Source organism: Thalassophryne amazonica, chromosome 12 (genome assembly GCF_902500255.1).
Source record: "Thalassophryne amazonica chromosome 12, fThaAma1.1, whole genome shotgun sequence".
Taxonomy (NCBI): domain Eukaryota; kingdom Metazoa; phylum Chordata; class Actinopteri; order Batrachoidiformes; family Batrachoididae; genus Thalassophryne; species Thalassophryne amazonica.
In genome coordinates, this window is record NC_047114.1 from 63399251 (window position 1) to 63471339 (window position 72089).

Here is a 72089-nt window from a genome sequence, read left to right on the forward strand (position 1 = left end):
TGGGGCCCCTCCTCGTCATTATCTACCTCCTTTCCCTTGGCAATATCTTCTAAAAAATTTAACATTCATTTCCACTGTTATGCTGATGACACCCAGCTCTACCTTACCACTAAACCCCCCACTCTTCCGCCCATCTCCCTCACTGATTGCATCTCTGAAATAAAAACCTGGTTCACCCTATACTTTCTTAAATTAAACAGTACTAACACTGAGGTTACCTTCATTGGCACAAAATCCACCTTATCCAAAACCGACACCTTTTCTCTCAACTATTGATAATTTCAAGGTTTCACCTTCCCCCCAGGTTAAGAATCTGGGTATCATCCTTGACAGCACACTATCCTTTCAATCACACATCAATAACATTACTAGGTCTGCCTACTTCCACCTACAAAACATCAATCATGTTATGTTACAGCCTTATTCCAAAATGGAGTAAATTCATTTTCCCCCTCAAAATTTTACTCACAACACCCCATAATGACAACATTAAAAGTTTTGTTTTTTTTGGGGGGGGGGGGGGGAATTTATTCAAAATAAAACACTAAGAAATCACATGTACATAAGTACTCACACCCTTTGCTCAATACTTTGCTGATCCACCTTTGGCAGCAATTACAGCCTCAAGGCTTAGCGTAGCTACTAGCTCTTAGCCGTTTTAGCATGGCGGCTTCTCCTGTCTCTCCCGTACTTTTCTGCTCTGGGTGTGAAATGTTTAGTTATTCCTCGGCCTCTTTTAGCAGTAACGGTACATGTAATAAGTGCAGCTTATTCGTAGCTTTGGAGGCCAGGCTGGGCGAATTGGAGGCTCGGCTCCGCACCGTGGAAAATTCTACAGCTAGCCAGGCCCCTGTAGTCGGTGCGGACCAAGGTAGCTTAGCCGCCGTTAGTTCCCCCCTGGCAGACCCCGTGCAGTCGGGAAGGCAGGCTGACTGGGTGACTGTGAGGAGGAAGCGTAGCCCTAAACAGAAGCCCCGTGTACACCGTCAACCCGTTCACATCTCTAACCGTTTTTCCCCACTCGACGATACACTCGCCGAGGATCAAACTCTGGTTATTGGCGACTCTGTTTTGAGAAATGTGAAGTTAGCGACACCAGCAACCATTGTCAATTGTCTTCCGGGGGCCAGAGCAGGCGACATCGAAGGACATTTGAAATTGCTGGCTAAGGCTAAGCGTAAATTTGGTAAGATTGTAATTCACGTCGGCAGTAATGACACTCGGTTACGCCAATCGGAGGTCACTAAAATTAACATTGAATCGGTGTGTAACTTTGCAAAAACAATGTCGGACTCTGTTGTTTTCTCTGGGCCCCTCCCCAATCAGACCGGGAGTGACATGTTTAGCCGCATGTTCTCCTTGAATTGCTGGCTGTCTGAGTGGTGTCCAAAAAATGAGGTGGGCTTCATTGATAATTGGCAAAGCTTCTGGGGAAAACCTGGTCTTGTTAGGAGAGACGGCATCCATCCCACTTTAGAGGGAGCAGCTCTCATTTCTAGAAATCTGGCCAATTTTTTGGGATCCTCCAAACTGTGACTGTCTAGCGTTGGGACCAGGAGGCAGAGCTGTGGTCTTATACACCTCTCTGCAGCTTCTCTCCCCCTGCCATCCCCTCATTACCCCATCCCCGTAGAGACGGTGCCTGCTCCCAGACCACCAATAACCAGCAAAAATCTATTTAAGCATAAAAATTCAAAAAGAAAAAATAATATAGCACCTTCAATTGCACCACAGACTAAAACAGTTAAATGTGGTCTATTAAACATTAGGTCTCTTTCTTCTAAGTCCCTGTTGGTAAATGATATAATAATTGATCAACGTATTGATTTATTCTGCCTAACAGAAACTTGGTTACAGCAGGATGAATATGTTAGTTTAAATGATTCAACACCCCCGAGTCACACTAACTGTCAGAATGCTCGTAGCACGGGCCGGGGCGGAGGATTAGCAGCAATCTTCCATTCCAGCTTATTAATTAATCAAAAACCTAGACAGAGCTTTAATTCATTTGAAAGCTTGTATCTTAGTCTTGTCCATCCAAATTGGAAGTCCCAAAAACCAGTTTTATTTGTTATTATCTATCGTCCACCTGGTCGTTACTGTGAGTTTCTCTGTGAATTTTCAGACCTTTTGTCTGACTTAGTGCTTAGCTCAGATAAGATAATTATAGTGGGCGATTTTAACATCCACACAGATGCTGAGAATGACAGCCTCAACACTTCATTTAATCTATTATTAGACTCTATCGGCTTTGCTCAAAAAGTAAATGAGTCCACCCACCACTTTAATCATATTTTAGATCTTGTTCTGACTTATGGTATGGAAATAGAAGACTTAACAGTATTCCCTGAAAACTCCCTTTTGTCTGATCATTTTTTAATAACATTTACATTTACCCTGATGGACTACCCTGCAGTGGGGAATAAGTTTCATTACACTAGAAGTCTTTCAGAAAGCGCTGTAACTAGGTTTAAGGATATGATTCCTTCTTTATGTTCTCTAATGTCATATACCAACACAGAGCAGAGTAGCTACCTAAACTCTGTAAGGGAGTTAGAGTATCTTGTCAATAGTTTTACATCCTCATTGAAGACAACTTTGGATGCTGTAGCTCCTCTGAAAAAGAGAGCTTTAAATCAGAAGTGTCTGACTCCGTGGTATAACTCACAAACTCGTAGCTTAAAGCAGATAACCCGTAAGTTGGAGAGGAAATGGCGTCTCACTAATTTAGAAGATCTTCACTTAGCCTGGAAAAAGAGTTTGTTGCTCTATAAGAAAGCCCTTCGTGAAGCTAGGACATCTTTCTACTCATCACTAATTGAAGAAAATAAGAACAACCCCAGGTTTCTTTTCAGCACTGTAGCCAGGCTGACAAAGAGTCAGAGCTCTATTGAGCTGAGTATTCCATTAACTTTAACTAGTAATGACTTCATGACTTTCTTTGCTAACAAAATTTTGACTATTAGAGAAAAAATTACTCATAACCATCCCAAAGATGTATCGTTATCTTTGGCTGCTTTCAGTGATGCCAGTATTTGGTTAGACTCTTTCTCTCCGATTGTTCTGTCTGAGTTATTTTCATTAGTTACTTCATCCAAACCATCAACATGCTTATTAGACCCCATTCCTGCCAGGCTGCTCAAGGAAGTCCTACCATTATTTAATGCTTCAATCTTAAATATGATCAATCTATCTTTGTTAGTTGGTTATGTACCACAGGCCTTTAAGGTGGCAGTAATTAAACCATTACTTAAAAAGCCATCACTTGACCCAGCTATCTTAGCTAATTATAGGCCAATCTCCAACCTTCCTTTTCTCTCAAAGATTCTTGAGAGGGTAGTTGTAAAACAGCTAACTGATCACCTGCAGAGGAATGGTCTATTTGAAGAGTTTCAGTCAGGTTTTAGAATTCATCATAGTACAGAAACAGCATTAGTGAAGGTTACAAATGATCTTCTTATGGCTTCGGACAGTGGACTTATCTCTGTGCTTGTTCTGTTGGACCTCAGTGCTGCTTTTGATACTGTTGACCATAAAATTTTATTACAGAGATTAGAGCATGTCATAGGTATTAAAGGCATTGCGCTGCGGTGGTTTGAATCATATTTGTCTAATAGATTACAGTTTGTTCATGTAAATGGGGAATCTTCTTCACAGACTAAAGTTAATTATGGAGTTCCACAAGGTTCTGTGCTAGGACCAATTTTATTCACTTTATACATGCTTCCCTTGGGCAGTATTATTAGACGGTATTGCTTAAATTTTCATTGTTACGCAGATGATACCCAGCTTTATCTATCCATGAAGCCAGAGGATACGCACCAATTAGCTAAACTGCAGGATTGTCTTACAGACATAAAGACATGGATGACCTCTAATTTCCTGCTTTTAAACTCAGATAAAACTGAAGTTATTGTACTTGGCCCCACAAATCTTAGAAGCATGGTGTCTAACCAGATCGTTACTCTGGATGGCATTTCCCTGATCTCTAGTAATACTGTGAGAAATCTTGGAGTTATTTTTGATCAGGATATGTCATTCAAAGCGCATATTAAACAAATATGTAGGACTGCCTTTTTGCATTTACGCAATATCTCTAAAATCAGAAAGGTCTTGTCTCAGAGTGATGCTGAAAAACTAATTCATGCATTTGTTTCCTCTAGGCTGGACTATTGTAATTCATTATTATCAGGTTGTCCTAAAAGTTCCCTAAAAAGCCTTCAGTTGGTTCAGAATGCTGCAGCTAGAGTACTGACGGGGACTAGCAGGAGAGAGCATATCTCACCCGTGTTGGCCTCCCTTCATTGGCTTCCTGTTAATGCTAGAATAGAATTTAAAATTCTTCTTCTTACTTATAAGGTTTTGAATAATCAGGTCCCATCTTATCTTAGGGACCTCATAGTACCATATTACCCCATTAGAGCGCTTCGCTCTCAGACTGCGGGCTTACTTGTAGTTCCTAGGGTTTGTAAGAGTAGAATGGGAGGCAGAGCCTTCAGCTTTCAGGCTCCTCTCCTGTGGAACCAGCTCCCAATTCAGATCAGGGAGACAGATACCCTCTCTACTTTTAAGATTAGGCTTAAAACTTTCCTTTTCGCTAAGGCTTATAGTTAGGGCTGGATCGGGTGACCCTGGACCATCCCTTGGTTATGTTGCTTTAGACGTAGACTGTGTTTCATAATTATTGTATGGCCTTGCCTTGCAATGTGGAGCGCCTTGGGGCAACTGTTTGTTGTGATTTGGCGCTATACAAGAAAAAAGTTGATTGATTGATTGAAGTCTTCTTGAATATGATGCCACAAACTTGGCGCACCTACCTTTCGACAGTTTTGGCCATTCATCTTTGCAGCACCTCTCAAGCTCAATCAGGTTGGATGGGGAGTGTCAGTGCACAGCTATTGTCACATCTCTCCTAAGATGTTCAATTGGATTCAGGTCTTGATTCTGGCTGGGCCACTCAAGGACATTCACAGAGTTGTCCTGAAGCCTTTGATATCTTGGCTGTGTGCTTAGGGTCATTGTCCTGTTGAAAGATGAACCATCACCCCAGTCTGAGGTCAAGAGCACTCTGGAGCAGGTTTTCATCCAGGGTGTCTCTGTACATTGCTGATTTCATCTTTCCCTGAATCCTGACTCGTCTTCTAGTTCCTGCTGCTGAAAAATATCCCCACAGCATGATGCTGCCACCACCATGCTTCACTGTAGAGATGGTGCCTGGTTTCCTCCAAACATGATGCCTGGCATTCATGCCAAAGTGTTAAATCTTTGTCTCTTCAGACCAGAGAATTTTGTTTCTCATGGTCTGAGAGTCCTTCAGGTGCCTTTTGGCAAACTCCAGGTGGGCTGTCATGTGACTTTTACTAAGGAGTGGCTTCTGTCTGGCCACTCTACTTTACAGGCCTGATTGGTGGATTGCTGCAGAGATGGCTGTCCTTCTGGATGGTTCTCCTCTCTCCACAGAGGAATGCTGGAGTTCTGACAGAGTGACCATCGCGTTCTTGGTCACCTGACTGTCTAAAGCCCTTTTCCCACGATTGCTCAGTTTAGATGGGCGGCCAGCTCTAGGAAGAGTCCTGGTGGATCTGAACTTCTTCCATTTACAGATGATGGAAGTCACTGTGCTCAATAGGACCTTCAAAGCAGCAGAAATGTTTTTTTTTTTTACCTTCTTTTGTGTCTGGGCTGTCCTGCATCCTGGGGTTCTACTCAGCCTAAGTCCTGCTTCCGGGTTAGCCACCATAAATCCCAACCGTGACAAATTTCCATTCAATGTACACTTTATTCACATCACAGAAAAATACTGCATTTATAGAACACTTTTCTATCTGAATCAAAAGCTCAAAGCACTTTACAGTGATGTCTCAGACACACACACACACACACACCTTGCCAAAGCGCCCTTAGTTATTTTCCAGTCTGACAGAGGTTTGAGCCGAGAGTCCTCTGGTCTCAAGCCCATCGCTTTAACCACTAAACCTCACCTCATCAGTGTGGGCTGAGTTTTTCAGTCTGCTGCCACCACAACCCTGACCACATACATGGCAGAAGAATGAATGAATGCATTTTCTCTGGCTGGACCTCCTGCTCCTCAATCCCCTCAAGGTGATGTTTGTTGCTTTTGCATGACGTATAAATTTCACTTATTAGATAAGTACATAAACTCCAACAGGAACAAACATGATTTTAAGGTTTACAAACTTTTTTCAATGTGAGGCATTATTTTATTTTATTTTTAATTATGCTGAGTTAAAATTCCATCAATTTTCTTTACCCACTTATGCCAATTAAGGGTCACGGGCGGGGGGCTAGAGCTTGAGGCAGGGTACACCCGTGACCCTTAAGTAAACAGGTATAGAAAATGGATGGATGGATGATTTAAAATTCTCTGAAATAAATTTAGTGTGAAGTAATTGGTCAGGTAATGGTTTTGAAAGTTAGCTATAGCAATAGCTTTGCCAATTAGCTGTTCACTGATTAGCTAAAAAGTGCCCACCGCATGAACTCTGTGGTTACCTGTGGTACTGTATAAGAACTAAGAAGAGTCCTTTTTATGGTTTAGAGTGGTAGTTTTACTGTCACTTGCGGTCTTTGTGCTGTGATGTGTTTTAAAACCTGAGTGAAAATTTTCAAACTGTTATTGCACAGAATGTCATGAATGTCCCAACGGGTTTCTCCAAGGTTAAGACACACGGGTCGTTAGGTACAGGTCTTGAATCCAAATGAGGCTTCTTAAGCAGTTTAATTGGTGTTCCATTCACAGAGTGTGGTGTATATAACCTGTTAATAAGCAGACATTTATCATGTCTAATAGAGGTGTGTTAGGTGTGTTAATTAGAGGTAAAACATGCTTAATGAGATGGAATCAGGGCTAACTGAACTACAGGTTTTGTTGTTCCATGTAACATCATCTAAAATGTAAAATTTACTGCAGATTATTTAATTTCCTATTTTTATTTTTGGTGGCATCACACTGGGGGAAGGCACACTGATGGACGTACCCGAAACACAGTCATCCCCTCAACTAACTACTGAGCTTGAACAATATCACCTCCTGAGTTTAAGGGACATAACAAAAGCTGTTCTTTCATAGCAAACTGCTGCATCTGACCATCCTTCTGTTTTTTGGGGTTTTTTTAAATAGACACGCCTAATTACAAAGAATCTGTCTCTGATTGGATACTGCAGGATGATCTGCTACTTCACAACCACATTTACTACAACACCTTAATGACAGAGCCATCACGTGTCTTCATTCTAGTATTTGTTTTCAAATGACCAGTTGTTAAATGTTTCATGCTCCAAAAATAGCACAAACTGATTTTTACACATTTTGAGACATTTGAGAGGTTGAATTATTAAATATTTCCTTTCAGCAGTGATCATATAGTAATTTAATAATCTAGACTCTAAGTCTTTTGGGTCTTGGTCCTGCCTGTCTTACTGTAAGTTTGTGACTTAGACGCTAAGCAGTGCACTGATGACTTGACGTATTTGGTACTACGTCTCTTTGGAGGATCCTTGGGTACCGCTGGAATGACTTTAGGGAGAGTAAGATAAGGAGTATCATTTGCATTGTGAGGGAACATCAGCTTTGACATTATGTCCATGTGGTGCTTTTTTATGTGCATGATTCAGCACATAGGTGCCTGAGTGTTGAGGCTGGAGAAGATAGATTAGATAGATTATTTTAGAGTTGTGGGGATGGACTGGGCGGTTGCCTGGTTGGTTGCCACCAGGACTCAAGGTGGTTCCAGACTATTATGGGTATGGTGAAGTGCAGTACCAGTGCATGCTCCTAGACTTGGCTTGACTCTGATCCCATGTTCAAGGCTGCCCATGCCCAAATCTGGAGTTGCATCAGTAAGGCCATCTAGTGTAAAACTTTTGCCTAATCAATATGCACATCCATTCAGGCAGGATCTATCCCGAGCAGAAGTGAGGGGGAATACAAAACATAGTGGTGTGGCACTATCGACTACAATAGATAAGTTCATTCAATCCAGAACGTGTTTGACTTTATAAACTCTACACGAATAAAATTTTATAAAATGCACACAATAACAAGATCTCATACCAACAACTGGTGGACAAAAATGTGGTCCTCAACACAAATAAGACTAAAGAGTTCATCCAAGACTTCAGTAGCCAGACTTGTCCTCTGAAGCTGCTGATCATTATCAATCAGACCGAGATGAAGCAGGTTGATGATTCGTATATTCAGTGTATACATCTCCAAGATGCTGATCAGGACAAACAGCGCTACCCAATTTCATACAGCAACTGAGAAAAGCTGGTTGAAGCCATCAGCGGCTCCCACAGCAAGCTTAGTGTGGTTCAGGAACACCACACAGAAAGTCATAAAACTCTTGACAAAGAGTACACAGAAGCTCATTAGGTCCTACTCACCTTCCATAGAAGTGCTCTACATTGACCAATACAGGAATAAAGCACAAGCCAACCGCAAACATTCACATCACATCAAATCACATCCAACACATTCTGTTGAGGAGGCAGAACTCCAGCAACAAGCTGCAACACCAAAGACCAGAAAGCATCAAGATACATCAGTTCATTGACAGCTTCTTCCCAATGACTGTCAGGCTGGTTTCTGAGGACATTTAATTCTTTGTGAAGTATGACCCTACACCGACCCTGTAATGTTGCACACCTTAAGACATTTTTATAGGACAAATGGGACAAAATAGCATCTGAAATGCTTCACTGCTTTACATCCTCAATGCCAAAATATCTTTTATGTGTTGTGAAAAACATTGGCAACATTACAAAATGGTAAATGCTTTAGTTTCCTAACTTTTTTGTGTGTGTGTGGGGGGGGGTTTGCCGGTCATAAATGCAGGAATGGATGTATCTTAACACACAAAATTAAACTGACCACACAAAACATAAAACATCTTTGGTTCATATAGTCTGCAGTGAAATAGAAGTCAAAGTAAATGCGAATCACTGCTTTTTTATTTGAATTTTCCATACTGTCCCATTTTTTCCTGATCTGGGGTTGGAATAGTTACCCACAGATAGGCTCTAAAAAGATATTCCTGTGTGAATTGTATGTACTATAACCAAATCTATAACCAAGGAGTGATCACACCTTGGAAAGCTGTTGCACCAAGTGGACTGACATGAATCATGGCTCCAACACGAGAGATGTCAATTGAAACAAAGGAGAGGATTATCAAACTCTTAAAAGCGGGTAAATCATCATGCAATGTTGCAAAAGATGTTGGTTGTTCACAGTCAGCTGTGTCTAAACTCTGGACCAAATACAAACAACATGGGAAGGTTGTTAAAGGCAAACATACTGGTAGACCAAGGAAGACATCAAAGTGTCAAGACAGAAAACTTAAAGCAATATGTCTCAAAAATCGAAAATGCACAACAAAACAAATGAGGAACGAATGGGAGGAAACTGGAGTCAACGTCTGTGACCGAACTGTAAGAAACCGCCTAAAGGAAATGGGATTTACATACAGAAAAGCTAAATGAAAGCCATTATTAACACCTAAAGAGAAAAAAACAAGGTTACAATGGGCTAAGGAAAAGCAATCGTGGACTGTGGATGACTGGATGAAAGTCATATTCAGTGATGAATCTCAAATCTGCATTGGGCAAGATGATGATGCTGGAACTTTTGTTTGGTGCCGTTCCAATGACATTTATAAAGATGACTGCCTGAAGAGAACATGTAAATTTCCACAGTCATTGATGATATGGGGCTGCATGTCAGGTAAAGGCACTGGGGAGATGGCTGTCATTGCATCATCAATAAATGCACAAGTTTACGTTGATATTTTGGGTCAATGTCATGGCCTGCAAATAGTCCGGATCTTAATCCAATTGAAAATCTTTGGTGGAAGTTGAAGAAAGTGGTCCATGACAAGGCTCCAACCTGCAAAGCTGATCTGGCAACAGCAATCAGAGAAAGTTGGAGCCAGATTGATGAAGAGTACTGTTTGTCACTCATTAAGTCCATGCCTCAGAAACTGCAAGCTGTTATAAAAGCCAGAGGTGGTGCAACAAAATACTAGTGATGTGTGGGAGCATTCTTTTGTTTTTCATGATTCCATAATTTTTTCCTCAGAATTGAGTGATTCCATATTTTTTTCCCTCTGCTTGGTCTAAAAAAAAGTAACCGTTACTGACTGCCACAATTTTTTTTTCTTGATTTCTTATAGTGTTTCTTAAAGCCAGAAAGTTGCCATTTGAAATGACTTTAGTTTTGTGTCATGTCTGTGATCTGCTTTTTTTCTACAAAATTAAACAAATGAATGAACATCCTCCGAGGCCGGTGATTCCATAATTTTTGCCAGGGGTTGTACAAAGAAAGGAAAAGGGGAATTGTACCAGTTGTCCACACAGAGGGACTGAGCTGGAAAAGATGTGTAGCAGGTTAGGGTAATAAAGGATGAAGATGGAAATGTGCTGTCAAGTGAGTAAAATGTGTTTTAAATGTGGAGCGAGTACTCTGAAGAGCTGATGACTGAAGAAAATGAGAGAGTGATAAGATTGGGTGATTGGGTGGACAAAGTGAACCAGGAAATGGGACAAATTAGTAATGATGAAGTGAGAACCTCAATGAAGAGGATAAAGAGTTAAAAGTTAGCTGGTCCAGATGCCATACATCTAGGAGAGATGGTAGTGGAGTTTTTAACCAGATTGTTTAATAAAATCTTGGAAAGCATGAAGATTCCTTAGGAGTGGAGATGCACATCTGCACACAAGGGTGATGTGCAGAGCTACAGTGCCTACAGAAGCATTAAATTGATCAGCCACTGTATGAAGTTATGGGAAAGAGTTGTAGAAGCTAGGCTTAGAAAACAGGTGAGGATTGGTGAGCAGCAATATACTGTAGGTTCATGGTGAGAAAGAGCACTACAGATGCAATGTTTGCTCTGAGAATACTGATGGAGGAGTGGAAGAGTGGAGCAGAAGTGTACTGGTATCATTTTTTAAGAATAAGGTTGATGTGTAGAGATGTAAGAGGCCAAAAGTTACTGCAAAAAAGTTACTTCAAGTTATGGGAAAGAGTGCTGAAAGCTAGCCTTTTAAAAGAAGTGAAAATATGCAAGCAGTAGTACAGTAGTGTTCAGAATAATAGTAGTGCTATGTGACTAAAAAGATTAATCCAGGTTTTGAGTGTATTTCTTATTGTTACATGGGAAACAATGTACCAGTAGATTCAGTAGATTCTCACAAATCCAACAAGACCAAGCATTCATGATATGCACACTCTTAAGGCTATGAAATTGGGCTATTATTAAAAAAAAAAAAAAGTAGAAAAGGGGGTGTTCACAATAATAGTAGCATCTGCTGTTGACGCTACAAACTCAAAACTATTATGTTCAAACTGCTTTTTTAGCAATCCTGTGAATCACTAAACTAGTATTTAGTTGTATAACCACAGTTTTTCATGATTTCTTCACATCTGCGAGGCATTAATTTTGTTGGTTGGATTTTTGTTGTGTGTTGGGGGGGGTGTGGCTGGACATTTTGGTGTTCTTTTCTTTTCTTTGCTCTCCAGGTGGTATGAAAACTGATTTGTCTGTGGAGAAGGTGCTGGCTGAAGAGTCCTTCACCCTCATCAACGTTATGTGCAGCACCTGTGGATGGTGCTCACATGCAACCTTAAAGACTTTCAGCTGAAGCAGATAATTAGATGGCGTTCTGCATTTAAGCCATGTGTGATTCAAGCAGAATTGCCAGGAACTCGACCTTGTGGTGTTCGTTTGTGAGACGCTGAGGACCGCGCCTGGGTTTGACATCGTGCCTGAAAGGAAGAAGGGTGAGGGACACATGCTGTCAGCACACATCAGAGGTGAATAATTGTTTGACTAATTGTTGATAGTAACTTGGTATTGTGTTACGCAGTATATTTGAATTGTGATGAGAATTGTGCAGCTCGCTTCTCACTGCCGTGGCGTGCGGACAACTGATCCTCCACCTGTTGTGAGAAGCTGCTCATTTACATAAAGCTTAAATACAGACCTGAATGTGTTGCTGATAGTGTGTGCCTTTTGAAGGATATTGCTTGTAACTGCTGACTTACCTCACCTCTTCTATCCTTCGCAGAGAGTCGGTTTGTCGTGTCCACCTGGGGGGTGTTTGGCGGTAAAAGTGAGTCCAGAAGAGCCGGGCCTCGATCCTTTTGGGCGCTGGAGAGCGTGCCAGCCTTCACTCCACCAGACTGATGCTGTTTTAGTTTGTACACGTTGTTATGCACCAAAGGGTGGAAGAAATAAATTGTTTTGTTATTGGAACCGCTTTCTGGTTATTTTAGCGCTGGGTTCCGTCAGACGCAGGTCCGCTCCTCAACCCGCGTCGACACATAACAGTAGTTCCCGGCCATTCCATAAAGGACCCAGCGGCAGAGGCGGTTCCTTTCGCCGAAAGAGTTCAAGAACACTTGGAGAAAATATGGGAGCAATTACTGCATCTCGCAAACCAAATTAAACCAACAGACGCCCGTGTTACGGAGCTTGCAGCGCAAGCCGTTCCGCTTCCTGCTGCTCCAGCTGCGGCACCATCGATACCGGTGCAGATAACTCCGTCTCCCAGAGATTCGGCATCCGAACTGATTATTTGTCGTCCGGAGCCTTATGCGGGAGACGTTGAAGCCTGTGCTTCGTTTTTGATGCAGTGTTCTCTGGTGATGTATCTCCATGTGTTCTGGGACAGGCGAAATAATACACACACAAAAAAAAAAAAAAAAAAAAAAACTTGTATGGGTTAATGTTTTGTTTCTTTGAATAGGGGTTATAATTTGTTTGGGGAGTCAGAGGCGTGTCTGGTGGAGTGAACGATAGGCGGTTAGAAGCCCGTCTGGACTCACTTGATCGTTGTTTTTTTTATGTATATTTAGGTATTTTCTGTTTGGGTTTGGGGTCGTTTTGTTTTGTTGTTTTTTATTTCCCTACTTCCCTAACCCCAACCTCACTTGCCCCAAGTCCGTTCATCTTGTGGGTTGTGGGGTGGTGCAGGTTGGTCACGCTGAGCGTTCTCAGAAGACCTCTGCACCTGGGGGGGGTTGTTAGGGGCGTTTTTCTTGGTTTGGTTAGGGCCCGGTTCCACTCCAGCCTCGGTGGGCCTTTGTACCGTTCGTCATCGGTGTTGCCGGGGTGTGGTGCAGCGGGGACATACCTCAGTCGGAGGGGTGGGCCGATCTGTTGCCGTTCGCCATTTCGGTAGTTCCACCCCTCCCGAGAGGCTGGGGTATGGTCGAGTTGGGGCACCGGACGTATTTCCGGTTTTCCGCTGCGCCTAGGGGTTGGGGCTGGGTTAGTTTTTCCTGTTCCCTTCCCCGGCTTGATGTTTTGTGCCATTCGCCAAAATTGAGCCGCCGAGGGGCTCTGGGAGGGACCTGGGGTCTTTCGGGGTGCCGGGGAAGGTAACAGGGTTTAACGGTTGTTTTATTTGCCCCCGGGGTTGTTTAGGGTAGTCCTCCGGGGGTTGGATTTTGATTTTGTTTTGTTTCCTTCCGGGTTCCACCTCCAGGGTTGATGGGACGGTCCTCTGGGGGGGAATTGGTTTGTGGGGCCGACTAGCCAGGTGTGGCCGGGTCTGGGGTTCCGGGGTTGTGGGGAGGGTGCCTCCTGGGGTTTGATGGTACGGTCCTCTGGGGGGCGCCGTTTGCTCCATGTGTACCTGGGGACCTTTGTGGGATTCCGGTTCTGGCTATTTCTCCTGGAACCGGCGGTAAAGGCCTTCTGGGGGTGTTGTGCTCTGCAAGTCGTTCTGGGAGGGTTGTTTGTTATTTTTCTTTTATGCATTTATGTTTGTATTGTGTTTGTGGGGCTGTGTTGGGTTTTTGCATTTGGGAGTTTTTCTTTTCTTCCCGGGGTTGGATGGGACGGTCCCCTGGGGAGGTTTTGGGTGGGTTTTATGTTTTTTCTTGTATGTTGGATTGTATTAGGGACTGTTTTGGGGTTTTTGTTGATGCCAGCCGGCCTTCCAGCTGCGGTGCCCTGTCCTGCTGTCTGTGGTGGACCTTGGGAGCGTTATGCTGTCTGCTTCCTGACGAGGACCCCGGAGGGAGGTGCTATTCTCGGACCTGGTTTGTTCGGTCGCCGGGAGGCTTCCCGTTAAAGGGGGGTTACTGTTGTGTGTTGGGGGGGTGTGGCTGGACATTTTGGTGTTCTTTTCTTTTCTTTGCTCTCCAGGTGGTATGAAAACTGATTTGTCTGTGGAGAAGGTGCTGGCTGAAGAGTCCTTCACCCTCATCAACGTTATGTGCAGCACCTGTGGATGGTGGTCACATGCAACCTTAAAGACTTTCAGCTGAAGCAGATAATTAGATGGCGTTCTGCATTTAAGCCATGTGTGATTCAAGCAGAATTGCCAGGAACTCGACCTTGTGGTGTTCGTTTGTGAGACGCTGAGGACCGCACCTGGGTTTGACATCGTGCCTGTGAAGGAAGAAGGGTGAGGGACACATGCTGTCAGCACACATCAGAGGTGAATAATTGTTTGACTAATTGTTGATAGTAACTTGGTATTTTGTTATGCAGTATATTTGAATTGTGATGAGAATTGTGCAGCTCGCTTCTCACTGCCGTGGCGTGCGGACAACTGATCCTCCACCTGTTGTGAGAAGCTGCTCATTTACATAAAGCTTAAATACAGACCTGAATGTGTTGCTGATAGTGTGTGCCTTTTGAAGGATATTGCTTGTAACTGCTGACTTACCTCACCTCTTCTATCCTTCGCAGAGAGTCGGTTTGTCGTGTCCACCTGGGGGGTGTTTGGCGGTAAAAGTGAGTCCAGAAGCGCCGGGCCTTGATCCTTTTGGGCGCTGGAGAGCGTGCCAGCCTTCACTCCACCAGACTGACGCTGTTTTAGTTTGTACACGTTGTTATGCACCAAAGGGTGGAAGAAATAAATTGTTTTGTTATTGGAACCGCTTTCTGGTTATTTTAGCGCTGGGTTCCGTCAGACGCAGGTCCGCTCCTCAACCCGTGTCGACACATAACAGTAGTTCCCGGCCATTCCATAATGGACCCAGCGGCAGAGGCGGTTCCTTTCGCCGAAAGAGTTCAAGAACACTTGGAGAAAATATGGGAGCAATTACTGCATCTCGCAAACCAAATTAAACCAACAGACGCCCGTGTTACGGAGCTTGCAGCGCAAGCCGTTCCGCTTCCTGCTGCTCCAGCTGCGGCAACATCGATACCGGTGCAGATAACTCCGTCTCCCAGAGATTCGGCGTCCGAACTGATTATTTGTCGTCCAGAAGCGCCGGGCCTCGATCCTTTTGGGCGCTGGAGAGCGTGCCAGCCTTCACTCCACCAGACTGACGCTGTTTTAGTTTGTACACGTTGTTATGCACCAAAGGGTGGAAGAAATAAATTATTTTGTTATTGGAACCGCTTTCTGGTTATTTTAGCGCTGGGTTCCGTCAGACGCAGGTCCGCTCCTCAACCCGCGTCGACACATAACAATTTTGCTTGTTTACTAGTGTGCTTGGGGTCATTGTCTTGTTGAAACACCCATTTCAAGGGCATGTTCTCTTCAGCATAAGGCAACATGACCTCTTCAAGTATTTTGACATATCCAAACTGATCCATAATACCTGGTATGCGATATATAAGCCCAACACCATAGTAGGAGAAACATGCCCATATCATGATGCTTGCACCACCATGCTTCACTGTCTTCACTGTGAACTATGGCTTGAATTCAGAGTTTGGGGGTCATCTCACAAACTGTCTGCGGCCCTTGGACCCAAAAAGAACAATTTTGCTCTCATCAGTCCACAAAATATTCCTCCATTTATCTTTTGGCCAGTTGATGTGTTCTTTGGCAAATTGTAACCTCTTCTGCACATGTCTTTTATTTAACAGAGGGACTTTGTGGGGGATTCTTGCAAATAAATTAGCTTCACACAGGTGTGTTCTAACTGTCACAGAATTTACAGGTAACTCCAGACTCTTTGATCATCCTGGAGCTGATCAGTGGGTGAGCCTTTGCCATTCTTGTTATTCTTCTATCCATTTTGATGGTTGTTTTCCGTTTTCTTCCACGCATCTCTGTTTTTTTTGTCCATTTTAAAGCATTGGAGATCATTGTCGATGAACAGCCTATACTTTTTTGCACCTGCATATAAGTTTTCCCCTCTCCAATCAATTTTTTAATCAAACTATGCTGTTCTTCTGAACAATGTCTTGAATGTCCCATTTTCCTCAGGCTTTCAAAGAGAAAAGCATGTTCAACAGGTGCTGGCTTCATCCTTAAATAGGGGACACCTGATTCACACCTGTTTGTTCCACAAAATTGACGAACTCACTGACTGAATGCCACACTACTATTATTGTGAACACCCCTTTTCTACTTTTTTTTTTTTACTAATAGCCCAATTTCATAGCCTTAAGAGTGTGCATATCATGAATACTTGGTCTTGTTGGATTTGTGAGAATCTACTGAATCTACTGGTACCTTGCTTCCCATGTAACAATAAGAAATATACTCAACACCTGGATTAATCTTTTTAGTCACATAGCACTACTGTTATTCTGAACACTACTGTATGTTTCATGTCACGAAAAAGCACTACAATGCAACGTTTACTCTGAGAGTGATGACAGAGAAATATATAAAAGGCCAGAAGGGTTTCCATAATTTATGGATTTATAGAAATTCCCGTGACAGGGTGCTATAAGAGTTTGGGAAATATATCAGGTTTGCAGGATATGCATATGAAGAGTGTGACCGTGGTAAGATGGTAAGATGTGTGCATTCAGAGTGGAGGTGGATTATATCAAGGATCGACTCTGAGCCCTTTGTTGTTTGCAATAGTGGTGCACAGATTAACAGATGAGATCAGGCAGGGGTTTCCATGGACTATGAAGCATGTAGATGACATTGTGATCTGTAGTGAGAGTTGGGAGCAGGTTGAGACAAGCTTGGAGAGGTGATGGTAGGGGAATGAAAGTGAGTTGGCGTGAGATGGAGTATATGTGTATGAATGAGAGGGAGTAGAGTGGAATGGTGAGGATGCACAGTCTCAGATCTGAAGATGCTGAGATTTTCCTTGAGAGTGAAGATGATAGGCAGGATTAGGAATAACCATATCAGAAGAACAGCACAGTTGGGAAGGTTTGAGGACAAACCTTCAAAGCCAGAGAGGCAACTTTGAGATAGTTTGGGCCTTTGCCAAGGAAGGATGCAGGGTATTTCTGAAGAAGGATCCTGAGGATGGAGGTGTCATGCAGGAAGAGAAGAGGAAGCCCAAAGAGTAGATTTATGAATGTGGTGAGGGAGGACATGCAGGTGGTTGGTGTGATCAAAGTCTTTGGTACTAGGTCTCTTCAGAGGATTAAGCTCTGGTCCCACCAAATAATGAAGGATGAATAATGAGCCACGCAGCATGTTTTTTTGCTACTGGAATGACTTTGTATTACATAAGGAGACAAAGATGAGTAGTATCACTAGCAGGTGCTTCAGTGCTGACGACTCCAACAGCTGGAAATGACCACGGAGATGCAGATAGATAATCATCTATCAAGCCAGCTTTTGAGAGGTGGCGATAATCCATTTCTCTTCTTGGATGGTTGCCATCCAGGAACAAAGGTGACTCCACACTTTGGTGGCTACAGTGATGAATGGCATCAGCACATGGTCCTAGATCTGATCTGTTAATAGCTCTAACTACTGTAACCATAAATCCAACCCAGCTTCAAATGCAAGCACATATTACACTCCTCTACTATTCAATTTTATTTGCACTTGTGTCTCCTCAAATGGGCAATTGTCATGATTTAAAACCAAAAATTGCAATTATTACTTCTGTTGGTGATTGTACCTTGCATGTATGTTGGCATTTACTTTAAAATGTGTATTTGTACATTTGCTACAAATTCTGTGGCCCTATCACTAAATAATCATGTCCCGATTAGCCCCACCAAGAAAATCCCTCTGGAGCTGACACTGGTTGCACTAGCATGAAAAAGATGAGCAAGAGAGAAGTTACAAATTTATTTAAGATGCAAGAAAGAGTAATAGCTTATGGAAATTATGGGAAGTTTTCCAAAGTAACACATGTGATTATTATTATTATTATTATTATTCCGCATTAATGCTATTGAATGCCCCCCTAAAAAAATCATTTAGACAACTGCATTGATAGGAATACAGTAATCTTGTGCCCGAATTCTTTCTTTTAAAAATCAGGTCCTTTTGCAGACGCACTGTATTACGGTTAAGAATATGCAAATGTATATGCACACATAACCCTTACCTATGCAGTTTGGTGTTTGGGGCCGCACCCACAATAGACGTTTTTTTTTGGGGGGGGGGGGGGGGGGGGGGTTGAACCAGTTGGCCTCCTCTCGCCGTCGTCACTATCTAAGTCCCCGCCCCCTCCTTGTCTTCTTCAGGCAGCAGACGTATATAAAGGGACACATCCATCTTTCTCCAGCTTACCCAGTAACATCTCCGTGACCGTTACGCTGTGATGGGACGAGGCTCGGGCTGTGGCTGACTTCTGCAGAAACACTGAGAAACAGGAGCAGACTCCTTCCTCCGCGCGCGCCGCATGACGTTGCGCCAGCATCACCTGTTGTAACGGTCGTTTAACGGTGAGTCCGTTACTCAGCCTTTTGTCTGAAACACAATGCAGCATGCTAATATGTTCTGAATTATTTTATTTATTTATTATTTATTTTTTGAAAACGCATAGCATTCGTGTTTTAATGCTTAAAACAACATCATAAATAGCCTAACTATCAGAAATCGTGTGTTTGTGTGATGGAGATGTTTTCCTGCTTCGTCTGGAGGAAAATCTTTATCGTGGCGTCATGTTGCCATGTTTTGTGGAAGATATCGCGTTCCCCCTTCGTATGTGGACTGTTCCTGTGTCAGAAATCGGAAGCTTTCTGCTTTATAACCTCCTGAGAGGAAACTTCGGTGCAGCAACAGGTGCCCCCCCCCACCGGGCCGGAATCGAAGGGAGATGCAGAGTAGATGGACGTGGAAAACAGCAGGGCGTCATTCAGCACCTTCGACTGTGGACAGCTCCCACGTCGAAGGCCACTCAGCTGTGATGGACAGGACTCCTGCCGCACACACACGCACACACACACACACACACACACACATATATATATATATATATATATATATATATATATATATATATATATATATATATATATATATATATATATATATATATATATAAAATGCACCTGCTGTTTAAATATAGGGACAATGTTTTTTAAATGTTCTTTTTGCCATTTTAAAATGCAAGAAAACCAACAGCAATTTTAAGTTATTTGTTTTCAGTCAACACTGCTGTTGTCTTCTGTTGATTTGATTATAGTGTGGTTCTGCTCTCTGTAGTTTTATCTTTCCTTCCTTCCTCCCTTCCTTTCCCTCGTTCCTTCCCTCCTTCCTGTGACTAAACTCTCCCCATCCTCCCATCCCCCTCTTCCACTGACTCCCAGTCTTGTTGCATAGCTACCGTCACAGAAACATACTGGAGACACACGGCAATCTGTTTCTTTTCTTGCTCCCTCGATCTAATTGTGACTTTTCAGGAAACGAAAACAAATCATTGAGCTGATCGTCGTTGACCCGGGTTTTTCATTTTCAAAAATTGTAGTGAGCAACATATATTCCATGTGCTGTGATCCCATCCTTCCTCTGCTCCTCCTCCTCCTCTTCCTGTTTCCCTCTTTTGAGAGGAGCTGAAAGGTTGGCATTATAACATCAAAGGAAGGATGGAATGTCAGCAGGCATCAGAGAGAAATGTGCTGAGAGAACGCAAGACGGGTATTGTATTTAGTGTTTTTCAAATGTTCAAAAGTGGGAAACACACCGACAGCACCGCCTGCACCACATGTGCTCTCTGAAAGGCTCTTTAACTCTTAAGTCCAGGAACAGCCTCGGAAACAAAATTATACACGTAGACGTGCCAGTTCAGAATGGTTGTAGCTAAAAAGTCTGTATTCCAAAGCCAATACAGTGTTTTTCTTCATCTTTCGTTTATTACAGGTCAAACCAGTGGACGTTGCGCATCCAATGGGAAGGACACATACCAAAAATGTTGTTATTGCTGAGTGGAAGACTAGTGATTTTGTTGTGACACCGATCAAAGAACAACAAGTCCCAGTCTGCCTCTCTGCACAAACAGTGCTCTTCAGCTGTAATCTGCAGCACCCCTCACCGCGCAGCACGGGGTTACAGCTTCATGTTTATATAAGCAAATTTTCCCTGTTTATTCAGCAACAATGTGGAAAAAAATCCATCTAAATGCTGTTATTTAACCTTGTGTCTCTATGCAAACCAGATGTAGTCTTAATAGTGAAAAATTTTATTAAATATGCAACCTGCAATTTCTTTAAATATTATTCTGCATGTTGATTATTCATGAAAGAAGTACTTTTAGATGTCAGGGAAAAAACACAGATTTTAAAGTATGCAGCTAAACAATATCCCTGTAGACTCACTGAAAAAAAGGAAGCCTGACTTATGTACATCAGTTGCACATGATCAGAATGTGTCCAAATAACATAATTTTCTTATGTTTGTAATTGAAGAACTCTAAAAGTCTATATGGAATGTTTCTAATTGAAACATAAGAAAATTATGTTATTTGGTCACATTCTGATTATGTGCAACTGTGGACATATTTATATCATGTAAATCCAACAGACTTTTTTCAGTGCACGGAAGGTGGTGTGTCCAAAGTTAGAGAATTTTCAGGTCTGTAAAAAGTGACCTGTGTCCTTGTCTAAAACTTTGCATTTAATTGTCTCCCCCGCAGACAGAGGACAACTCCATCTTCAACACAGAGACCATGTGAGCATGTCTCACAGAGCAAATTCCAAGTGACATCTGTGACATGTGTCACAGAAATCTGAAACAAGGCATTTCAGGTCAAAATTGCAAGGATATCCGAGGAAGGTTTGCATGCGCATTCATAGAATTGTGCAAATTTGGAGATGTTTATCTTGAAATCCTAAAATTATCTATTAGTAAATAACTGGTAATTGGTATAATTGGTTGATAATTGGTAACTCCAGGAAACTCCTGAGAATGTTCTACCAATCCATGGTAGCCAGCGTTCTCTTTTACACCGTGGAGTGCTGGAGGGGCAGCACATCCAAGAAGGACACATCCAGGCTGGACAAACTGATCAGGTGGGCTCTGTGGTTGGCATGAAGCTGGACACTCTGGTGACTGTGGCAGAGAAGAGAACAGTGAACAAACTGCTGGACATTATGGACGATGCCAGTCACCCTCTGCACACCGTCATCAGCCTCTTCAATCGCAGACTGCTGCTTCACAAGTGCAGGACCAACAGACTGAAAAACTCCTTTGTCCCTCAAGCCATCAGACTGTACAACTCCTCACTCAGGGGGGAAGAGTAACAGGAAGACAGAGGACAGGAAGGAGAGGAACAGTATTAGCCCATGAACCAGTATTGATCAGTATGTCTGGTATTTATATTGTGTATTTATATTTATATTTGCAAACTGGCTTTCTTTTTCACTTTTGATACTCTGTGTGCTTCTTACCCTGTGTGCTGCTATTCAATGCTGCTGGAAGCTCAATTTCCCTGAGGGATTCTTCTCAAGGGATCAGGGATCAAAAACATTCTATCTAATCTAATCTAATCTCTATAAAAATGATTTTACACAGCATGGCCCTTTTAATGCATGTGAACTGAAACAAATATAAACTCCTATACTAGGTGAAATAAAAGTTGAATGTAAACCATTGAAAAGCATATTTTATAAATGCACCTTTTCTCATATCGGCACCAACACCAGCACATACAACAATTATTAAAAAAAAAAAATTATTATTCTGATTATAATGTTTTGCACTGCTACACTTTAATTTTCCAAGATAAGATGTGCTTCTGGGAGAAAGCATTATTTTGCATTTATAGATTAGTTGGAGCAGTCATCCATTGATAAAATGGTCTGAATGCAGTAGTGGTGTGAAATGATTTTCACAGTTACAGTAATGAACAGTGGGTAGCACTTTCTCCTGCAGTGCTTTAGCAGTTTCTTCAGTATTTACAAGAGTTTTGAACCTGCAAGTGAATGAAAAACTGGAGCCAATTTCCAAGAGAGGCACAAAAACTAGTAGTGGGAAGGAGCAGACGGACCTGTGGTGTGCTATTTGTGCATGCATAGCAAATTCTGGGAATATTTTAAAATATATATGCAGAAAATGATCATTAAGGTTAAGTGTTAATGGTTTGATGTGACCTTCTGCGTAGAGTGTTGTTCCTCTTAGCTGAAATATTTCACTTTGCTTTATATTTTTCTAACTTTTCTTACGCATATGACATTCAGCTGCCAGTAGTTGGGTGGCTGCACAGCGTGACCTTAAGTTTTGATCATATCAGCACACAGACCTGAGCAAATATAAGATCTACAAAAAGAGGTTATAAATGTCATTTAGAAGACAAGGTCCAAGTCGGAGACAGCTCCAATACGCCTTCACTCAGGGGCAACACACATTTCTCCAAAATGCTACGGCACACAACAACAAGCTGCTTCAGTATTAAATTGCAAAAGGAGCTGAGGTGGCTGATGCATAAAAGCAAACTGTCAGAAAATTATTCTTGTCTGACACTGCATACTTTGGGCACAAAAGCAAAAAAAATAAAATCAGTATCCCTAAAGAGAGATACTGATTTGAGACAAAAATCCAGCCTTATTATTGCCTTGTGTATCTTTACACAAACTGAACTGGAAGATGTATTTCAACAAATCATCTTTTCCTGTACAGACAAACAGTAAATGTAAATATATCACAGCACTGTCTCCCATTAATGATTACAGATGCTTTTATGCGTAACAGCATGCAATGCTTTATTTAAAACAACAACAACATAATAATGCATCAATTCTGTTTCCATCCACATGGCACCCAGTAAGTCTCCAGATTGGCAACACGCTGGTTTTTCATATGCAAGTCCAGGGACCGGCTTCTGTTGCCAAGCAACACAAAAGAGTCAAGTGCACTTGTTTATTGGCCAATAAGAATCTGAAAAAGTTTCAAGGACATCCTGAAAGGGCCAGTAATGATGCATGTTACCAAAAAATATAGCCAAGGATTTTATAATGACATATTTTCCGATGTTCCCCTTGGAAACCATATTTCATTATATTGATTGAAGCCATAAAAATGCAGCTGGTTAAACAGCAAATTAAAATTGAAGATTAAATTCAAAATGTTTTAATAGTTATTTCCAAACTAAAGTGTGTATTGTGCTGTATTCCACCTGCGTGTGTGTTTTTTGTGGACGTTAGGGCATATCCGAAGAACTGTCGGTCTCAAATGTGATGTCACTTTATTTGTAAGATTTAGGTTTTTGTTGGTTCTGTTAGAACACTTTGCCAAAAAAAAAAATAAATAAATAAAAAAAAAAAACAATGAAGCATTCCCACAGTAACAGCCAAAAACACCAAAATTCATCCAAAAATCAGCTCTCAGTAAGCAGTGATGCTGCAGAACAAATGTTGCTTTTAAATGATTCATTGAATCCAAGTTTTTATTAGATCTAATTGTTTTCTTGAAAATGAATGAAAATACCTGTTTTAACCTTTGACCATCATAAAATGGCATCACTGTGTCATTAACATTGACAATGGGGCCGTGTGGCCAGTGCAGGTACTGGGAATCTTGTTAAAGTTGAGGGTCACATGGATTCCAGTCAGTATCAGCAGATTTTTGAGAACAATGTTCAAGAATCAGTGACAAAGTTCAAGTTGCACCGGGGCTGGATCTTTTAACAAGACGACGACCCTAAACACTGCTCAAAATCTACTAAGTCATTCATGCAGAGCAGTGGTCTCCAAACTATTCCAGAAAGGGCCGACAGGGTGCAGGTTTTCTTTGCAGCCACTGACTTCAGCAGGTGATTTCACTGATGAACTCATCCCACCTGTTCAAAGGGATGTTAATCAGTGAAATCACCTGCTGAAGTCAGTGGCTGCAAAGAAAACCTGCACCCTCTCGGCCCTTTCTGGAATAGTTTGGAGACCACTGATGCAGAGGAACAAGTACAACGTTCTGGAATGGCCATCTCAGTCCCCAGACCTGAATATTATTGAAAATCTGTGGTGTGATTTTAAGTGGACTGTCCATGCTCGGAAACCAACCAACCTGAGATGTTTTGTAAAGGAGAATGGTCCAAAATGCCTTCTACCAGAATCCAGACTCTCATTAGAAGCTATAGGAAGTGTTTAGAGGCTGTTATTTCTGCAAAAGGAGGATCTACTAAATATTGATGTATTTTTTCTGTTGGGGTGCCCAAATGTATGCACCTGCATAATTTTTTTAAAGAATTATTGCACACTTTCTGTAAATCCTAAACTTCATTTAATTTCTCAAATATCAGTGTTTGTATGCTATATGATATATTTAACTGAAATTGCTGATCCAACCAACCAAAGGAAAATCATGGAAATCATCAGGGGTGCCCAAACGTTTACATACAACTATATGTTCATGTGATTTCTTTCTTTTTTAAATATTATTCATTTGAAATATATATTTTTAAAAAAAGGCACAAAGCTTTTTTCACATTATCATTATGGGGTATTGTGTGCAAGGTTGGGTAGGATTACTTTGAAATGTAATCCAAAAGTAATCAGAGTAAGTAATCCAAATGTATGTACATACATACATGTAATCCACATGTATTCTTTCAAAGTAATCCTACCCAACCTTGATTGTGTGTACAATTTTGAGGAAAAATATGAATTTTAGCCATTTTGGAATAAGGCTGTAACATAAGAAAATGTGGAAAAAGTGAAGCACTGTGAATGCACTGTAAATTGTGGTGCTTTTATCATTTGGTCTGGATATTCTTGCAGTCAAGAGGTGCATTAGGAGGTAAAGCAGGTCAGCAACAGATCACTTTTGCTGCTTAATTAGCCCAAGGCCCTTTACACTGTAATATCACAATAAGAAAAATTACTGATCATGAAAAAAGTAAAGATTATGTCCATGTTCCGCTAATAGAAAGTGATTTGAGATGAAGTGACATTTAGAGGATTCTTAGTAATTCAGTGTTAATTAATACCTCACTTTCTCTAATTTACCTGGCATTTAGAGCTGCTAATCAGGCAAGCACTTAAATATAGGCTGTAAAAAGTGGTGCTGCACAGAGTTGAACATTCTGCTCACATTCTTTTGAAGAAACGAATACTTTAACTGTAACTGTGGCAAAAGGGGCATACAAACCTTTTCAGCAAGTATATATCAGTCATCAAGTGTCTTTAAATAGAGCCTATAAGCCTTGATGGTGCAATCCCTTGAATAATCAGCACTGCTTCTTGCCTGCAGTGGGAGAAGGGAAAATGCTTCAGGAGTCCTTCGTCTTGATGTTCCAAGTTTTCCCAGTTGGTCCACTGGCTCTGTCTGGACTGTGAGACTGCCTTTGCATATGTTTCTGCAGCCTCTTGGTGCTGAACCTGCTCAATCACCAACTTTCTTCTATGGGTGGATGAAGCCTTGTGCCATGTTGGTCAAATTGCAAAAAAAAAAACAAATCCTGTTGTTCTTTGCTGAATGCACCCAACTAAATTTTGCTTTTGAGGACGTTTCACAGGAAATATTTGATTGTGAGCAGATCAGATACTAAACTCAAAAGCACATGAAAAGCATACATGCTTTATTCTGATTAATATGCTTACTGCCCTTTTGATTTTGTGAGTAATGCACATTAAGCTGACAGAACATACCTGGGGACTTATGATAAAGAACATTTTGAAGTCAAATTCTTCAGTTTTGACAAGTAAAAGTATTCAGCTGAAAACAGTAAACGTGCCACACCAAGGTAGCTCCTGAAATTAAAATATAAGCTTCAACTGTGGTAAAAAGTCTTGTCTGTGGGTCCTCTGCCTTCGAGGTCAGGACACACCACCTGGGAAGAACTCAGGGAATCATGATGTTGCTGCCGTTGGACAGAAGCGTTTGACAATACCCATATTTTTGCGGATGGTCCAATTCTTTAGGGTCCTGGAGCTTCCCTTCTTACTGTATGGTTGTGAGACTTGGGCACTAACCAGTGATCTAAGTGAGTACTAATTGTCCTTAGTACTATGTCTCTGACAGATCCTTGTATTCCACTGGAACAACTGAATCACAGGAACAGTCACTAAGGGATAGATGAGCATTACTTGCATCAAAGGGGGCTACATTATGATCACGTCACTCTTGATCCAGCACTCAGGTTCCTGTGTTGAGGATCCCAGTAGCTTGAGAAGGTCCAAACGTTTAACCTGGTGATGATAGGTGGTTCCTTTCAAGAGGTGGAAATGGACCAGCTGTCTGCCTCCTCCCAGACGTTTAATCCAGTGGTGTCCAAAGTATTCCAGAAAGGACCAAGAGGGTGCAGGTTTTCTTTGTGGTCACTGACACCAGCAGAGGTGATTTCACTGATGAACTCATCCCATCTGCTCAAAGTGAAGTTAATTAGTTAAATCACCTGCTGGTGTCACTGGCTGCAAAACCTGCACCCTCTTGGCCCTTTCTGGAATACTTTGGACACCACTGGATTAAATGTCTGGGATGAGGCAGACGGATGGTCCATTTCCACCTCTTGAAAGGAAACACTTATCTTTGGACACAGTTTATCCTTAAAGTGCTGTACTTACAAATGACTGAGTTAAGTTTGTAGCTACTCTCAAGAAAAAAAGGTCAAACTTCTAACAAGCACCTTGATTGTGTCAAAAATGATCAAAATTGTGTTTTCAAAGAGATCGTTTTCCTTGACTGAGTCTTCAGGGTGCAGTCGACCAGTAACCTACCCCAGAATCCAAAATCTGCCCTTTCTATTCTGCTTAATTTCATTTTATAGTATTTTTTACTGTGCAGGATACAACAAATTTGAGATCTTTAGAATCTAGACCTACTTTGTTCTAAAAATCCTTGACGCCAATTATGTGATGTCTGACCAATCAGACTAATCCAGCCAACCTCATGACATATTCTAAGAGGTTATTTTCTCTGTTGGACTGCAGTGATGCGACAGCAGTGTCAAACCAAATCACATTTAGCATTAGTGTTGGCAGATGTTTCCCGTTTCAGCCAGTACAGTAGTTCCACTTTTCAGAGGACATTACAACACATACATGTTCAAGTAACAGAGGTGGGACAAAGTCACCAGCAAGTCATGAATCAGCAAGTCTCAAGTCATGATGACCACCAATTGTTTGCAAGCTGACTTGAGACTTGCCGATTCATGACTTCATCCCACCTCTGTCAAGTAATGTTTCATACCAACAAGAATCTACCCCAATCCATTTCACAAATTCAATCCTTAAATCCAACTTAATACAAATACTCAATAACTAAGGTTTAATTGAACAGAACACACATTGCTGAGCTTGAAAACTTCAAACTATCACAATTTTGCCAGTTTTATGTTGTTGCATTTAAAGCTACATTGTGTAGGATTTAGTGTCACCTAGTGGTGAGGCTGCACACTGCATTATGCCGTCACCGGCTATAATTTTGTTTCTCTTTGCTTCTTTAGTGGTGGGGATTCATTCTCCTTTGCCTTCTCTTGTGATAATATGTATATCCCTCCATTTCACAAAAATTAGCGCTAAAACGTGTTAGCTTGTACTGGTAACCTGTAGTCACTGCACGTTGAAACAACCACAAAGGCTTTTTTCGTCAGTCTTCTGGACTGTGATGCAAAATGTTACCGTCCCTTTTTGGCTATCGTGTTGGCATGACAGTGCATCATGGTGAGCGGGACCGCTCCTACATACTGTAGCTTTAAATCATAGCTCTGATTTCATTACACATACATTATGATGTCTATTTTTAATTGTGTTAATAAACTATCACAATTACTCCATTTTCCTTTTACTCCCAGGAAGACTGCTTTTAAATTACAGCTTGTTTTGCCTCCATCTTTCCTCAACGGCACTGATCCTGGTTGATCTCCTTGACCTTTCTTTTCTCTTAATTCTTAGGCCAAAAATACCTTTGTTCTGGCTGGTTGGCTGAAGCCTGGAGGGAATATCGCCATTGATCACCTTTCTAGATCCTTCAACAGCAGCTAATTTGGACACAAGTAGCATATAGCACAAACACAGCTCAAACAACTTGATTTCAACATCGTATTGTATAATGTAGAAAACTTGCAGTTTACATGTAGGGAAAAAGAGAAATGATACATGATGTATTAAAATCATCTGTGTTCAACATCCACTATGTGGGTCACAGTTATCCCATTGATGCTTATACAATTCAACTGAAATCTGGAGTTCACTTTGGTGGTAGAAAAAATTAGCACATTGGCGAAATGATGATTTCTATATTCAACAAACTGAGGCTTAGCCAATGAAACACAGAAAGCACAGCATACACAAATTTAGCGAGAATGTTTGAATTACCAGCAGCACAACCAGATAATCCAGATGAAATAAATAGCACAGTCATGACAGTGAAATTAAATGCAAGTAACAAAACATAGAGGTGTAGCTAAGAAAATCTGATTTTTCTTTGATGTATTAATTGCAATAAGTATGATTTATAGTCATGAAAATTACAATGTACAAGTGACATTTAAAGCAGAAAAAAAAACCTGTTTGGCTCCATGTTATCTGCTGGGCTATACAACTGGTCCAAGACCCCTTTTATTTACATTTCAGAAGACCTAACAGTCATACATAAAGGTCAACACAGAACTGAGAATCAAAAAACAAAATGTTACGATGTGAAAGTTTAAAATAAACAACAAAAACATACCCTCTGCAGGCCAATGAAACAGAAACAGGACCTAACAGGACCTGGGTGCTGTCAATCTTCGGCACAACGCCTCCTGCTGGAGTAAAACAGAAATGTATAACACTATAACGGGTGACAACCGCTGGAGTAGAGTTGTCGTCAGCTGAAGATGTTCCCAAGCAGTCAGTATTAAGTGGTCTTCACCAGGTCGTACACGTGGATGTGAACGTCGTCATCGTATTTGATGTAGTATACAGTGGGTTTAGCTGGAACCTGGTAGATGACCAAACCTGTTCTCTTCAACCCGTTATCTGTGACGTACTCTACCTGTTTACCCACAAGGCTTTCTGGTTCCTCACCAGGCTTCCTGTCTGCTGGCAGCAGGTGTTTATTCTCTGGAAAACAGAAACAGAAAGATAAACAGACAATCAGTGCAGCAGGAGCAAGCACATTATTTTTGACCACTTTAAACATTTGCAGATGTGCTTTTGACCTACTTTATATATCATAGTCTTTATATATGTTGGGAAAGTGTAGTGACACGGACCCACAACAGGGGGCGCAAATGAACGGTCAATAGATGAGCCAAAAAGTAACAATTTAATGTTGTGAATGTGCACAACGAACATACAGACAATCACAGAATATCATAACAGTCAATACACAGGAGGTGACGTGTGGGCAGGCTCGAGGATAGAAGACGTCTGTCCTGAGAAGAGCCGGAACCACACGATTTCCGCCGCCCCAGAACCTGGTGAATACTGGAGCCGCCAAGTCCCGAATTCCCAGGTGATCACCGTCCCAGACTGTCGGATCTGGTACTGCTGGCGAAGAACAAAGACAGTCAAGTGTGGGTGTGTGTACACCCAGTAACAACTACGGTGGGAATGCCACCTCCACCTCTCATTCAATATGTTGCCGCGGTCTCAGCTGAAAAGGAGCGCCGTCTTGCACAGCCTCCTCACAAACGACCGGTTCTCCTGCAAATTCTCAAAATAACAGAGTTACAAATCTCATAAAAAGGCTGAGAGCGTTACCTCCTATGAAGTATGATATCTCGGCAACGAGGTGGAGATGACGTCTGGTCTTTATGGAGTGAGATGATGTTGAGTAGATGGGTGACAGCTGTCAAGAGGTAATGAGCGACAGCTGTCACCCCCGGCTGTGTCCATGGCGGCAGCGCCCTCTCGTGCCTGAAGCCCGCACTTCAGGCAGGGCGCCCTCTGGTGGTGGGCCAGCAGTACCTCCTCTTCTGGCGGCCCACACAACAATATAGTCTCCTAAAAATCCGTGTACACAGTATTATCCGCTCATTAATAATCTGTGATCATAACAGTAACTATAACAAGAAATTGAAAATATTAAAGCTGCAATCTGCCAAGTGTTTTACAATTTAACTCCGAAAAAGGACTGGTGCGTTGCCCGTAGGGATCCATGCACTCTAGATTGGGTAGTGTTTCTAAAATAGGTATCTGACATTTTCCACGGGTGGTAATAAATTATGCAAAGTTTCTATAATGATTTGGAGTGGTGTGTGAGTCAAGAATGTAATTATCAACATCCACTGTTCACTGTTGTTAGCTAATATCCATAGTTTCTCCAAAAATATCAGTGTTATTAACATTCTGTTTTGGCGGCATTCATCCGTGACACAACATATATAAGCATGCCAAATGGCAAATGTCAGCTCAATCTGACATTTTTTTGTGACTGTGCGTGATCAATTCTTGCATCAATATTTCTCACTTGTTTGGTGAACCTGAACATGACCAGCAGAACTCCCACCTTACCATTTACTTACAGTCACCTATAATTGATGGACATCCATATTGCACATTTAACATGACCTCAGAGCTTATTTTGATGAAATGTTCTGAATTCTTTTCTAATGTCATATATGCACTTAGTCTAACTATTCTATGAGTTACTTTATTGAATAAACAATGTATTATAATGTGTGTAGTGTGTGAAGCTCCTGGGTTTTAGGTAAAATTAATTTATTCTTAAATATTACAAATAGTAAGGACGATGTTAATACTACTACTACTACTAATATTATTAAATATCTTATTTTTTCAAAGTAGTAGAATCTTATTATTATTATAATGGTTATTATGTGCAAAAAATGTATTTAAAATGGTTACAAATGTGGACCTTTAAGGGGTTTATGGGGCTTTCCCCTTCTCTCACCCCTGTGGGTCTGCCCCTGCACCCGAAGCCTGCAATGTGTGTGCAGCTACAGAACAGACAAGAAGAGAAAGAGGGTTCAGTGACTGCGTGAGTCAGCGCTATCAAACACAAGACAGAAGTGCTCAGTTGATGATCTAAAAGAGACTTAATGTGGATTTAAAGTGAAGAAGTGTGTTTGTGTATTTTTTTTTTTTAAATATAACGCAATGCTAAAATACCCTGGGCTGTATGAGCACTGTGTTCTTTATAATCAGCAGTTGTTTAATTATAAGATCCTATTGTCTTATGTACAATTTGTACATGTTCAATAAAGCCCCTCTATCAGTCAATCAACAACAATATTTATGATTTAACGGCCTCTGCGGGTCTTGCGCTTGCATGATTTTTTTGACAAGAGCGGAAGTTGTGCAAATCAAGTAATATTTGTAGATCACTCTCTGAGCATTTGCAGGTACTAATGAAACAAATTTAACGCCACAGGAAATTAGCTTTAAGTTAGAGGAAGCTAGCGTGCATGCTAACGCTGCAAAGTGTCTTGTAAATGACTCCAGAGGTGTTATCAGGTTACAAAAACATTGTTTCCAGTTTTAGAAGTGTTTATTTCCTGGTAGCTTTTACATAATATATGACAAAGAGGATATATTTACACAGATTGCTGCTGTACCTGTCTCAGGCAGGACACGTAGATCTCCGTCCTTATAGTCGTCCCACAGCTGGTACATATACAGCACTGGGTCCTTCTCGTAGGTGATGTAATACCAGTGGGTCATGATGGGGGCTCGGGAGAGCACCATACCTCGCCACTCATTTTTCTCACCGTCCTCCTTCTCAAACAAATGTTCCACAGCTCGACCCACTAGCTCCTCTGCTCCAGGAGGCACCTTGATTTTATTGTTCACTGTGACAAACAAACAAGTAAACGAAACAAACTGCTCAACTGTAAAGCTCACAGATGGTACGTAAAGATGGTCATCATTCCTTTAGTTACTCTGGAAAAATGTAGCCCCAAGTCCAAAAAAAATTGATGCTGCTGTGTTGGTCATTTTAAGCTATTTGTAGACACATTTTGCACCATGGATACAGAAGCATGCACCAACACAGGGAGAATATAACAATGCTAACAATACCTTCGGCTGTATGAGCATTAAAAAATGAAACAAAATGTGACCTTTTGACTGCTTAAAATAGGTCAAGGTTAGCCATTTTTGAACTTGTCCAAGGTCTGTGTCCCAAAAATGGTCCCCAAGAATTTGAAGACCCTGGCAGTAACAGGAATGGACCTATGCTGAGCACACACAGACAGACCCAAAGCCTCCCCAATACCTGATAGCTGATATTTTGGCCATGGGTAAAAATGTAAAGAACCACTGTATTAACTAGCCAGAGAAACACTGACACAAAAAGGTTCAGCCTTTATTCTAGTGAGGAGAGTGGCCCAGCCAGAGTCCAGATATGAAACTGATTGAACATCTCTGAAGAAATCTGAAAATGGCTGTGCAGAGACACTCCTCATCCAACCTGATGGAGCTTGAGAAGTGCTGCAAAGAGGAATGGGCAAAACTGCCCAAAGGTAGGTGCACCCAAGCTTGTGGCATCACATTCAAGAAGACTCGAGGCTGTAATTGCTTTTTAATAAATTTGAAAAAAAAAAAAATCCCCCAAAAATTGTTTTCATGTTGTCATTATGGGATGTTGTGAGTAGAATTGTGACGGGCAAAAAAAAAAAAGAATTTACTCCATTTTGGAATAAGGCTGTAACATCACAAAATGTGGAAAAAGTGAAGTGTTGTGAATACTTTGTGTATATGGTCTGAGGGTCAAACTTAAAAGAACTTCACTTCTTTAAACAGTGACATTTATCTCTCTGGGGTTTTGGCCTGAGATCAAACTTTCAGGAGGTGGAGATGAACCAGTTGCCTGCTTGGGTGGATGCCAACCAGGTCCCAAGACGGTTCTGTAATGTGGTGATGCATGGTCTAGGCACGCACTCCAAGACTTAACCTTTAAATTACAACTTCAAGTGTAGACTTCAATCACATCTTTACTGTGACATTTCAGCTCCACTGTGGTGGTGGTGTACAGAGGCAAAAATCACAAAAAAATATTGCCAATATCCAAATACTTGTGAACCTAACTGCAAATGGAGATGGCTGTAATGACGTGTGCCAGTACAACTGGGCAACACAAGCCTTTGAACATACAACCCCAATTCCAATGAAGTTGGGATGTTGTGTGCAATGTAAATAAAAACAGAATACAATGATTTGCAAATCCTCTTCAACCCTATATTCAATTGAATACACCACAAAGACAAGATATTTAATGTTCAAAGTGATAAACCTTATTGTTTTGTGCAAATATTTGCTCATTTTGAGCAAATTTTGACAGTCTGATCTCCATTACCTACAACTGCAAAACCATCTCTGATGGATCGGCTAAACCTATCACCAAAACATAATTACTTCAAAAAACTCTCAATATGCACAATCAAGCAAAGTCATAACAGCATCAAGATTATGAGTGGATGCTGTTAACACTCACCAACTTTCTCTGCCAGGACCTGCAGGTTGGACACCCGGTTGTCTTTGAATAGTTCGATGCCATAGACACAATCAAAGCCATCATATTTCACCATATACAGGGAACTGTTCACAGTGAGGCGCTCCAGAACTGTGCCTTTCCACTTGGTCACATTTCCTTTCTCCCTCCATGTGTGCTGAATCCTGCGACCCAGCAGGTTGTCAGGGTCTGGGCTTAGGGTTGATGCTGAGCTCTCACTCAACTCTCCGCTGCTGCGCTTCCTGTGATTGTGTGAGAAACATACAGTGTATCCAGAAACTATTCCCAGCGCTGCACTTTATCCACATTTTTCTTATGTTACAGCCTTATTCAAAACTGGATGAAATTCTTTTTTTTTTCTCAAAATTCTACACAAAATACCCCATAATGGCAATGTGAAAAAGTTTGTTTTTTGTTTTGCAAATTTATTAAGAATAAAAAACTAATAAATCACATGAACATAAATAGGTATTCACAGCCTTTCCCATGAAGCTCAAAATTGAGGTCAGGTGCATCTTGGATCCACTTATCTTTGAGATGTTTTCACACCTTAATTGGAGTCCACCTGGGGTAAATTCAGTTGATTGGACATGAATCGGAAAGGCACACACCTGTCTACATATAAGGTCCCACAGTTTAAGTCAAAGGAATTGTCTGTAGACCTCAGAGATGAGGTACAAATCTAGGGAAGGGTACAGAAACATCCATAAATGGAAGTTAAGATCCACCAGAACTCTTCCTAGAGCTGGCTGCCCGTCTAAACTGAGCAATCGGGAGAGAAGGGCCTTAGTTAGGGTGGTGACCAAGAACCCAATGGTCACTCTGTCAGAGCTCCAACATTCCTCTGTGGAGAGAGGAGAACCTTCCAGAAGGACCACCATCTCTGCAGCAATCCACTAATCAGACCTGTATGGTAGAGTGGCCAGATGGAAGCCACTCCTTAGTAAAAGGCACATGGCAGCACACCTGGAGTTTGCCATAAGGCACCTAAAGGACTGTCAGACCATGAGAAACAAAATTCTCTGGTCTGATGAGATTGAACTCCTTGGCGTAAATGCCAGGCATCATGTTTGGAGGAAACCAGGCACCATCCCTACAGTGAAGTCTGGTGGTGGCAGCATCATGCTGAGGGGATGTTTTTCTGTGGCAGGAACTGTGAGACTAGTCAGGATTGAGGGTAAGATGAATGCAACAATGTACAGAGACATCCTGGATGAAAACCTGCTCCAGAGCGCTCTTGACCTCAGACTGGGGCAAGGGTGATGGCTCATCTTTCAGCAGGACAATGACCCTAAACACACAGCCAAGATATCAAATGAGTGGCTTCAGGACAACTTTGTGAATGTCCTTGAGTGGCCCAGCCAGAGCTCAGACCTGAATCCAATTGAACATATCTGGAAAGATCTGAAAATGGCTGCACACCAACATTCCCCATCACGAGTGCTGGGATAGGTTCCAGCCCCCTGTGGCCCTTAATTGGAGTAAGCGGGTACAGAAAATGGATGGATTAACCAACACTCCCCATCCAACGTGATGGAACTTGAGAGGTTCTGCAAAGAGGAATAGGCAAAGCTGCCCCAAATATAGGTGTGCCAAAGCTGTGGGATGATATCCGAGAAGACTTGAGACTGTAAATGCTGCCAAAGCAGCATCAACAAAGTATTGAGACAAAGGGTGTGAATACTTATATTAATATTACTAATATTTGAGCAAGAACTGAGCATTTACCCAACAGCTGGAGTGCTGGATGTGAACTACCGAAGTAAACATGAAACAATCTTTGGAGGATAGCATAAAATACCCAGAAGTGATAAAATATCAATGACGACGTCACCCAATGCAGTAACATAACTATTAACAATAGGGCTGTCCTGATTCAAACTGAAAGTCTGGTATTGGGTCTGATAACACGACAATCCCTCCATGATGTCACTCACAGGTTTTATGAAGAGTGGGTTTGAAACTCAAATGGAGGTAGCTCAAAATGTCACCATCTTGGCAGTGCCTATTTCCACCAAACTTTAATGGATAAAGAGGTGGAGCGCAGGCAAGTCCATGGGATAGACATCATGAATGATGCCCTAACACACCGCCCCAACTTGTAGTTACCAAACAAGCTAAGGCTAACAGGCTAATCTGGGTTTGGCTGTTTGACTTTTGCAAATCAGGATGTGGATTGGGTGTTTTTTGTTATTACAAATTACTGATTTGTTACAGCTGTTATTAACACAGCCATTCTGACCTCAGAAATGAAGGAGAGTGGGTTCTGATGAGTACTTGGCTAGAAAAACACTTGGGAAGACCAGGGGCTGTGTGCGTTTCTCCATATAGAACTGGAGTTACATTAGGAAGGGCACTGAATGTAAAATCCCAATGAGGATCTCTAATGACTCCACTGTAGTGACTCTGAACACCCGGGGACAGCCGAAAGAACAAGAGAGCAAAACTGGTGTTTTGTACCTTGTACCAGGCTGTAATGTTTATTATTTCTGCTGTAAAGGTGGATATTTTAACATTGGTATGTATGGGGAGTCACTCTTTTTTTTTTTTTTTTTTTTTTTTTTTGCGAAAGTCTCAACATGGCATTCAAGGAACTGCAAAATTTGGCACTTCTGCATTGGTTTCTTTGTCAACACCAGAGGTTGCCACTTTGGTTTGATCAAACATAGCTGGACTTATCATTTTACATAAATTTTACCACAGTCTTCTGGAAGCAAAGTGTCGACAGAGCTGAGAGCCACTACTCCTTTCAGTGCTCACCAGCAATATGGAAGAGCATTTTTAAAACATGTAAATGCTCTGATTTACCACAAATACACAAATAATCTATTTTTAGAGGAAGCTGTTTCACTACTTACAGTTTTTGCTTGTTCAGCCAGTTTTCTTCTTTTACTTCCTTCTGCATTTCTTTTGTCGAGTTTATTGGCAGTTGGCAACCTATTAGCACATTACTGACACCAACTGGAAGGTGTGTACTACAACCATCTTACTCACACCTACTGGTCAGAATTAATCATCACATCACCGGTTTTTTAAAATTATTATTGTTATAAATACTACTCCAATGCTTAACTAAGTGGAGACAGACACACACACACACACACACACACACACACACACACACACACACACACACACACACACACACACACACACACACACACACACACACACACACCAGCTTTACTAGTGATAATTCAGTGTGATACAACAGCTAAAAGATGAAATCAGATTTTGCTGTTTGAACTTACCTGCCCCTTTTCTTTGACATGTTTCCATAAATTCCCACAAACCTGTGAGACACACAAAAGTCGGTCAGTATGGAGGCAGACGATGGCAATATTGTCTACTGGCCTTGAATCTTAACTTCCTGGTGTAACATTATGCTATACTAAAATGTGTCAATATACAAAATGACAATGGAAAACACACATCAGGTAATTAAATTTTGACTTCCACAAAATGATACTCAATATATACTGTACATGAAGACAAAAGAAGTCCTTGCAAGAAAATGGATAAAGAAAGCCACATTTTCAAAAGCAAAACTAGCTGAAGACAAAACAACTCTGAATGAACCATTTAGAGCACCACCTCTGTTAGGACAGTGGGTTGTCGCAGGCTGGACAGCCCCCCCCACACACACACCAAAATTTGGTCCGCCCTGCCTTCACTGCGCATGCGTGATTTGGGACCACAGCAGCTCATCTGAGACCGAGTCTCTACACCCACAGTGATCAAAGGGAATAATGTGATTATTTACCATCAGATGACAAACTAAAACCTCTTAAATCATTTTAAAGTCTGTTTGAAGCATAAACGAGGCGATAATCGGTGAGTCGCTACTGACGCTTTGAAATGACGGAGGCACAGTGAATGTAGCAGCTAGCAGCTCATCTTGCTGCGGCGCTCTGATCACTTCTGTCTTTTAATATGAAATAATGCTGAATTTATGTGGAAATGATTGTTGTACAAAAGCTTCAGATACCTGTCGCTGAGATAGATGATGACTGGAGTGCAGTTTTAAGCAGAAACAAGGTGATAATTGGTGAACCGTGGCCAATGCACAGAAATGATGCATGCGCAGTGAAGGCAGGGTGGACCGATTTTTAGGGGTGACCGTTCGGTCAGCGACACCGGCCTTCAAGTACCACCCAAGTGCTGCCTGACATACACATTTTCCATCTCTCCCTGCTCTGCTACAACCTGATTTGCTCATGCAGATGTGCAGCCAATCGAGTAGTAACAGACACCTGAATGAGCTAATCATCTTACAGCAGAGCAGGGAGAAACAGAAAATGTGTATGTCAGGCAGCACTTGAGGACTGAGTTGTGAACCACTGTCTATGACATCAAGAGGAGAAAAGGTAAAACCAGAGGTCTCCAAAGCTCAGAACAAGGGATGACTGTTATTGGTCACCAATCACACTCTACTTTCATCACCCCCCCCCCCCCCCCCCCCAATTATCCCGATTTTTTTCCTCCGAGTTTTCTCCTTATATTTTTATGAACAACTTTACTCAACCACCATTTCTCTTTGCTAGCTGTCTTCTTCTTCATATCTGCAATAGTTTTACAGCTGTCCAAAAACATCTCCATGCAGTGCCTTCGTATCTCACCTCCTCCCTGAATTTAAACACATTATACCGCCTTCAGTTTCCATCATCTGATCATTAGTTCTTCTCTGTCTCTTTCCCTCTTCTTCAGCTTCAAGGTCATCCTACAAACCACCATCCAATGCTGTCGAGCTACGCTCTTCCCTGCCACCGCCTTACAGTCCCAGATTTCTTTTAGGTTGCCTCTCGTACACAATGTAGTCTTTAATTTTAATTACATTTTTTTTTTTTTATAATTTTTGAAATTTATTTCATTTATATAGCACCAAATCACAACAAAGTTGCCCCAAGGCGCTTCACACAAGTAAGGTCTAACCTTACCAACCCACAGAGCAAGCACACAGGCGACAGTGGTAAGGAAAAACTCCATCTGAGGAAGAAACCTCAAGCAGACCAGACTCAAAGGGGTGACCCTCTACGTGGGCCATGCTGCTGACACAAATTACAAAACAATTCACAAAACAAATATACAGGAAATGTTGCCAGTGCACAGGACAGGAGGGCCTCAGAAAACAGACACTACACCCATCCCTGGATGGAGCCGAACCTCAACCAGAGAGGGAAAAAAAAGCCAGAATCAGGCATCAAAAAGACAACAAATACAGTACAATTTGTCAGCATTAAGCAACAAGAAGAACAAAAGAAATACTAAGGTGATCGCCGAAGTAACGAATTACATTTAATTTACTTATTTGGAATGAATGGCACCTCACACGGGCACCAATTTAATGCAGTGAATAAGTAGTTAAGCCTCGCAATGTGTTAGTGGTCTCACGGAGAGCACCAAAAATATGTAGCAAAAGTATTGTTAAACTCCCAAATTGAATTAAACTGGCCTAGACCTCATTTAATGGGTCACCAAAATAATTAACATTTTTAAAGTTTCATAATTATTATTTAATTAGAATAATATCTAATTACCTCAGGGCACCACCTATTTAAAGCATAGGTACTTTCATTTAAACATTATTAATCATTCTCAATTAATCAGTCTCAATTTATTTAATCAGTCTTGGGTCTGAAAGTCTGAATTCTACACTATGATTGACCAAAGGTTTCCTTCTGATCACAAAATGAACCACAGTAGAAATATTTACATTGTACTTACAAATACACAAGAAGTTAACAGTTTACTGGACAGTGATTAAATAAGTTCATTTATGGACACAATTTGCTTACTCGTGAGACGCTGAAAAAAAGTAGTGAGATAAAGCTTTAAGTAAATAAATCTGATTTGAATTTAGTGATGAAATTTGAAGCCAATTATTATTATGAAAGTTATTAAACAAATATATGAATATGTCTAAAAAGAAGCCACTTTGCATCCATTGACAACAAAACCCTTTTTCTGGAACCTTTAACTGGGTCACTTATCTGATCTGTTGAAGAGATGGTTCGGATGAACCATCAGTCTGTCGTTAATGTGTTAGGCTCTTTGCAGCGTGAGCTCACTTGGGTCAGGGGTTAAACCAGCGGTCTCCCCAGCGATCCCAAGGCTTCAGTGTCGGCTGGTTTTACTGACAGGATGGCTGCTTGCAGTCAGGTTGCTTGCTTGACCCCAGAGGTGGAAGGCGTTTGTTGAAAATGGGTTCTGGTAACTTTAAAAGGTTTGTTGGAGCCAGATTAAAAGTCTTTGTGAATTTAGAAAAAGGTTAAAACTTTAAGACCAGCACTGTAAAGTACAGAAAAGGAAAGTCGCTTTTCTATAAATTCACTATTATGCCGCGTTCACACTGGGCGCGACGAGACGCCACAAATTCGCGTCCGTCGCGTCACCATCGCCCGGTGTATCGCTCTGCTTTCGCTGTGAATATTCGCCCCAGTGCGTCATCAAATAGGAGGAGCTTCCATTCCGCTTGCCGGCTCCAGTTGTCAGTCAAGTTAACATGACGGACCTTGATCACACGGAGTGAGTTGCTGTGCTCTTAATTGTTGTGGAAAGCTGACAAATGTCGCCAGCGGCGCCGTCCCTCGGTTCACAACATCCTCATGAGACGTTCACAATTCGGGGAGTATCATTATTTGCTGCAGGAGCTGCGTCTGGATGACGGCCGCTTTCAGCGGTCCTTCCGCCTCTGCAGGACCCAGTTTGAGGACCTCCTGTCGCGTTCACACGCACACATGTAAAAATTTTTTTTAAAAAACTCTCCGCTGCCCCTGCTGCGGGGCTGCTGCTCGTCCTTCCCCCCAAAACTCTGTCATAATTGTGTTGATGAACCAGTCACCATTTGATTATACATCTGCATAGTTAATAAATAAAATATTCTTCACGGACGATTCACTCGCGCGCGCACATGAAAGAAAAAGAAACTCTCCGCTGCCTGCTGTGGTGCTGCTGCTCGCTCTTCCCCCAAAAACTCTGTCATAATTGTGTTGATGAACCAGTCACCATTTGTTTTATTATACATCTGTGTAGTTAATAAATAAAATAATCTTCATGGAAGATACGCTCATGCGCGCACGTGAAAGAAAAAAAAAAAAATTCTCCGCTGCCTGCTGCTGTGGGGCTGCTGCTTGCTCTTCCCCCAAAAACTCTGTCATAATTGTGAAAGAAAAGGACAAAAGGGACATAAGTCCTGCTCACAGGCTGGCTACCAGATAGGACATGGTCACTTCCAACTCAGTCAAACTCCAGACATCTCCACGTCACTACATATTCAGTCCCTGATTGGTCATTGCAGTGCAACAAGACGAAAAAGTTCAGATTTTTCAACTTGGGGAGGAGGGCAACGCGACATTGCGCCACAAACGCACCAATCGCTCAAAATCGCTTCATTCGCGTCACTTCATTCGCATCCATCACGTCGCGTTGCGTGGCACCACAACGCATCCTTCCATAGGGATTACATGGCAACCTGTCGCTGCAGTTGTTCGCGTTGCGCCCGGTGTGAACGCAGCATTATTTTGTAAAGTTCAGCTTGGAAGTTCTCTTAAAAATTCAAAAGACTTGACGAACCTTAAAAACGTCAGGCTATTAATTTGTTAAAAGTTATCAAAGAATGAAACAATGAATGAAGCCATGTGGTAGCTTAGTTAGGCTAGCATGGGGCCTTGTGGACCCAGAAATAAAGTTAAGCATTTTAAAAAAGGAAGAGGGGCAGAAAAGGCTGAAGAAGGCCTTCCGAGAGAGAGAAGAAACTCTATTCTACCTTTTTAAAGGGGACTTACGTCATTAAACTGCCCATTTAGGGTGTGTAATTTCACAGAAACTACATGTGAAGAGAGACAAAGAAATGATTCAACTATTTAAACACATTAGCTATTTTGGCATACTATTTGTTCTAAGACACTCGAATAGATACACATTATTAATAGTCACTCAAACACTCCATTTATTTAAAACAGAATATTTCACCATCAACATTTTGATAATGCAGAAAGATCACATTTCAATACACATCAGTTAACAAGGAACACATCTCATTAAAATGAAGTGATTATATGCAAAGCATTTTGTTTGAATAATCAACACAAACAACATTAGACAGTGGTCGAAATACATTTTTTAACCGACTTGCACTGGTGCTAGTAACAAAAAAAATTACTTGCACCAAAAAAAGTTACTTGCATAACCAAAGGTCAGTCTTATATCATCCCTTAAAACTCCCCCTCTGATGTGTCAGGCTCTTCCTCTCTGGGGAGAGTTTGAGGGGAGAGCAGCAGCAGCGGCAGACAGTTTTTTTTCATGTGCGCGCCCGAACGAATCGTCCGTGAAGCTTATTTTATTTATTAACTACACAGATGTATAATAAAACAAATGGTGACTGGTTTATAACACAATGATGACAGAGTTTGAGGGAAGAGAGAGTGAGGAACCGCAGCGGCAGCCATTTTTTTTTTCTTTTCTTTGTTTACATGTGCGCACGCGAACGGGACAGGAGGTCCTCAAACTGGAGCTCCTGCAGCTCCAGTTATTTAAATAATGAAACTCCCCGAATTGGAAATGTCTCATGAGGATGTTGTGAACCCAGAGACGGCGCCGCTGGCAACGTTTGTCAGCTTTCCACAACAAATAGAGACGCAGGGAAGATGAAGACAACACACTGGAAATTGTTTTTTTTTTTTCCTTATTTATTTCTTTACTGGTTCTAGGCCTGGGTGATTTGGCCTAAAAATAAAATCTCAGAATTTTTCAGAAAAAAATTTGACTTTTGATTTTTTTCTGATTCCCCCACCCCCTACTTTTATAAAGAAAACATTTAGTACAAATGACAGCGATAACTCAAAACAAGTTTTGCTTTTATTTGATCAAAAACTTAAAACTAACCCCTACTTACCTCCTGGAATTGAAGCTCCAACTCTTCTTTTGATTTAAAAAATACACTTGGGTAAATGATTCCACCAGAGTAAGCTGCTTTTTAGTGGGAGTTTGCGCTTTTGTTCCCCTCGTAAAGTGTGGCATTTCTCCCACACAGCCGGATGCCTCTGTTTTAGATGCTGGAATAAGTTTGTTGTGCGACTGCGTTTTGTTGCAATGGGCTTTCAGGGTTCTCCCCAGATATTTTTAGTATAGCGGTGCTGTAGGCAATTATCACCCAAGGCGGCGTGTTGCGAGTCATTTTGACTGGTTTGAGATGCATTGAAAGCAACAATAATAGACAAAAAATGACACTTGTGTTGTAATATCAAAGTTCTTTTTCCATGTTTCTGTCTAAGTTAATAAAATAAATACCATTGAAAAGTTTAAAAACACATTAATGTTTGAAAGACATAACATTTGCTCTCCTCTTCAAAAATGACACACTGTACCTTTAATCCAGTAAGAGTTTTTTTTTGTTGTTGTTATGTTGACAGTTTAGTTTTTTCTTATTAACATTTCTGACTGGGATTACATGCTTTTTTAAAACAATATAACCCCAAATTGTCTTGTTTGAACAAGCGCTAAATCTGGACTAATTTGATTGTCAAATCAAAATCAAATTTATTGCAAAGTAAGTTCTCACATACAAGTAATTTAATCTGGTGTCAATGGTGCATAAACGACAATAATAAAGAAAATGAAAAAACACTTCTGTAAGAAGTAAATTTGCTCTTTTGAAGATGAAACTCTGGATGGAAAAACTTTCTGAATCCGTTTTTCACACCTTACTTTCTCACTGAGGCTGTGTGGTGAAGATGACTGTTGATTAAAATTGCTTCACTGCCTTTTTTGTTACAGCGTTTAGTGTCTGTTGCTCACACTTTTCCTCTTTTCTCTCTCTCTTCCCCCCCACCCTCTCTCTCTCTCTCTCTCTCTCTCGCTCTCAGCAAGCAAATGACTCGTCACTCTCACACCGTCTTTGCGGCCTATTTGAGCAAACTTGGAAACATGAAGGCTTTCATCTGTAAAATAAAGCCTTAATGTGTCACTAGCTACGCAGGCAGAAGGAGCTGTTTTTATTGGAAGACTTTTATGGAGATTTTGTTCTTTCACTGAGAGACGCTGTGACTCTGCTCAGCTGGCTGCCGGCAGGTGCGGGGCGAGCAGGCAGCAGTCCGTTCAGCACAAACAGCCTGGTTGGATTAAAAAAATATAACGGCACTATGCCGTTGTTCCATTGTCTGGGGAGAACCTTGACTTTAGACAAACTTTGCAGCGTGCAGTCACTTGTTCCACATCTGTCGCAGCAATCCCAAACCACTAACGAAACTCACTCTTCCTTAGCGGTAGCCATGTTTGTTATTGTGTGAAGAAAATGGGACGGGGAGAGGGGAGCTACGGAAGGTCCTGCGGACACAATGTGCGCCACTGCAAGAGGAGAAAAAAAACTTTAATTTTTTATTTTTTAAATCATGCACAAACTAGCACATGCAGGTACTAATTCGACCCCTGTTAGAATTTTAAATATGCATAACATAAAATACTGGTCTCTTGCATTCCTGTTTAAACAAAAGGTCTTCTTTTGCTTCACTTAGACCTAGAGATAAGTTCATGGCCACATCTTATCATGGAAGAGATCCTGTGGCATGTCTTGATAGTTTCTGGCCTTGGCGTGAGGCCATAAAAGGTGGATTATCCTGGCCTGGGGAAATTCAGATTCTGATGTGAAGCAATTATAGTGTCATGTAATTCACAGTGACCAAATCTTCACTGATTAAGATTTCAGAGAAAGTTTTGAAGAACTGTTGCCTTCTTTGCCTTGACTGGTGGTTGGCTCTCACTGCGGTATTGTATCACTTCCTGTTCCGGAGCACAGCGGTGTTTTTCTGTATCTGTTAGCTGTTTAATCTGCGCAGTTAGATTGATCTAGTTATCTAGATTACGATTTGTTTCCCAGTGTAATCTTTACGTGCCTTAACTAAAGCACTCCTTCTGCTGAATCACCTCTAAATTATTTACACATTATTCACTTTGCGTGTTTTTAGGAATCCGCTAGCTTAGCGTAGCTACTAGCTCTTAGCCGATTTAGCATGGCGGCTTCTCCTGTCTCTCCCGCACTTTTCTGCTCTGGGTGTGAAATGTTTAGTTATTCCTCGGCCCCCTTTAGCAGTAATGGTACTTGTAATAAGTGTAGCTTATTCGTAGCTTTGGAGGCCAGGCTGGGCGAATTGGAGACTCGGCTCCGCACCGTGGAAAATTCTACAGCTAGCAAGGCCCCTGTAGTCGGTGCGGACCAAGGTAGCTTAGCCGCCGTTAGTTACCCCCTGGCAGATCCCGAGCAGCCGGGAAAGCAGGCCGACTGGGTGACTGTGAGGAGGAAGCGTAGCCCTAAACAGAAGCCCCGTGTACACCGCCAACCCGTTCACATCTCTAACCGTTTTTTCCCACTCGACGACACACCCGCCGAGGATCAAACTCTGGTTATTGGCGACTCTGTTTTGAGAAATGTGAAGTTAGCGACACCAGCAACCATAGTCAATTGTCTTCCGGGGGCCAGAGCAGGCGACATTGAAGGAAATTTGAAACTGCTGGCTAAGGCTAAGCGTAAATTTGGTAAGATTGTAATTCACGTCGGCAGTAATGACACCCGGTTACGCCAATCGGAGGTCACTAAAATTAACATTAAATCGGTGTGTAACTTTGCAAAAACAATGTCGGACTCTGTAGTTTTCTCTGGGCCCCTCCCCAATCGGACTGGGAGTGACATGTTTAGCCGCATGTTCTCCTTGAATTGCTGGCTGTCTGAGTGGTGTCCAAAAAATGAGGTGGGCTTCATAGATAATTGGCAAAGCTTCTGGGGAAAACCTGGTCTTGTTAGGAGAGACGGCATCCATCCCACTTTGGATGGAGCAGCTCTCATTTCTAGAAATCTGGCCAATTTTCTTAAATCCTCCAAACCGTGACTATCCAGGGTTGGGACCAGGAAGCAGAGTTGTAGTCTTACACACCTCTCTGCAGCTTCTCTCCCCCTGCCATCCCCTCATTACCCCATCCCCGTAGAGACGGTGCCTGCTCCCAGACTACCAATAACCAGCAAAAATCTATTTAAGCATAAAAATTCAAAAAGAAAAAATAATATAGCACCTTCAACTGCACCACAGACTAAAACAGTTAAATGTGGTCTATTAAACATTAGGTCTCTCTCTTCTAAGTCCCTGTTGGTAAATGATATAATAATTGATCAACATATTGATTTATTCTGCCTAACAGAAACCTGGTTACAGCAGGATGAATATGTTAGTTTAAATGAGTCAACACCCCCGAGTCACACTAACTGTCAGAATGCTCGTAGCACGGGCCGGGGTGGAGGATTAGCAGCAATCTTCCATTCCAGCTTATTAATTAATCAAAAACCCAGACAGAGCTTTAATTCATTTGAAAGCTTGTCTCTTAGTCTTGTCCATCCAAATTGGAAGTCCCAAAAACCAGTTTTATTTGTTATTATCTATCGTCCACCTGGTCGTTACTGTGAGTTTCTCTGTGAATTTTCAGACCTTTTGTCTGACTTAGTGCTTAGCTCAGATAAGATAATTATAGTGGGCGATTTTAACATCCACACAGATGCTGAGAATGACAGCCTCAACACTGCATTTAATCTATTATTAGACTCTATTGGCTTTGCTCAAAAAGTAAATGAGTCCACCCACCACTTTAATCATATCTTAGATCTTGTTCTGACTTATGGTATGGAAATAGAAGACTTAACAGTATTCCCTGAAAACTCCCTTTTGTCTGATCATTTCTTAATAACATTTACATTTACTCTGATGGACTACCCAGCAGTGGGGAATAAGTTTCATTACACTAGAAGTCTTTCAGAAAGCGCTGTAACTAGGTTTAAGGATATGATTCCTTCTTTATGTTCTCTAATGCCATATACCAACACAGTGCAGAGTAGCTACCTAAACTCTGTAAGGGAGATAGAGTATCTCGTCAATAGTTTTACATCCTCATTGAAGACAACTTTGGATGCTGTAGCTCCTCTGAAAAAGAGAGCTTTAAATCAGAAGTGTCTGACTCCGTGGTATAACTCACAAACTCGTAGCTTAAAGCAGATAACCCGTAAGTTGGAGAGGAAATGGCGTCTCACTAATTTAGAAGATCTTCACTTAGCCTGGAAAAAGAGTCTGTTGCTCTATAAAAAAGCCCTCCGTAAAGCTAGGACATCTTTCTACTCATCACTAATTGAAGAAAATAAGAACAACCCCAGGTTTCTTTTCAGCACTGTAGCCAGGCTGACAAAGAGTCAGAGCTCTATTGAGCTGAGTATTCCATTAACTTTAACTAGTAATGACTTCATGACTTTCTTTGCTAACAAAATTTTAACTATTAGAGAAAAAATTACTCATAACCATCCCAAAGACGTATCGTTATCTTTGGCTGCTTTCAGTGATGCCGGTATTTGGTTAGACTCTTTCTCTCCGATTGTTCTGTCTGAGTTATTCTCATTAGTTACTTCATCCAAACCATCAACATGTTTATTAGACCCCATTCCTACCAGGCTGCTCAAGGAAGCCCTACCATTATTTAATGCTTCGATCTTAAATATGATCAATCTATCTTTGTTAGTTGGCTATGTACCACAGGCTTTTAAGGTGGCAGTAATTAAACCATTACTTAAAAAGCCATCACTTGACCCAGCTATCTTAGCTAATTATAGGCCAATCTCCAACCTTCCTTTTCTCTCAAAATTTCTTGAAAGGGTAGTTGTAAAACAGCTAACTGATCATCTGCAGAGGAATGGTCTATTTGAAGAGTTTCAGTCAGGTTTTAGAATTCATCATAGTACAGAAACAGCATTAGTGAAGGTTACAAATGATCTTCTTATGGCCTCGGACAGTGGACTCATCTCTGTGCTTGTTCTGTTAGACCTCAGTGCTGCTTTTGATACTGTTGACCATAAAATTTTATTACAGAGATTAGAGCATGCCATAGGTATTAAAGGCACTGCGCTGCGGTGGTTTGAATCGTATTTGTCTAATAGATTACAATTTGTTCATGTAAATGGGGAATCTTCTTCACAGACTAAAGTTAATTATGGAGTTCCACAAGGTTCTGTGCTAGGACCAATTTTATTTACTTTATACATGCTTCCCTTAGGCAGTATTATTAGACGGTATTGCTTAAATTTTCATTGTTACGCAGATGATACCCAGCTTTATCTATCCATGAAGCCAGAGGACACACACCAATTAGCTAAACTGCAGGATTGTCTTACAGACATAAAGACATGGATGACCTCTAATTTCCTGCTTTTAAACTCAGATAAAACTGAAGTTATTGTACTTGGCCCCACAAATCTTAGAAACATGGTGTCTAACCAGATCCTTACTCTGGATGGCATTACCCTGACCTCTAGTAATACTGTGAGAAATCTTGGAGTCATTTTTGATCAGGATATGTCATTCAAAGCGCATATTAAACAAATATGTAGGACTGCTTTTTTGCATTTACGCAATATCTCTAAAATCAGAAAGGTCTTGTCTCAGAGTGATGCTGAAAAACTAATTCATGCATTTATTTCCTCTAGGCTGGACTATTGTAATTCATTATTATCAGGTTGTCCTAAAAGTTCCCTAAAAAGCCTTCAGTTAATTCAAAATGCTGCAGCTAGAGTACTGACGGGGACTAGAAGGAGAGAGCATATCTCACCCATATTGGCCTCTCTTCATTGGCTTCCTGTTAATTCTAGAATAGAATTTAAAATTCTTCTTCTTACTTATAAGGTTTTGAATAATCAGGTCCCATCTTATCTTAGGGACCTCATAGTACCATATCACCCCAATAGAGCGCTTCGCTCTCAGACTGCAGGCTTACTTGTAGTTCCTAGGGTTTGTAAGAGTAGAATGGGAGGCAGAGCCTTCAGCTTTCAGGCTCCTCTCCTGTGGAACCAGCTCCCAATTCAGATCAGGGAGACAGACACCCTCTATACTTTTAAGATTAAGCTTAAAACTTTCCTTTTTGCTAAAGCTTATAGTTAGGGCTGGATCAGGTGACCCTGAACCATCCCTTAGTTATGCTGATATAGACTTAGACTGCTGGGGGGTTCCCATGATGCACTGAGTGTTTCTTTCTCTTTTTGCTCTGTATGCACCACTCTGCATTTAATCATTAGTGATCGATCTCTGCTCCCCTCCACAGCATGTCTTTTTCTTGGTTCTCTCCCTCAGCCCCAACCAGTCCCAGCAGAAGACTGCCCCTCCCTGAGCCTGGTTCTGCTGGAGGTTTCTTCCTGTTAAAAGGGAGTTTTTCCTTCCCACTGTAGCCAAGTGCTTGCTCACAGGGGGTCGTTTTGACCGTTGGGGTTTTACATAATTATTGTATGGCCTTGCCTTACAATATAAAGCGCCTTGGGGCAACTGTTTGTTGTGATTTGGCGCTATATAAAAAAATTGATTGATTGATTGATTGATGTGAAGAGGCCAGGGAGTGTTAAGGAGATAGCCAGGTGGCCCCAAGAATTTCCACAGTTAGGTATGAAAGGCTGTCTTTGTTCTCAGCTCAAAACCTCAGGTTTTTGTTGAGAGAGCATCAATGTATTTATTTAATTACGGCGAATCGAGGCCATGTGCTACACCGACCACTAGCCCTAAGCTTCACTAAAAGACCCAGAATATAGATAAAGTTGAGTCCACCTATGTACACCTTCCTCTAGTCTTATACATCACTGTGTGCTCCAAATCAATCGACGTATCGTTCGATATATAAAGATGAACACAATCATTTTGTTGGCTTCGATATATCACCCTTTACACGCATCTTTTTTTCATAAGTCACCAACATTTGACTGCTCCGGTCCATCTCTTTCACTTCACTTTCTGCAGGAGGCAAGGTCAGCCTGCTCTGTGTGAGCTGTTCACGCAGCAGGGAGCCAGCCAGGCTAAGAGGCATTATTCCACCCAGAAACTTTGGCAGAATAAATGAAATTGGTTAACTTATCTATTTCTTCCAGAATATGAACATAAAAAACAAAGCGGGGCGCTTTATCTTTTCATCCACATTTGTGTTGAATCACTGTACCACTATGTTCCCGCATGCAGAGCTGCAGTCCAATTCAAAAGCGATTAATGAAAAAATTAAGTTTACATTTGCTCTGTCACATGGTGCTCTCCTGCCTGACGGCAGCTCTGTGCATCACTCCATGGCAGCTAATGCTGCATCCATGCAATATTAATGGATTTTTAATCTTTTAAAATTTTTTTATGATCTATGTATAACATCAAATGACATGAAATATAACACTTAATAGGGCAGTGCAGTTTCACTTGAACCCCTACGTGATATCATGGGATCTGACCACATCCGAGGACTAATCAACGGGCAGAGTGCAGGAGTTACAGGCCCAGCTCGGTAAACTTAAAAGCATATTTGCTGCCACCTAGTGGATGTGCCAGTGTCACAGTCTCAGTGCCCGGGTTTAAAATGGTTTCTGCTGAAATCCCCATCCTCTGAATGGTTTGTGCTGACACTCCCACACTCCGCCCAGGGATTAGTCTCTCCCCATAAACAGCATCACTTCACATGGAAAGATGGTGTACCGTTTAGTTTTTGGCTGCAATCACCGAAGCAGTCCCGAAAAGTGCAGTTTTTTCAGGTTCCCAGTGGAGAAGGGAAGACAGGGAAAATGGGAGAGGTCGTGTCAGTGATTTTCGTTCTCTCACCTGCACAACCGCCTCGACACATTTGAGCTCCGGGTCATAAACCAACCGCAACACGTCCACTTCCACCGCATAATCACTTTTCCTTTGCATTTTCACTTTGTTTGCCATGTCATTTGCCCCAAAACTCAGAGAAAGTGCCATGTTTCTGATGGGGACAGACAAGTGCTATCCCCGGATGTAGAAAAATTGCACAATATTTTACCCGTATAGAACACGCCCTCAAACGAGACTGCTGTGCCAAATAAAAACTACCCTGTTGCCTGTGCAGATCCACAGTCTCTAGATTGGTTAATGTTTATAAAATGGGTAGCTGACATTTTCCAAGGGTGGTAATAAATTGTGCAAAGTTTCCATAATGAGTTGGAATGGTGTGTGATTCCAGAATGTTTTTAGAAACTTAGACCTCAACAGTTTTAAGAAGAGGAACTCAACCCTTTTATTTCCTGTTAATTACTATAGGATTATAGTTGTAGCACATGTTACCGATAACTATCTGGTTTGTCTTTTGCAGAATAAATGTGTGAGCATTGCTCACTGGCAAGTTGAGTAAAGAGTCTGGCACATATTTAATTACATAATTTTGCTAATTTACTGTCTTAATGTATTTATAAATCATTTAGGTTCTTGTTATATACACACTATTATTACTATTATTATTTGAAATTCTATTTTGTTATTTGATTTTTAAATGGAAGTGTTTTCACTTTCTTGTGTCACCCGTGTATTTTTAACATACATAAAATCATGTGATTACATTGAACTTACTAATTAGAATCATGCACGCACACTTTTAATATGATTTACCGCCCCCTGCTAAATTGGCCTGTGAGTCCAGAATGTCAATATCAATGTCCATTGTTCAGTGTTGTTAGCTAATATATGTAGCTTCTGTAAAAATATTAGTCCTGTCGACATTCAGTTTTGGCACTGTTCATCCTTGACCCAAAATACATAAACATACCAAACGGCAAATGCCAGCTCCCCCAGTTGTGCGGACCAAATTGCAGGCATGCACACAGAGCTTTTTGTCTTTTCTGCATTCTGCTGTAAGCAGGTGCTTTTAATTTGACAAACAGACACTGGCAGAAGACATTAAAAGCACTACAATTTTTACTTATGGTATGACACTTAAGTCACTCACGGTAACAGCAACATAACACTTACATTTCAACTCCAATGGTGAATATTTATGAGAATTAAAAATTAATTGCTGTTTGAATGGAGGTACTTGCATTTTTACATGATTTATCATTATATCAATGGCACAAAATGGTCTTAACATGTTGATAATATCATGATATTGTTTATTGTGGCATTTTCTGAGGCGATATATCATCCAGCAAAATTTGTTATTATGACAGGCCTACCGCCTGCTTCTTAAGAAAGTACTGGCACCACCCATTTCCATCCTTTTTGCCAAATCTACCATCTTCTACATTCTTCTCCCTGATAGCATATCTGTCCGTTAATTCTTCACCACCTCTGTTCCCTTCATCAACATGCCCACTGGAGTCCAGTTGCCAGTCATCCTTGAGTACACTCTCTGCTACTTGATTTCACTCACTCCATAAATCTTTCTTCTCCTCTATCTCACAACCTACCTGTGGGGCATATACAGTGATGACATTCAGCATCACCCCTTCAATTTCCAACTTCACACTAGGGCTGTCACGATTAGGAATTTCTGGAGACGATTAATTGTCAGACAGATAATTGCGATTGACAAATATATTGTCTATTTTTTTCTTTTTTCCCCCCTTCTTTATATTCTACTATTGTAGTATAATTACACAACTCTGGAAGAACGTTTGGCTTCTGTGAGTGGAGAAACTGGGAATAGTGCAACATTTTTATTTTTATCTTCATTTTACATACAGTCCCAACTTTTTCTGATTTGTGGTTGTTTCTGTTGCATTTCTGAAATTGTTTCTCCTCACCAGTCACGTTTTGTGCTTAAACACTACATTAAGCTCAAGACTGAACAAATAAATACCTTTGGAAAATAACAGCTGTTACAGATCAGAGTTCTCACCTGCTTTTTGTGATCTGTGCGTCTGAACATCACCACAGCTTCTTCATGTCAGGGTTTGTTTTTTTTTTGTGGCTCAGTTCATTCATATATTCTCATTTTTAAATATGTTTTTAAAGATATTTGACCGTTTATTTCATCTCAGGATCTCATAAATTCAGCATACCGTCCTGTTCACACCATGTGCGCGTCGCACATGTGTGAACAGGACGGTAACAGCAGAATCACACCGGGAGAGAAAGTTCAGAGAGAAGTAAAGGCAGCTCCACGTTTTGGTTTTGTTAACATGTTCATTCGGGTTAAAATCCTCTCTCTGCTCCACGCTCGCTGCGCACTGATGGTTCTCAGACTGTAACGTGTCGCGCCTGCATTCAGGAATCTCCCTCACACGCCCCCTCCCTCACAGTCTGCAGCCTGTTGACTCCGCGCGCGCGCACACACACACACACAGACACACACACAGACAGCTCCGCATTTTAGACGGCTTTTGAAGAAGACGGCCACTATTTTAATCGGCCGTCTTATCCAAACAGCAGGACGGATCGCTCCTCAGCCTCCATGTTATTGTCCCGCCTTAAAACGAGAGCGAGGCTGCAGCACAATGACGTCAGATTCTGAGTCGTTTTATGCTTTGTGGATAAAATAAATAATTCACGGTAATCGCGAATATGAAATATGAAAAATAATCGCGATTGACAAATATTGTAATAATTGTGACAGCCCTACTTCACACTCATCATTCTGTCAGACACTTGTTTAATCTCCAACACACATTTAATACAGTCTTTCTTCAGAATGACCCCAGTACCATTTCTCCCATCTACGTCATAATACGACAGTCTGAACCCACTTCCACTGCTCCTGGCCTTTCTTCCTGTTCACTTGGTATCAAGTGGAGCAAAAATACATAAGTAATTAAATGAAAGTTGATGGGTTTCATTTCCGTTCCCATGCCTACCACTGTGTTGGATGTGCAACTCCATAAACAAAACAGAGACCAAGGAGCAGTTAGAACAATGTGAAGTTAAAACTAACTACAGTGTGGCACACCAGAAATGTCAGAATGGTGAAGAATGTGGCTTTAAAGTACTGCTTTGTAATCCAAACACATAACGAGATGAATGCTGCATTTTTTTTATGACCAGTGCAAGACTAAGCCGAGAGGCAATCAAAGTGCACCATTTTTTTAATCACGTGGCCCTTTTCAACCAATAGACAATGAGAAAAGTAAAAATAACTTTTACATACAGTGCGTCTGGAAAGTATTCACAGCGCTTCACTTCTTCCACATTTTGTTATGTCACAGCCATATTCCAAAATGGAGTAAATTAAATGTTTTTCCCCTCAAAATTCTACTCACAACACTACTACTACTAGTACTACTACTCACAACTAATGGCAACATGAAAAAGCTTTTTTTTTTTTTTTCTGTAAATATATTAAAAATAAAAACTAAGAAATCACATGTACTTAAGTATTCACACCCTTTGCTCAATACTTTGTTGATACTCTTTTGGCAGCAATTACAGCTTCAAGACATCTTGAATATGATGCCACAAGCTTAGTGAACCTATCTTTGGGCAGTTTTGCCCATTCCTCTTTGCAGCACCTCTCAAGCTCCATCAGGTTGGATGGGGAGCGTCGTGCACAGATATTTTCAGGTCTCTCCAGAGATGTTCAACAGAATTCAGGTCTGGGCTCTGGCTGGGCTACTCAAGGACATTCACAGAGTTGTCCTGAAGCCACTCTGCTTGCTGATGGTCATTGTCATGCTGAAAGATGAACCACTGCCCCAGTCTGAGGTCAAGAGAGCTCAGGATGATCAGTGGAAACAGGATGCACCTGAGCTCAATTTTGAGCTTCATGACAAAGGCTGTGAATACTTATGTAAATGTAGCTTCTTAGTGTTTTTTTTTTTAATTTTTAATAAATTTGCAAAAACAAAAAACAACAACAACAACAAAAAAACACTTTATTCACATTGTCATTAAGGGGTATTGGGTGTTGAATTTTGAGGGAAAAGATGAATTTCATCCATTTTGGAATAAGGCACATTTTTTCCAGATGCAATGAATTTCATAGAAATTACAATGTTAAAATGATTTCAAGATTGTGAATATTATTTTTCAAGGTAACAGAATGCTGGTCACAGTAGATAGTGGGTTTTTGACTGACTATTTGCAATGTTTAAGAATAGAATAATTATGGAATAACCCTGTTGTGTCGGATGATTTGTGGACGTTCATGCTGGTTATACAGTCACAAACTGAACTTTAAAAAGGAAAAAGGAGTTTTAAAAGCAACCGTACAACAGCATGAATGTCCGCAAATCATCAGACACAAGGGAGTTATTCCCATTCTAATCCAATTCCATCGTTTGCATGATTTATTTTTCTGTAGGTAATTCGGTTGGAGAGGCTTACTGTCGAGGCAGCGTCACTCCAACAGTGGTCAGGGCGCGAAGTAATCCGTCAAATGTGAAAATCCATCAAATGCAAAACGGTAATTCTGTATCAGAATCCACATCAATACTTCCGTGTGGTATCTTAAAGTCACCCATTTCTGCAGCATTGTCGGTTCGCAACTTTGCGGAAAAAATGTAATTTGATTATAATGTACTTTGAACCATCAGAAATTTTAAAATGTAATAACTGTGATGGACATATTTGTTTTTGTTTCTTCAATCAACAGTGTTGCAGTTAATTTTTAATTTAGTTATTTTGATTCGGTATTTGTTTGAAAATGTTTTTAACATTCTAATAATGGAATTCAGAGTGCAGCATAAACAGACCTTTACTGCTCATCTAACAAGGACAGAAATGATAGGTTTTGCCAGTAGTACTTAGTACCTTAGTATTTCTTTTGCTTTCCTGTTGCTTAATGCTGATGAATTATATCTTGAGAGTAGTTTTTCTGGCTGACTGATTCTTTTTTTTTTCTCTCTGTCCAAGATGTGACTGGATCCACGTGCTGGACTGGATAATTTCTGTGGCGGACACAAGACGGACACCGCTTTAGGAACAGATCCAACGTGTGGCTCGATGACCCCCCCGACAGTAGACTGGACGCCTGCATGGACTCTCATCAACGATTGTTCTGTATTGTAAACCTTTTGGTAGACTGGCCAAAGCAGTGGGTCACTCCTTTGAGTCTGGTCTGCTTGAGGTTTCTTCCTCAAATCATCAGAGGGAGTTTTTCCTTACCACTGTTGTCTGTGTTCTTGCTCTAGGGTAGGGGTGGCCAAGTTCGGTCCTCGAGCTAACGAGTCTTTCATTGGATTCAGGTGTGTTGGAGCAGGGAGACAACTAAGAGTGTAAGGAAGGTGGCTCTCGAGGACCGAACTTGGCCACCCCTGCTCTAGGGGTTGTAAGGTTAGACCTTACTTGTGTGAAGTGCCTTGAGGCAGCTGTGTTGTGATTTGGCGCTATTCAAGGTCAGCGCGAAGTAGCCCATCCGAAGGCAAGAATTCGTACTTCCGTGACTGGCCACTCGGTGATAACTCACTCGAGTTGCACTAATTGTCTATTGAAATCAGCCGGTTTGCTTTTGTCTCTAACTTGCTTCTAACAGCCAGCTGACAGCTCTCATTGCCTCAACGGTGAGATTTAAACACTAAGATGACCTGAAATGAACCAATGTACATTAAATTGACATTATTGACGAGTGTGACCCCATTGAAAAGTGACCAAATTACAAGTATTTGTGTTGATCTCGGCAATGTTTTCAGCGAGAAAAAAATGCCCCTCGAGGCTAAATGCCCGGATGACCGACCTTGAGAATGGGTTGCAGCGGAGCCATGTCACTTTCGACGAAGTGGCCAATCCGAAGGTGAGAATTTGTACTTTCGCGACTGGCCGCCTGATGAAAACAAGCTCAGGCTGCACTGATTGTCTACTGAAATCAGCTGGTTTTGTTTTGTCTCTAACTTGCTTCTAACAGCCAGCTGATGGCTCTCACTGCCTGAAATAATGACATTTATACACCAAGCTGACCTGAAATGAGCCATTGTACATTAAACTGACTTTATTGACGAGTCTGAGCCCTTTGAAAAGTAACCAAATTCCACGTATTTCTATTGAGCTCGGCAATGTTTTTATTGGCCAGAAATGGCCACCAGAGGGCGCGTGGTGTAAAGTCCGCGGCAAGCCATTCTCGCAGTCGGACATCCGGGAACTTCCTAACCAGAAGTGAGCCGCCGTCTTAGTTTGGGGGAACTGCGCAACTTCTGTAGCATTGAAAGCAGCATGAAAATGCCCAAAAATTGTTGTATTCCGGGTTGTACAGCCAACCAAGAGTTATCCCGAACGGCAGTTCTATATTATAGCATCTGAGAAATGCAGGGGTGAGAAATGGCTCGCTGCAATCAACAGGGCCGCTGTAAACACAGATGGGAGTATCAACAAAAAGAAACAATGGAGTCCCAAGCCTGGTTCTGCTATCTGTGTTCTGCCCATTTCATCTCGTAAGTACTTTTTGTGTTAATATTTATGAATTGAGGCTGGATCCATTCACATATTTCAACATTTTGAAAATTCTGATAAAGCACCAGCTACAGAAACGAAGCTAGATGACGGTTAAACGATGTCTCCGAAAGTCAACCTAAGTCCAGATTTCTTGTTTTGTTTTGGCTTCGGTGTCCATCGTTAGTGCTGTTTGACCGGGGCTTAACTGATACAATTATTAATATATTCTTATATATATAAAAGAATACTCACGAGGACTCTTGATGAAGTATGCGTAGGTGTCTTTGTAATCCATCTCTAGCCATTGTTTAGGATCGTCTAACCAGTCGTCTGCAATAATCTTATACGGGTATTTTCGGATTCCTGCCAACTCTAGCTTCTTTCTGTATTGATTCCGTGCCTCAGGTGGCAAATTCTCTTCGTACTGATACATCATCAAGAAAACAAACTTGGAAGTAGAGAAACAACGAACTTTGCAGACGTGCTCACGTTTCCCCCAAACAAAGGTGGGACCTAGAAATTACGTCATGTGTGACATCACACCGACTGCGAGAATATGAATGAAATAAATTAGCACTGGTACCACAGTCTCTTATACAATGAGACTGGTACCATGTTTTTGAAAACATGGCTGTGATTGGTCCATCTGATACGTCGGCCGCTATTGGCTATCACGCCGCGTGTGATTGGCTGTGGCGTAACCGCCGAAAATGTCAGTTGGTTCCACTCCTCCAGAGACTGTGGTACCAGTGCCACGTTGTAAACAAAGGCTGCAACCAATCAGAGAGCGGTGTGTCTCAGCCAATCAGCAAAATGTCAGAATCCTGACTAAAAGTCACGTGACCAAATAACCCTGACTCCTTTGCATTGGCTGGAGGAGTGGAACCAACTTAGAAATGAATTGAAACTGAAAATTGATAGGACGGAGGAAATTTTATAAACGTTATTTTTTAATGTTGCAGTATGGTACAAGTTAAAATCACAATTAGGAGCAGTTTTACTTGCCAAATATGTCAACACATACAATAAATTTAAATCTGGTCGGTCACAGTACTATCAGAAATCTTTTCGGACATTTGAAACCTAATGAGCATCCTTGCTGAATCTGTGCCAACAAAATGCCGGTGTGTCAAACCGTGAGTTTCAGACATCAACACCGGATGTAAACAACTCAACTGCGCACAGCTCGGCTGGCGCTAACTAGCCTTAGCTTCATGCTAACTCAGAGTGCTCTATACATTTATGTTGTCGCGCGGCTAAAACGCGTTTTCACCGACCCACACGTTACAGCTCATTAAATTACAGAAGTATCTAATGTCACCAGGAAGGCGCAAATGTCTAATGTTACAGACGGCAAACGCGTGCGAATGTTTGAGTCATTTTGTGTAACGCTTTTGAGATTTTTCTGCTGTACTTCCACACACATACGTTTAGCTGAACAAAAGGAAACGCATCGCCATTCAACTGCTGATTTTTTTTACACCTTGGTTAAAGCTACTAAAATAACGGAAGCATGAGGCTGGCTGGGGGGGGAAATATTGCTCATTCACAACATGCTCGACAAGATGATTCAAAGATAAAAACAAAGCGGTTGGCCCTACCTGATCAATAATTTCCCATGTGTTTGTCTTTGCACAGCAGATTCCACCACCTAACGAACAGAGGGTTCAAGGAAACGAACCTGATTGGTCGGACGACGGCAGACTCACCAAGGACACCTCCCAGTAACCTTGCGTCATTTCCAGATAAAGTCACGTGACCGCAGGTCTCCTCTCTGTGGAGCCATTTGCAACGTTTAAAACTATGAAATAAATGCAAATGTCATTGTGAAATCAATGGCCTTATTCTTTTATTCCATCCATCTAGTGTGGTTTATATGCCAGTAATCTGGGCAAGTGAGTCAGTGAGTGAGTGAACTCCAAAAAGAAGTCAACATTCTACAACTGTAAAAATGTCAACATTTTGCCATGTCACATGTTGGTATATAAGAGATAATGTGATTAAGTTTGATCAAAATAGTTATTGAGTAACATGTACAAATATTGATTGATTTTAAAAGCAACATACGATCCAGTCTCTACACGGCGAGATAGGAGCTGTGTCCGCGTTCTCAGTATCACATCAGACCTGTTCCCAGTGGGTATTGGACTCCGCCAGGGCTGCCCCTTGTCACTTAGTTCAAGAACAGGATTTCAGGGTGCACTCAGGGACTGGAGGGTGTCCAGTTACACGGCCTCAGATTTTTGCGTCTGCTTTTTATGGATGATGTGGTTCGGTTGGCTTTGTCATACAGTGACCTCCAGTGCACATTGGGCAGGTTTGAGGCCGAGTGTGGATGGGTGGATTGTCCCCTCTGGGTCAGGGGAGAGTTAATGCTCAAAGTGTGGAAGTTTAAATATCTCTGGGTCTTGTTCATGAGTGGGGGTAAGTAGGAGCATGAGATTGATACACAGATTGAAGGCTGAATCTGATGTTTTACGAATGCTATACCATCATGGTGAAAAAAGCTGAGCCAGAAGGTGAGACCTTCGATTTACAGTTGTATGCAAAAGTTTGGGCATCCCTGATAATTTTCATGATTTTCCTTTATAAATCATTAGTTGTCTGGATCAGGAATTTCAGTTAAATATATCATATAGCAGACAAACACACTGATATTTGAGAAGTAAAATGAAGTTTCTAGTATTTACAGAAAGTATGCAATAATTATTTAAACAAAATTGGGCAGGTGCATAAATTTGGGCACACTTGTCATTTTATTGATTTGAATACATTTAGCACTAATTATTGGAACACAAAATTGGTTTGGTAAGCTCATTGACCCTTGACCTCCTTACACGAGTGAATCCAATCATGAGAAAGGGTATTTAAGGTGGCCATTTGCACATTTCCCCTCTTTGCATGTCTTCTAATGAGAGGCAACATGGTAGAGAAGCTTGAATCTTTGACTGAACTGGGTTGCTTGACACGAGGACGTTTCGCTTCAAATCGCAGTAGCTTCCTCAGCTAAAATTCTTGCTCTGGTAGTCTAACTTCTGTCTTGACCCTTGTAGAGAAGAACAAACAGAAGCCACAAAATCTGGAGTTTTAAACCTAACCAGACCCCTCCTACTGAGAGGCAGACTGCTATTGGCTAGTGACTAAACAATTGCTTTAATTAGCACCTATTGTGCTCTAGTTAGCACCCTCCTAATGACAGGGTAGCTGTCCTTCCTAACGATGGGACTGACGCGTCTTCTGACGACTCTACTGACGCGTCTCCTGATGACGTGAATGACTCATTACCATGACCAAAAGACTGGAACTGCTTTGACCTGAGTACCACATTGTAAACAGGGGACAAAGCGTGTCTCAGACCTCTCCCCGGTTAAGGCTGGGTTTCAACTGTTTCACATACAATGGCTCCTTCACCCCTCTCTCAAACCATTTCTTCTGTCTGGCTAAAATTGTAACTTCCTTGTCCTCAAACGTGTGGTTAGTGTCTTTAAGGTGGAGATGAACTGCAGACTGAGGTCCACTGGCGCCCTCTCTGCGGTGCTGGTATAGGCTTTTGTGTAACGGCTGCTTAGTCTCACCTATGTAACAGTTTTCCTGACACTACATTGCTCTGTTTGTAACTAGGGATCCTGTCCTTAGGGTGAACTAATTTCTGTCTCAAGGTGTTAACAGGTTTAAAGTAAACTGGGATTTTGTGCTGTCTGAAGATCCTCTGTAGTTTTTCCCCTACTCCTGCTAAATAAGGGAGAGACACTCCTCTTCTTCTTGTCTCTGTCTCCTGTCTGTCTGGTGTCTTTGTTCTCTGGGACTTCTGCACTTTATCCAGGGACCATCATGGGTACCCACATATTGTGACAAGTTGTTGTTCTTTAGCCCTTCCCTCTGTAGTTGTGGGCACCTGTAGGGCTCTGTGTTGAAGCGTCCTGATCACCCCGAGCTTGGGTTCAAGGGGGTGGTTTGAGCCAAAGAGCAGATATTGGTCAGTGTGAGTGGGTTTTCTGTAAACCCCTGTCTCAAGCTGCCTGTTCTCTCCAATCATAACATCACAGTCCAAGAAGGCTAAATGGTTGTTTCTGGCATCCTCACGTGTGAACTTGATATTGGAGTCCACCGAGTTGATGCACTCTGTACAGTCCTCAACTTCTTGTTGCTTGATTTTAACCCATGTGTCATCGACATATATGAACCAGTGACTGGGAGAGATGCCCGTGAATGACGTCAAGGCTCTCTTCTCCACTAGCTCCATGTACAGATTGGCCACAATGGGGGATAGCGGAGACCCCATCGCACAACCATCAGGTATCTGGACTTACAAATAAAATCATCAAGAACAGGTACTGAAAGAAGATGTTGAGTACTGGCAAGCTTGACTGTATAATATTGTGTGTGTGTATGTGTGTTTTGAAACACAAGGTTCGGTCAGATCGGCACACAGAAATGATCACACAGACTGCATTTTGCTAGAATAAAAAGGCGTATATTTATTCCCCACAAAAGCAGTTACATCAAACACAAGTGGTTGCAGCGCATGAAATATCTCTTCTTCTCTTACCGTGACGCCTTTAAGGTGGAGAGCCAACACCTTCGGTAAAGTGCGCTTGTCAACCGGCTGGGCGTTCGTACGTTAACCCGCAGCAGACTCTATCGGAGCATGGCTCTGCCTCCTCTTTTCTAGTGTGTGCGCAAAGGGAGGGTGAGTGGCCATTTCAAACTCCCTGGCACACATAATTTCTTTAATCAACAGGCATCAAAAAGGTATTTCCTCTTGCAAAAACATCTCTTCAGCGCAGTCGTCAATAGCAACAAAAACAAAGTTGTGAATAATAACAAGTACATCCAGCTCTTCACTCCCAGTTCAGACTGACCCCAACATGCTAAAACAAAGTTGTGCAATCAGTGTAACAAGTACATCCAGCTCTTCACTCCCAGTTCAGACTGACCCCAGCATGCTAAAACAAAGTTGAATAACAAGTACATTCTCAGGGTTACTTTAAGACAGGTGCAAAACAGCACAATAACATTTTTATTATATATTTCCACTCTTGGTGTTTTGCACCAATCAATTTATGTAACTTTGTATGGAAATAGGTAAATGTGAATTCCATCCATAAACATTGACTATATCGTGAACAGTGTCAATTTCATCGCATTTGTTGAAATATTACCCATTCCACCTCTCGCCTTAAACGTATAACATAGATACATGTAAAAATGTTACAAAAAAGTCATCATACATATTGCTATAATTAATATTGTCAAAGGTGGCACTAAGGTACTCCTGGCAGTGACAGACATCCCTGAAAAGATGTCCCATCAATGATGTGCTGATGCTTGCTGTACTAATTTTGCCACATGTTTTACCCGGTCACTAGCTATCAATGTAGACACCATAAGACTGGAGATGTTGGACGTATGTGACTCTATTAATTGCTGAATTTCCGTAGATTGTTCCAATGCACATTTGAAACGCTCCAGGGAAAGACTCCATGGGGAATGCAATACATCCCATTGTACCGAAGTCAGTCGACTCGATACAGAATAATTAGTCAAACGATACGTCCGGTTTCCCCAATGCCATAAGTGCACATTGTTCCAGTATATGGAACTGAAGGTACTTGTGAATTATTTTTCATTGTTGCAACACACAGAGCATGTGGGCCGATTTGCCACAACATTTCTCTTGGTGTTTCCCTAGTCCAGTCACAAAGTACAACCTCTGAGTCGGTTAGACATGGATTGGCATATCCCGTTTGCAGCACACAGGCCATACCTTTATCTGTTTTGTCACACATTTTGGTATCAAAAATTGTATTAGTTTTTGGTTCTAACCACTCTCCATCCATATGCAAGAACCAATAGCCATTAGTCGTAATTACCGGTAATACTTGATATTTACAAACAACCTTTGGTTGTGTCACATTGTACTGGGTCCAGTGTCCAGTACATACTGTTTCATTACACTGTGTAAATTCTGGATGTAACTTTAACCATAAGGTATCAGTTATATTCCAAATCCATTTCCAATCATGATAGTTCCCTGTGGTAACTATACGCTGAAATCTTTCTCTTTGAGCTTCAGCATGAAGAGTTTGTATAGCACATGCTGTCCAATTTCCCATATGAGATAAATTTTGGAAGACATTAAATGTTTCATTCCATAATGCCAATTGCCATTTGAAATTCTTTTGCCACAGATTTGCATTTTGTAATTGTCCCACTAATGCTGTAGGCAACCACTGTCCAACCTGATGGATAGCTTGAGAGGAATATCGTCCAGTATTGGACAACATTGTTCTGGTTACCTCATTATCAATTGTGTTTGATACTCCCAGGACAGTTCCTGTTCCTCCTAATAGAGTGTCATACCACGCCCTTCGACGTCTTCTGCAAATTGGAATTTTTGGAAAGGTAACTTGCCAATATACCTTTGTCTTCACTGTTGCTTGTGGCACAAGTAAAATTGTCCTGTTGACTTGTTTTAGTGAGATTTCTCCAGACGAGCTCCACTCGTGGTTGGACTTCTCTCACTTGATGTCCTTCCGTCATTCCCCAACAACTGGAGACCATGGCACCACCTACAAGGAGGAGTATGACCCAGCAGCCGACACCTCCAATCCCGGGGCTTCCACTGGTTGCCATGACGATGCCCACCTCCTGTGGTCCTCGATCGCCCGCAACTCCCACCAGGACATTGAGTCTGATCAACAGAAGAAAGACTATTCATAGAATAACAATGATTAGTCCTCTCTTACATAACACTTTGATATAGGCACATTTACCCATTTTTCTTCACCCTGATAGAGTATACTAACAGTTGCATCATTCCCTTGAGCTATAATTTCTGCCGCCTTAGGCGGTCCGTTAGGTAGTTTCACCCAAACTTTGGCACCTGCTTGATCTGAGGAACCAAAACCTTGTGTTCCTCGTGTAGTTATTACTATGGGTTTTGGTATCTCCTGTACCAACCCCATTTCACAGGGTTTAATTATTAATTGAGCAATTTTGTCCCCTTTGTTCAATATCAGGGGTTGTTCTCCAAACAATCTACAAACCACTCCAATCTCGCCTTGGTAATCTGCATCTATCACCCCGGCCTGAATAGTCAGCCCTTTAAGTGATAGACCACTGCGTGGCAGGACGTGCCCATATGTGCCCTTCGGACACTGTAGGCCTAGCCCTGTTTTTACCACTTGAATTTGATCAGGTACCAATGTGACAGTAGTCAATGTTCTTAAGTCTAGTCCTGCTGAGCCTGGAGTAGCTCTGACAGGTAGTTCTGCTTGTGGATCAATTTTCCACATTTTGATGCTTTCTGTAGTATGCTCTATCATTTCTCCTGAAATCATTCTTATCAAGGGTGTGGATCCTGACCCTAAAGGTCGATTGTTCAGCTGATCCACAGCAGTGGTCAAATCCTGTTTCCATTGTCGCATAGTGCGATCTTTTGACAGCTTCAATAGGGTCTCTTTAAGGAGCCCATTCATTCGTTCTACTAGTCCCGCCGCTTGCGGGTAATAGGGAATATGATAAATCCATTCAACATGATGTTCTTGGGCCCACTCTTTTACTTTATTCCCCGTAAAATGAGTACCATTATCAGTTTAAATCTGTACTGGCAAACCATAATACTGCTGTATTATTTTCAAACACTTAAGTGTGGCCATTTGATTTGCAAATTTACATGGATGCACTACCAAGACTCCCGAAAATGTAACCAAGATCATCTGAAGACAACAAGAGTCAAGCACATATATAAACTGTGAAACACCAGGAAACGGGGTTATTCTTCCAGGGAGAGGTGCTGTTGCCACTTCTCCCCTGCTACGAGGAAATCACAAGACTTGACCATCTTGTGAGCATCAATTGGAATCGTGGAGTGAGAGGATTGGAGCCATAAAGATCGTTTGAGAGAGTTTTCAACTCCCACTCAGGCCGTCCAGTCACAGAGTAGCAGAACATTGGAGAATAATCACTGGCCTTAAGTCTGAGTGGGGAATGTTCAACGATTTCTCTCTCAAGGAACATCACAGCATACCAGAATGGATTAGATCAACTTTTGGTTGATTGAAGAAGGAATAAACTCTTATGTGGATTAACTTCCTGAAGGATTACAACATCACACAAGGATCGTGGTCAGCTAACGATTAACAGCTGATGAAGAGGAAAACAAGTTCATCGAGCTGGGGACCCTAACCTCAAAAACCTCCTTCCCTCACTCCTAGAAAAAATTGTTAAAAAGTCAATCCAGTCCCAGTCAAAGTAAGATCAGTTAGAATTATTGAATTAAAAACAAAAATCTCTGCCAATCATTATTCTAATTATACTTGAATTACTGTTGTGAAATTATCACCATATAATCTATGTTAATTATGTTATTGGCACTTGCCAAACCTGCAATAAATTTCCAAGCATGCAGTTAAAGTGTTAAGGCTCGGACATTGGATTATTGATGCTTCTTAAGGTGTAAAAGTTAAAGTTTATTGGGTGTACAACATCAAAAAGGCTCTAAAAGGTTAGTCTGGTTTTTTTTAATGAAAATAACACATCCTGGGGACTCGCTGTACGAGTCACTAAATTCAAAATCTAGCAACATTCCAAGAGCCCTGATCCATAAGAGGAGAGCTGCCGTTAACGGGCGTGGCCGGTTCGTATCCTGGTTCCAGAGAAGGCTATTCGACCGGGGTGTGAGATCAGCTTCAGCGGGGTGGACGTCCGGATGAAGGCAGTGAGCAGCTAGACGAATCTCCTCGCCACCAGCTTGAATAGCCTTTGTGCAGCCCTGCCGGGTAATACCCGTGGAGACACGAAGGTCGGACCCCAGAGACGGAGAGCTGGTTTTGTACACAAACACACTCATCGGAGGGTGAGCGTGTGCAGTGTATCTAAAAAAGCGGGATCTGACACGTGGCGCCCGAACAGGGACCTGACAAAGTGTAGTCGGGTCCGAGGAAGAATCCTGGCCAAAGGAGAGTCTTTGCCATTGGGTAGGTGGAAAGCCCCTGAGTGGATCACCAAAGGAGACAGTGTTGTGGAGAGTGTCGGCTGATGGCCTGTATAGGTCCAGTAATGGCTTGAAACATATCTGTTTTCCAGAGGTGTGAAAATTTGGAGGCGACCACCAGAAGGACGAAGTAAAGACAACAGGAGTAAGTATCCCAGAGAGCTGGGATCAAGGACGAGAAGCAGACGTGTCACTGCTGGATCGTCTGGACTGGGACGAGAAGCAGACGGGGATAGCCTGCTGGATCGTCACGAAACAATGAGGAAGGGAAGCAGGCGAGGGAGCCTGCTGGATCGGATCGTCAAGAGAGCAGGTATGAGAGTATACCGTGCAAAATGGTGATGTACAAGAGAAAATAGGATCATCAACCCGTGAGGTTCCTGAGGGGAGAAGCGGGAGAAGGAGCAGCTGATTTGGAGTTAACCTCTGGAATTAGCGCTGAATAGCCAAGTAGTCTGTCACTCATCCCTGACTCAAAGTGCTAAGAGAGGCTTTAAGGGGCAGACGACTCGAGACGACAAGGACCATAGCTGAAGTCAAGGAGACGACGGTGGTGGAATCGACAATCTCAGCAACTGAGAGAATAAAGGGAGGACAATTATTACGAAACAGTAAGGTTAGTATTAAAAATAAGCAGTGAAAATATGGCTGAAGAACAGCCAGGACCCGTAGCAAACCCTGAATCCGAACATGAAGGGGGAAAAGAAGTGGATTTTCGGCCACACAGAGTGGTATTGTATGGACGAGGATATGATACTTGGGCAGAAACAGTTCAAAAATATGTCATAGATCAAAGTGTGGAAACTGATGAAGAATGTTTCAAAGAAGATATGGCAGGAACTATACGTACATTAGGGATATATTATCCAGGTAAGCATAAGGAGGGGCAGATCCTGGCCGTTTTGGGGAGCCCACCAGTCCCAAAGGACAAAATGGGGACCAGAGAGTGGCTTGAATGGTGGTGCAAACTTCTCGAAGAAGAGTGGAAAAGAGGACAAATCACCACCTTAATAAGTTCTGCAATTATGGAAAATGGAATTGCAGAACTTGAACAACAGACTAGGTCAAATGACCTTCTCATTACAGGTTTGGACATTAAGCCTCGAAGTTATGCAAGAGCGGTGGCTTCAGGAAGGGAGCCCTCTGAAATGGACAACCTCTCTGTAGAGGAACAGGTGATTTCACTTTTGAAGGACAAAGGAATTCTAATAAACCCTAATGATATCGATAGTAGTCACTTTTTACCGCGGAGAGGTCAAAATCAACCTAAAGTCATATTATTGAGGCTTACAAACAGGAAACAGAAGATTGCAATTCTAAAACAAGCAAAGAATTTAAAAGGAACGATTGTATATATAAATGAATACTTGACCAAGAAAAATTCAGATTTAGCAAGACAGGCACGATTTTTAAGAAAACAAAACAAGATACAGGCTACATGGACATTTAACTGTAAAGTTTATATTAAATTAAATGGAACACCTGAAGAAGCTAAAACCTTATGGATTAAAGATGAACATGATCTTAGTAAGTTTAACTGATGTAAGTTGTGAAGTAATACATAAAGAAATGTACTGGTTGATTGTGATGATGGAGGAAAATCTGTATATAATATAATGAACACGGTTAATAATCAGTTTATTTCTGCCAAGGAGCTCTGTTTGGAAACATTTAATTATAGTCATCCTGCCTCTCGCCATTTTGAACTTGAATCAGATCCAGATTCTTTTTTTAGTGACAATATCGAGCGACAATGTAATTATTTTACAGAAGAACAATTTAATGATTATAAAATTAAAGATGGAGATTTTTCAATAATACATTTTAATAGTAGAAGTCTTTCTCGGAATTTTTCAAGGATAAATGATTGTTTAGATACATCTAGAAAAAGTTTTTCAGTGATCGCTATATCAGAAACATGGTTAACTGATGTCAATCAAGATCTTGTACAGTTGGAAGGTTATCAATTGTTTCAGGTAAATTGACAGAAGAGAAGAGGCGGGGGTGTGGCATTATATGTAAGGTCTGATTACAACTGTAAATTAGTTCACAATATGTCATTCACAGTTGATAATATCATGGAATGTGTTACGGTTAAAATTACATCCATAAATTCAAAAAATACGGTTGTTAGTTGTTTATACAGAGCTCCCGGAGCAAATATTGATACTTTTGAAGAAGTAATTATGGGAATGTACAACAAAATAAATAAGAATTCACATTTATTTATCTGTGGTGATTTTAATATCGATTTTCTAAATCCTCACAATCATCCACAAACCACTTCATTTATAAATTCTTTATATTGTTTGGGAGTATTTCCGACCATCATTCATCCAAGTAGAATAACTGTGAATTCAACAACCCTTATTGACAATATTTTAACTAATGTCATATCTGGTAATGTCAGTGCGGGATTGCTGGTAAATGATATTAGTGATCACCTGCCAGTATTTACTGTTTTTGCATCACATGATCGAGTGTTTCAAAAGGATTGTAATAGATTGAGTAGAAATGTCACACCAATAACTGTTGATAATTTAAGGGTGGATTTATTATGCCAGAATTGGAATGATGTTTATGTTGATGATGTTGATGAATCTTATGATGGTTTTATTTCTATCATTTCTAAGTTATACGATAAACACTGTCCTCTTGTTAACAAGATATATACTAACCGATACAGCAATAAACCATGGATAACCAAGGGTCTTCAGAGGGCATGTAAAAAGAAGAACTTACTGTATAAACAATTTATAAAATCGAGATCAAAGGAAGCTGAAAGTAAATATAAAATATATAAGAATAAATTAATTCATATTATGAGATTTAGTAAGAAAAGATATTATAGTGACTTACTTGTTAAAAATAAGAATAATATAAAAAATACATGGAATATTTTAAATGAAGTAATAAAAAAGAACAAAAATGGTAGAGATTATCCTTCTTTTTTTCTTTCCAATAATACTGTGATAGAAGATAATGAGACCATTGCTGACCATTTTAATGAATATTTTGTCAATGTAGGTAAAAATCTTGCCAGTAATATTGATTCATTGAGCGTTAAATCTTTTGAAAATAAGATAACATTTAATAAATCTGTGTCAATGTTTGTTGGTGGAACAAATGAAAAAGAAATAATTGATCTGGTGCAGAATTCTAAAAGTAAGAAATCAAAGGACTTCAATAATTTGGATATGGCTTTGTTGAAAAAAATCATTGATTGTATAGTAAAACCTTTCACTTATATTTGTAATATATCATTAAGTTTTGGTAAATTCCCTTCACAGATGAAGATAGCCAAAGTAATACCTTTGTTTAAAACTGGTGACAAACACACTTTTTTCAAATTACAGACCTATCTCACTTTTACCCCAATTTTCTAAAATACTAGAAAAATTTTTGTAAAAAGACTGGATAATTACTTACTAAAGCATGAGATATTCTGTGAAGAACAATATGGATTTAGAAAATCTAGGACTACTTCACATGCATTGATGGATTTCATGGAAAATATAGCGACTGCAGTCGATAACAAGCAGTATACAGTAGGTATTTTTTTTTGATTTACAGAAAGCGTTTGACACTGTCAATCATGAAATATTGCTAACTAAATTACAGAAATATGGAATCAGAGGATTAGCATATGACTGGATAAATAGTTATTTACATGGTCGGTATCAGTATGTTCAATACAATAACATTGATTCCGAACTTCGGGAAATTACGTGTGGGGTGCCCCAGGGTTCAGTGTTAGGTCCTTTGTTATTTATTTTATATATAAATGATATATGTTATGTGTCACGGGTACTGAGGTGTGTTCTTTTTGCAGATGACACAACTGTATTTTGCAGTGGTGATAATCTTGAACAGCTTCTGGACACGGTGGTAAACGAACTGGATAAATTTAAGGCTTGGTTTGATGCTAATAAATTGTCACTTCATCTTGGGAAAACCAAATGTATGATTTTTGGAAATAAACTTGTGCCTAAATGTAAAAGTGTAACCATTAACAATATGGAAATACAGATAGTAACTGAGAACAAATTTCTAGGTGTTATAATTGACAATAAACTCAGCTGGAAACCTCATATAAATTATATAAAATTTAAAATGTCAAAATCTATCGCTATCATGTACAGGGTCAAGGACATATTGTCCCAGGATGGGCTACTCAGATTATATCATTCCTTAATTGTACCATATATGACATATTGTATCGAACTCTGGGGTAACACTTACAAATCAAATACCAATCATGTATTTCTTTTACAAAAACATGCCATCAGAATCATCTGTAATAAACCTTATCTTGAGCCAATGCATTCTCTGTTTATGACTTCAAATTTACTGAAATTTAGAGATTTAGTGGATTATATCACCATACAAACTTTGTACAAAGCTAATAACCAGGCCTTGCCACTTTATGTCCAGAGCCTGTTCAAGATCAGGAAATCTGAATACAGTTTACGAGGATGTATGGTTTTTAAGAAGCCTCCCGTACGTACTAATGTCAAGGGTTTTTGTGTTTCAGTTAAAGGGGTGAAGATTTGGAACAAATGTCCTGAGGAAATTAGATTATGTAGTTCTTTAGTCTGTTTTAAGAAACATTATAAGAAATTAATAATTTCTGGATATAAAGAAAATCATAATTAAAAAAAAAAAAAAAGATGTATATATTTGTGGATGTATGTATTTAATTTGCTTATTTGTATATATAGGAGTGTGAGCATAAGTGTAATTATATGTTGGACTTGGACTTTTGGGATGGGGTATGAGGGGTGGGTAATTTATAAGCTTTGCTTCTTCCCACCCCCTTTTCAGGCACACGGTGTTAAATTTGATCTTGTTTTTTTGATTTGTTTGATATGTTGTCTTTATGCTGCTGTGTTGTTGCTGAAATAAATAACCTGTTTAACTCAAGTCCTGAGAAAAGTTATGACTCCGTAGTAAAAATGACAGCTGGGTTGTTGGGAGTAGAGACGGTCCTGGTTGATGTTAAAGCAAAATCAGCGTCCGTATATGCTGAGTTTAAGTCCATAGCAGAACGGCTAAAAGGGTTAGGAAGAATGCTCAAGGAGCAATATCCTATAATGGAAGATATGAGTGGAAGTCAGATCCTCGATAATGAAGACGAGGGCAAGATAGACTCCCAGGCCGAATCCGAACAAAGTGATGAGGGACACAACCCAGAGGGAAGTGGAGATGAATTGATATCCCCAGGAGGTCCTAATCCTGGGGGAAATGGTCAAGAATATAAAAGCCCGGACCAGCTCCACACAAGCGTTGACCCAGTGTGGCCAAATTTGCCCTTAGGAAGTGTGAGAGGAACAACCTCAACAGTTAAAAAACTGACAGAACACCTGGTTGAGCAGGATAAAAGACGAAGAAGCCTTCAGGGAGTATCTGGACAGATATTCCATCAATCGCCGGAATGTGGGCCCAGAAGCTTGGGACAGCTTAAAGCTGAAGAATGTGTTCCCGGACCGAGTTACCATATTAAAGAGGAAGGGCATTCGCAGGAGATCTTTAGAAAATCTAAAGCAAAAACCCACATGTATACATTGAATCTGACTACATGGAGGACTTGGACCCTATGCCAGAAGGAACTAAAAAAATGGTGACCCAAGATGGAAGACGGGCATATCATTATTTTGGCAGTCCTTGGGATATAGATGGAGATAGTCTCATTGTCTTCACAAATCCCAGACTGAAAATTGACAACCGAAAATTCCGAGCAAAGCTCAAGGAGCGGGCAGGCAGAGAATACCAAGAAGAGCTTAAGAATATAAAAGGAAAAGGTCTGGACAGAAAATCGATGGTGATAACAAGCGCACCACAAATTACTTATCATGCACTCATACATGTGCCCTTTGAAAGCTACCCAGGGAGAGAAAATTCAATCGAATACATGGAGGAAATGCTGAAAACTCTGGGAACAGCTATTGATTTGGCCAAAGAACGCCAGCATCGGCGGGTAGTGATATGTGTGGACGGATTCCGATCTGGACATATGACATGGGAAGAGGCAGAAAAGGTTGCCATGGCAGCCGTGAACCTACACATGCGTACCCCAGGAGTATGGGGATCAATGAGAGAAATTGTGGTGGTCACTAGCAATGAGCAGGAGCAAGATGGAGTGAGAAGGGCACTTGAAGCAGTGAACCTAGGACCAAATAGAGCAGCTCCAAGGAAGGGTGCAGTTGGAGCAAGTGGAGTGGCAACTAGTCCCCCGCTAGTGATGCAGTCCATCCCCACGGTGACAAGTGATAAAAGATCAGTTCATGCTATGGGAGTGCAGCAATTAAGGATTAAAACCCCACGACCAACATTAAAATGAGTTACAAATGGGCTCCAGACTATCATACACCCCACAAGCTCACAATCTCGGATGAGAGAGCCTTTCCAGGCTCCTCCACCGGATAATGGAGAAGAGGATCCTATACTCATTCCTCTACCTGTCGGAAATACCGAAGCAACCGGGTCGCCCC

The 72089-nt window shown here is 41.2% G+C and overlaps 1 protein-coding gene across 1 annotated transcript; it reads right to left on the reverse strand.

Annotated features, from left to right (window-relative positions):
- Positions 1-28098: 28098 nt before the first annotated feature.
- On the reverse strand, positions 28099-58330 carry LOC117521654 (spindlin-Z-like). Its single transcript, XM_034182976.1, has 5 exons — positions 58202-58330; positions 36723-36764; positions 33454-33713; positions 31577-31810; positions 28099-29117 (listed from the first exon to the last, which is right to left on the reverse strand). Exons 2-5 carry the CDS (start codon positions 36740-36742, stop codon positions 28912-28914), a joined length of 720 nt encoding a protein of 239 aa, XP_034038867.1. The 5' UTR covers positions 36743-36764; positions 58202-58330; the 3' UTR covers positions 28099-28911.
- Positions 58331-72089: the final 13759 nt, after the last annotated feature.

Coding starts and splice junctions, on each gene's coding strand:
- LOC117521654 (XM_034182976.1), bottom strand. CDS start 36,742: ATGTCAAAGAAAAGGGGCAG. Junction 33,714..36,722: donor ATGTCAAAGAAAAGGGGCAG/GTAAGTTCAAAC, acceptor ACACAATCACAG/GAAGCGCAGCAGCGGAGAGT. Junction 31,811..33,453: donor GGTCCTGGCAGAGAAAGTTG/GTGAGTGTTAAC, acceptor TGTTTGTCACAG/TGAACAATAAAATCAAGGTG.